The following is a 72,089-nucleotide window of genomic DNA, read 5'->3' as shown; positions in this document are numbered from 1 at the left end:
ACAACAAGATTTCATTCATTTTTAAGGCCAAGTAATATTCCACTGTGTGTGTGTGTGTGTTTATACATCACAATTTCTCTATCCATTCATCTATTGACGAACACTGATTTTGCAACACCTCTGTTTCCTTTGTTTCCTCTTAGGAAGAGACAACTTTTGGTGGACAATATGTTTTAAAATTTTTATTTATTAAAAGTATTTGGGAGTTCCCACTGTGGCACAGTGGGTAAAGAATACAACTTCAGTGGCTCAGGTTGCTGCAGAGGGGCAGGTTCAATCCCAGGCCCAACGCAGTGGGTTAAAGGATCCAGTGTAGATCCCAGCTGCAACCTTGATTCGATTCCTGGCCCAGAAATTTCCACATGTCATGGGTGTGGCCATAAAATTGAAAAAAAAATTAGTGGAGTATAGTTGATTTACAACATTGTATGAATTTCAGGTGTACAGCAAACTTAATCAGTTATATATACATACATGTACATCTCCATTTATTTTTCTCATATAGGTTATTACAGAATATTTACAGTAGATTTCCCTGTGCTGTAAGTAGATTCTTGTTAGTTATCTATTTTATATATAGTAATGTGTAAATGTTAATCCCATCCCTCTAATTTATCCCTCCCCACCATGGTTTTTTCTATGGTAAACGTAAGTTTGATTTTGAAATATGTAAATTTATGTTTTACAAATAAGTTCTTTTGAATGATTTTTATTAGCTTCCACATATAAGTGATATCATATGGTATTTGTCTTTCTCTGACTTACCTCAATTAGTAAAATGTCTAGTTGCATCCATGTTGCTACAAATGGCATTATTTCATTCTTTTTAATGGCTGAGTAATATTCCATCTGATTCACTTTGCTGTACATCTGAAATTCATACAATGTTGTAAATCAACTATACTCCAACACATATTTTTTTGTATATATCACAAAATCCGAGCTGCCTCTGTGACCTACACCACAGCTCACAGCAACGCCAGATCCTTAACCCACTGAGCAAGGCCAGAGATTGAACCTGCAACCTAATAGTTCCTAGTTGGATTCGTTTCCACTGTGCCACAATGGGAACACCAAGAATGTTCTAATTTCATTCTTTTATATGTCCAGTTTTCCCAGCACCACTTATTGAAGAGACTATCTTTTCTCCATTGCATATTACCTCCTTTGTCCTAGGTTAGTTGACCACAGGTGCATGGGTTTATCTCTCGGCTTTCTAATCTGTTCCACTGATCCATATTTCTGGTTTTGTGCCAATGCCATGTTGCTTTGATGACTATAGCTTTGTAGTGTAGTCTGAAGGCAGGAAGCCTGATTCATCCAGTTCTACTTTTCTTTTTAAAGATTGCTTTGGCTATTTGGGGTCTTTCATTGTTCTAGTTATATGAAAAATTGGGGGACAACATTAATGACAGTGGAAAGGGAGAGGAATACTAGATGAGAATTCAGTATGCTTGGGGTCTAATTCTGAGGCTTAACTATGATTCTTCAACTGAGTTGTGACCTGAGAAAATTGCTTGCCTCATTTGGACCTCAGCTTCATTTGTGAAATGAGGGGGTTGAAATAACTAGATCAGTGTTTCCTAAATCTTGCTGCATCTCAGACTCGCTGGGCAGAATCAGCAGTGAGAATTAAAAGGCTTACCCCCTAGACATACTGAATTACAATATATGGTGGGCATATATAATTTTTAAAAAACATCACCAGTAAGTCAGACACACACACACACACACACACACACACACACACAGGATTAAGACTAAATCAGGGTTTCTCAAACTTTAATATGCATACAACTTATCTGGAGAAGTTGTTAATATACCTGCCATTTCTTATTCAGTAGGTCTGGGTTGAGGCCTGATATTCCGCTTTTCTAACAAGTTCCAAAGTGATGCTGATGCTGAACTTTGAATCACAAGAGGCTAGAAATGTGATGGTTTTTAGCTGAGTACAACTTTGTCCCCCTTCCCAGCTAGTGTTGCTAGATAAAATGCATTTGCTAAACCTGGCAATCCTATCCTCAGGGGACATTTGGCAATGTCTGGAGACATTTTGATTGTCACAAGTGGGGATGGAGGGTTGCTACTGGGATTTAGTGGGCAGAGGCCAAGGAGGTTGCTCAGGACAGCACAGGACGATGCCTCACCCTCCAAGTAAAGAATAATCCAACCTAAAATGTCAAAAGTGTCAAGGTTGAGAACCCTAGACTAGATGATCTAATTTAAGGTTTCTTCAAATCTTTACATTACTATACATGATTCTGATATATAATTATAATAAAGTCATATATTTTGATGAATGATCAAGGTTGCTAAATCAGAACTTTCTTCCCTAGCCAAAATACCTTATCATAATAAGAACTTTCCCAACAAACCCTTTAAGATTTTATCCATGTTTTACTTCTCCAGGAATATCAACTGAGTAATGAGAATAGAAGAAATGTTTCTGATCCTGAAAGGTCTTTAGTAATCAACTCAATCAAACCCTCTCAATCCACAGATGAAGAAATCAAGGACAGAAAGTGTCCACCACAAGCTGTGTTGTTTCAAGGAAATTCTCCACATATCTGAGGTTGTTAGGGTAATTAATTGTTTATAAAACGCCAATAGTACTACCTGCTTTTAATTGGCACATATTCTCAAAATAAACTGGATAAGGAGATTCATTCTCCACTCATTTGATGACCCCCTCTACCCCAACCCCCACCTCTGGCTTCTGTTTCTAACCACATATTGAGAGTGATTTTTCTAAAAAGCTAAAGTTACCTCAGTCACTGAATACACTCAGTCCAATAGGGCAGGTTTTGGAATAATTCATTTTGGCTTGAAGTAGTAATGATAATAAATATGTGCAATTTATAATTGCTTGGCATTGTTATAAGGGCCTTACATGGGCTAACTAATCTTACCAGCTCTTATTTCAGAGAAGAAGAAACTGAGGAAGAGAAAGGTTAAGTCACGCCCAAGGCTACACAAATAGTTGTGGAGTCAGGACTTAAGCCTGACAGTTGGCTTCTAGGGTCCATACTATTAGCTATAGAACCAGACTGCCTCTCAGAGCTTGCCATTTTACTAAGAGTGAGGATCTCCTTGAAGGAAGGGAACATGCCTTTTGACTTCATATCCCCTGATATTAACACAATAATTGGCACATACTTGAATTTCATTATTTATAGGTTGCATGAGTGATGCTAAGATTTGGTGCTCTCAGCAAAGAAACCCACAGGCAGGTGAAATGATTTTCTGCTTATTTCCCTTTCCACAGGTGTTAGCAAGAGTTTGCACAAGACTTGACTGTCCATTCTGTTGCCTGAATAATTACAATTTTTTCTGAGGCAGAAGGTCTTTATATCAAGGAGGTACAGTGAGGAGAGTCAGGTCTGTGAGGAGGTATTCATTTGTCCTAGGTAAAGGCTTAGCAGGTGGGAGTGCTCCAAAGCAAGACCAAGGGGTTCAGCCTGGGTTCTGCACCTGGAGGGCTGCTGCCTCCACCTCCCACTGCCTTTGATGCCAGTTCTAGGCCAGCAGCTGCCAAACTCAGATTTGATCAGATGAGTCTATAAACAAGACAGAAAGACCCCTTTCTTCAAGAAAGAATGTGAGAAGAGCCCAGTCAGGATTCAGCTCAAATGTTCCTCCCTCGCTTAATGGAGATGGATTGGTCTTATGGAAAGACTGCGAATTTTGTGATCCAATGGACCTGGGTCTCACTCTGGTTTTGCTCCTTACCACCTGCGTAACTTGACCTCTATTAACCTCAATTTTCCTGTATTGCATGGAATGTTGGGGAAGACTCCAAGTTAACTTCCCTATCACATGGAAGGCTTTCAACAAATGTTAGTTCTTTCTCCTCCAGCAGATCCAGGACTCCTCCTTGCTCTGAGTCTTGTGGAAAGAGTAAGATTCTCCATGCTGCAGGCCATCTGCAGCTTGTCAGCACATAGTTGTTCATTGCCCTTTATTTCCCTCCCTCTTCCCTTGCAGCAATAGAATTGCAAAGTGATACCTACAAGTTGACCTTGTGATGCTGAAACCCAGGAAAGCCCTCAAGAGTCAAAGAATCCCAAGGATAGCAATGACCATCTAACTGCTAAAATGTGGCATCATAATGAGTTAGTATGAAAAGAAATTGTGTTAAGTCAAAAAGGTTGGAGTGAGCCTATCTGTTCTTGGAGGCCCTTCCTGCAGACATGCTGGTATTCTATACAAAAGGGTTTGCTACCTCAAAGTAGTCACTGCGACTACATTGGCAACAGGGAAATGGTAGAATAATAAAGAGAAAGGCCTCAGTAATAGGATTCTACAATCCAGAGGTAAATTAAATTTCAAGTACTCAGTCATTTTGAACCAATATTACATCTTAAGACACACAAAAAAAGTGCCACCAGGAGGTAGAAGCTTTTTCTTATATGAATACAGAAGAGCCATCCCAGCCATGTTTTTTCCCCTACACATGATAGAATTACACCTGGTTCACAGATGCTCTTGTGTCAAGCATTTGCTATCAATAACTTTTTAAAGCCAAGATTTCTGGACTGCATGTGAGTTAAATTTGTAAATACTTCTGTGATCTGGAAAAAGAACTACAGACTTTGGGATACAATAGGAAAGCTAGGAGCAATAACCAGAAATCAGGGTCTTCTCATCTTAACAAGAACACACACCATCTTTATAGGGATATTTAAAAGAGGAAATTCTTAAGAAACACTTGACTGGTGCCTTGTAATACCATACTTATTTTGAGCTTTTGCCTCATATCTGCCACTAACTAGCTCGGAGACTTTGGGAAATTCAATTTTTGGGGCCTCAGTTTCCAGAGTTGTTAAAGGAGAGGACTAAAGTAGACAATATTCTAGCATTCAAGACTTGAAGATTCCGTGGGCGTGCCAGAGATAGAACTAGATGTTGACCTTGTTCTTGGAAGGCAAGCTGGGGCCGTGTCTTCTCCTTTGGAGTCTAACATAGGCAGAGTATGAATAGATATTTTTCTGTTATATCAATATGTGACTGACCAAGTTTAAGGGAAGGAATATAGGAGAGGGAGAGGCAGAGAGCAATGCCTTGTGCTGAGACTACACCATGTGTTTTGTATTTGTGTAGATTTACACGTGGCCTAAAGCCTGTTTGTTCTGTGCCTGTATTGTTTCAACTTTCATGCGTTTCATTGGTTCTATAAGTTGGCTTTAACCCAATTCTCTCTGTTTTGGTCATTAAATTTCAAATTGGTTCCTGGCCTTGTGTACAATCCCCTTCTTTCTTTAATAATGGAATCTATCTCACTTCCCAAAATGATGGTTGGAAACTTAAAAGCAGGCTAGTTATTGCTTCAGTTTCCCACAATTTACCTTCCTTCAGATTTGCTTTTTTACAGCAGTGTCCAGTGTATTGGGTCTCAAATTCCTGATGGGCTGATATATCTTATGAGGAGGCTGGGTAATCCAGTGCCCCTTGGGAATATGTTGTTAAGAAGGCCATAACAGACAGACCTAAAATGAGAAATTGAATCAAAGTAGTCTAGTCCTAGTCCAGTGAAGTTCTTCAGTTGATAAGAAGCTCCTGACATTTGAGAATAGCTAAAAGGGTCCCACTTTACCTGAGCATAGAAGGGAGCCACATTTGACACAGGGACAGTTAATCCTGCCCAGGGATGTGCTGGTAAATGCTTAACAACTAGCTCTATGGGGGGTAAAAAGCCCTAATTTGTCGTGTTTGCCAATTTCCATGGTGAGAATATTCTCACCATGATTGACTGCAAGCTAAGAGCATGACGTCACTAATGGAGTTGGAAAGAGATGAAGACAATTGGCCCTTAAGAGCAAACTCCAGCACACCACTCACTTCACTGTATGATGGGCCCACATAGCCCAAAGCTGCCAGACCTGGGGTTTCTGGGGCTGGCAGGGATTGGGGAGGAAAGAGACAGAATGGTGCTGACATACTGTTCTGCCTCTCCAACCTGCTCCTTGGGAAAAGATATATCAGGGAGTGGAAAAAGAGAGCAACCATGGAAATAAGCAGGGACCACAGTAGGGAGTTCTGAGTGTCCTACCTGAATTGCAGCTTTGCAGGCTTGGCAGATTTTCATCTGGTGACCTGGAAGAGCAACAACAGGGTTTGTATCCTGCCTGGACAACTGAGAAAACTTTTTTAAAAGAGCTTGCATGGCTTTTTCCATATGGAAAGGAGAAAGACAGAGAGCATTAAATCAGTGTTTGTTCTTTGCCCAACTGTGGTTTGCCCACAAAACTATATATATATATATATATATATATATATATATATATATATATATATATATATATACACACCTCTGTCGTGGGAAGGTGGAGCATAAACTTTACTGTCAAAGAAGCTCCTCTCTCACACCTCGCAGAATCTTGGGGCTTGACTCCACACCAATACAACCAACCTGAACAAAGGATGGTTATCTTGGCAGCACTTGAGACTACTGCAAAATAAACACTGCAGCTCTCTGCTTTAGACACACCTCTCTAGACTCTACTTCTCTTGTCTTGGCCAAAGCAGAGGCTAGTGTCCATGCTTCGACTGACTGTGAAATGAAGATATTTGGCGTGATGAAGATATTGGGTAGTATCTGAACCACAAAGACAGCCCCAGGTTTAGAACACTAAGGTTTAGAGCTGGAAGGACCACAGAGAACAGAATTTCAGTGCCAAAGAAGAAGCTTTCTCACACCCCAAGGAAAATGAGGGCTTAACATCACAACAAAACCAACCTGAACAAAGGGCAGCTGCCTTGGCAAAGGTTTAGCATGTTGCAAAGTGCACATTGTATCTCCACTTTAGACACACTTCCCTGGATAACTCACTTTATAGATACCATTGCTGGCTGCCCTATCTTCTGCCTTGGCCATAACAGAGAAGGACACTTATGGCAGCTAGAGTAGGATTGATCATAGAATGAAGGTATGTGGCACTATAGCTGGTGTCAAAATGGTAAGTTTGGGAAGCTAATGTTAAGGCTGGTGGGGACACTTGATTGTAACAGTAGACTGTGATTGTAGCATTAGAATTGAGTATAACATGTTGTATACTTAAAAATCCCCAAAAGGAAAACAGTCACATCATGCTCTTTCCAATATGCTTTGGTTTTGTTCCCTACAATTTAGCTCAGGGTAAGTTTCATTCTTGGATCCCCAGGAACATTTTAAAGAAGACTCCCTTCCTGTTTAAGCCTCTAGAAAGGAACTTACAACATATCCTGATAATGAAGACTCCTTTCTTTGTGCCTAGAGCTCAGAGACATGTGGTTCAACAGAAATGCCTAAAATATGATATACCAAGGGACCTATCATCAAATTGATTGCCTCACAGTTAATCTGATCCAATTCTTTGGTTACCCTCAAATGTCTATTGATCATATGATGTATATTATCAGATTTATTTATTTGTGTGACCATCTAACTACTTGCTTGGTAAATAACCCCTAAATGGTTTCTCAAAATTGTCTCATACATAACAGCTAACATTTATAGAATGCTTGCTATGTGTCAAGCTTTGCTCTAAGTGTTTTATATGTGATATAGACCTCCTAACAACCTTCTGAAGGAGGTGCTACTATTAACACATTTTATAGATGAAGAAATGGAGACACAGAGAGGTGAAGTATCTTGCCCAAGGTCACATACCTAAGTGGTAGAGCTAGGATTCAAACTTTGGCAAGCTCAAGAGTCCTTTTATTTAGCCACTATTCTAATATAATCTTACCACAGGCACCAAGCCTAAAACTCTCCTCAGCCTGAATCCAGGAAAGATTTTTTTCTTTTTTTTTTTTAGGGCTACAGGTGTGGCATGTGGAAGTTCCCAGGCTAGGGGTCGAATTGGAGCTGTAGCTGTCCACCTACACCACAGCCACAGCAACACGGGATCCAAGCAGTGTCTGCGACCTACACCACAGCTCATGGCAATGCCAGATCCTTAATCCACTTAGCAGGGCCAGGGATCGAACCCGTGTCCTCATGGATACTAGTTAGGTTCATTACCATTGAGCCATGACGGGAGCTCCAGGAAAGATGAGTTCTGATTCTAGATCTGGGACTAGCTTGTGAAACCTAGGGAAAGTCTTTGAATTTCTCCATGCCTTCATTATACAAATGTCAAGAGAATTTTATAGAAAACATTAGAGCCATGAGCAAGTTTTTTAAAAGGAAGTTGTTGTAGGGATCCAAGGTGTTACTGTTTCTCACTGTCTTTCACAGATCCCATGAAAAAGATGTGCTTTCACTGGCTGTATGTTTTGCAGTTTGACCCCCATTATTCTCCTTTCAATTTCTTCAGGAGAAAAATCCTTAGAAGTTAGACTTGAAAAACATCCAGGAGAGCAGTCAACTCTTTGCTTGTTCAGGCAGGATTGCTCCCCATGACACACCCCATGTGTTTTTGTTTAGTGTTTCCAATCTTCTGAACAGAGTACACTTCTCCTGAACACTTTGTTAGGGATTTTCTCCAAATTCTTTCCTCTGAAGAGTCTGTATGTTACACTGGCTTTTCATCTTCCAGTTCCAGGCCAGACAGAACTGTGAAGCATCGAGTAACTATTTTTTTTAAGGCTCTACCCATGCCCATTCCTTAGCACCTTCATCATAGTTTCAGGGTGCTAAAATTTATTTTTTTTAATTATTTTTATTTTTTCCATTATAGTTGGTTTACAGTGTTCTGTCAATTTTCTACTGTATAGCAAAGTGACCCAGTCTCTCTCTCTCTCTCTCACACACACACACATACATTTTTTTTTCTCACATTATCCTCCATCACGCTCTATCACAAGTGACTAGATATTGCTCCCAGTGCTATACAGCAGGATCTCATTGCCCATCCATTCCAAATGCAATAGTTTGCATATATTAACCCTAGATTCTCAGCCCACCCCACTCCATCCCCCTTCTCCCTTGGGTATGTACCATGAAAAAAGAAAGGGCTCTAGTTCTCAGGACACATTATATCTTGGGCTGTGTTGAGGGGAGAGGGGAGCTCCTAGTAACTGGGATTGTATGTGGTTAGTATTGCACAAAGTAGGGGGCAGTGACAAGGAAATCCACACTGTGGCTCAAACACCAATGCTGGTAGGAGGCTCAAGGAGATTGTCAATACTCTACACCTCTTCCTTATCTCCTTCCCTGCTAGAAAGATTCATGGCTCCATGAATGATCTGAGGTAGGGTCCCTACATAAGTTATCATCCAAATCAAGATACACTTTCGAGTACTCTGCTGAATCAAGTCAACAGGAATGTCTTGGGCAAACCAGAAAAGCTGGTTTCCCTATCCTACAGCTAAACCTCTCCCAAACTTGATGATGTGGATTCATAGTTGAGGGCCTATTCTCAGTCCATGTTGGCCATCACAGAGTACCTGCAGTTGCCCGGGATAACACAAAGAGCAGAGACAGCTCCCTGGGCCATGCATCCAGCCAAGGCATCAGCTGGGGGTTTTGTGTCCATGTTTTATAGTATCTTAGATGAAATTGCTGTGCTGATTGCAAAAAGGAAAAACAATTAGCACATTAATTAATTAGAATCTTGTTTTTAATTCTGCTGTGAAGAGTAATCTTTTGTTAATTTGAATGAGATCCTAAGCTTACCCTAAGCTTTAATTATAGTGTTATTATTTAAAAATATTGGTTGGCCCTGCTCCAGGATACTAGAGTGTTTAAATTTAAATACTCCAGAGGTGATTTAAACACATGAAAATTTACTGATGGGTACTAATGACCCAAAGGAATTCCACACTGTTTAGTTCAAACAAATGATTAAGATGATAACAGACCCTGAACTATGCTAATCACGTTTTAAAATTCTTGGTCAGGGAGTATGAGTACCTGTAAATGGATGCGTGTCTGTCTGGGGTCCTCTCTGAGCTGTCATGAGAGGCTGCAGCTTTTCAGTTTGAGTTCCTGCTCTACTATAAGCCACACCACCTGCATGACTCTTGGCAAGTTATCATCTCCTCTAAATAGCAATTCCCCCAATTGTAAAATGGATTAATAACACTCCTCTCCGAGGAGTGTTTGTGAGGATTAATGAGCCAACATATGTAAAGTTCTGGGGATACAGTAGACTACTGATAAATGGTAGCTACTATATTTTACATAGATATCTTACGTGTAGTTATGTATTCTTGTGTGTACCTCTATGTTTAGATTCTCCAGATGTCCATATTTGACTCTGTATCCATGTACTTAGCTGGGTATATAGATGTATATTTTGGTGTTTGGTGGTATGTGTCTCTCTCTGCATCTGTGTGAGTGCAGAAGTCTTGGTATGCAGCTATATCTATGCATATATTGAGGAAGAGTCTGTGTGTATGAAGGAGATATGTCATGTCTGCATGAATGAATGTATAGCACTGTGCTTTCTGTAGTTCATGATCTCAAACTAAGCTGTGAAGGCCACCTTAAGCATGACTTTCCCATTTCCACGAATACTCTATATTCTTTGTCTTCGATTTCATCCTCCTTTAGGAAGTAGAGATGGTTTGATTGTGTTTCCTTCTTTTATGGCTTTGTGAGTGTATGTGTGTGTGTGTGTGTGTGTGTGTGTGTGTGTGTGTGTTAGAACCAACAGTTCCTTAGCCCACAATTAGCTTTCTTTCTCCTACTTCCTTTTTTTTTTCTTCTCCTGCTCCTCCCTTCCCTTTCCTTCATTGTCTACAGCCTCACCAGCTTTTCATTCCACTAACATCAGGAGTCGGAACATCTGAAGCAGTGGGAGAGGAGTCCTTTGCCCTGACATAAATTGTAAACTCATTCAACGTGGGCTCAAATTTGGGTTCCTGTGTGTTGACAAGCAGATTAGCATATGAAAGGAAGAATATACAGGTTGGAGAGTCACCAGAGACAAAATGAGAGGCAGGTGCTCACCTTTGTGGTGTGATTTTAGAATAACCATAAAGTCCTCTCCACCTATTAATTGTCCTCATACTGGTCGGCCATGGCACCTGGAAGGTCCTATATATGGTGGAGCTTTTCTCTGTGTTTCAAACACAGCTGTGAGGTACCCTTGTACTATTAAGGAGTACCAAGGCTCTGTCCCACTGGATGAACCCATATTCTTAAGTTCTAAAGAGTTCCAGGGCCATTCTGCTGGAACTGAAATTGTCACTGAGGAAAGGGAGGGATTAAGGACAAACAATCCTTGCCTTCCTCTTTCTGCCTTTCCCTAATTTCAAGTCAACAGCCCATTACAAGCATTAATCACATGAAGTCCATAGGTTGGGTGTAGGGACCAGGCACAAAAGTACCATCTTTCCTCTCCACCTTGCAATCTTTACCCAAGGCCCTCTTCGTTGCTGCTAGGATCAAAGCAGATCAGAGAGACCAATGTTAAACTGTGTTGGTTATCCTTTCTCATGAGTTTTGGCATTTGAAAAGAGGGCCTAGGGACAGCTTCCTGTAGTCCTCCCCACGCTTAAGCAGTGCCCCTACATTCCGAAATTAATCTCTCTGCCAATGGCTGGACCCAATCTCCCATTTCTTTCATAATAGAGATCATCTATTTGGTAGGGAAGAAGGATTCTGATTAAATTAACTTGATTTAAGATGTGAATATCTGGCTCAATGTGTTTATTCCCCCCCCAAAGTGTACATTTCAAAGAGGAACTTGTTAAAAAATAAATAACTCTCAAACAGTAGGAGTTTAACAGAAATCTAGGGTCCCTAAAGCTTCATGGGCCTCTCAAGATACAGCATGAGTGGCGCTCCTGACGTGGCTCAGCAGGTAACAAACCCAACTAGTATCCATGAGGATTTGGGTTTGATCCCTGGCCTCACTCAGTGGCTTAAAGGATTTGGTGTTGCCATAAGCTGTGGTGTAGGTCACAGACATGGCTCAGATCCCACATTGCTGTGGCTGTGGCCTAGGCCGGCAGCTACAGCTCCAATTCAACCCCTAGCCTGGGAATTTCCATATGCTGTAAGTGCAGCCCTAAAAAGTTAAAAAAAAAAAAAGATACAGCATGAGTAATTAATTTTTTTCCCAATGCTCATAAAATGCTGATATTCACCCAATTCTTCTGATGCTCACTTTTGTTTTCAACAAACTTCACACCCATGCTGTGATGATGAAACATGCCATAGGCTTTCCCTTGACATAAGGGCTCCATAGAAGGGTATGGATAACTCTGGAAGAATGTTGGAGTAGGGGTGACAGGAAATCCACAGCCACTAAACTGAACCCTGAGACTTGCCTAGCAGATGTCTAACCTGACCCTATATAGCCCCATATAATTGTTGAACCCATTTCCTCATATGTTAAGAACTTCTCCTTCTCCTTCATCTCTTCTCCTCTAACTTCAACTTTTTCAGAAAGCAGTAAGGACCTAATTCTACTCGGTGGTCTATAAAGGGAGCCACATCACTATGGGGCCTGGCTTCTGAGAGGTAAGACTCTAAGGCAGAAAGCCCTGAGGAATATATATTTTTATATGAGACAGACGGCTGGATAGGCTGAAATAAAGAGGTTACTCTTAACATGTCACAGAAAATCATACTAATGGTAGCTTTCATTTTTTGAGTATTGCTATGTGCTTGGCACTGTTAAGTGCTTTGCAGGCATTATATCCTCTACTCTTTGGAAGTATTGAAGGGTTGTAGTTAAAAAATAGAATGCTTAAATTCACCCTCTAGTGCCATCACTTCAATGACTTCAGGCAAAGTACCTAACTTATCTTTGTATAGGGGGTCCTATAAACTGGAGTTAATAATAGTACCTGTTTTACAGTGTAGTTGGAGGATTATATGAGATAATCCACTTGGGCTTAAAACAGTGCCCGATTCTAAGTACTTGGTCAATTAACATTATCTTTTGCTAATGATTCTCCCATTTACTCTGTAAGGTATGTACTATTATTAGCTTCATTTAAAGATGATAAAACCAAGGCTCAGAGAAGTTAACTTGACCAGGATCAAATAGATAGTAAGTAGTAAAACTAGTGACTTCTCACTGAACTACTTTGCTACTCTCTAATGTACATGATAGGAAAAAAAAAAAATCAGTGTGTGAGTCCTAGCTTCACGTACATTGTTAGGTGTAATATCTTAACTTTTACTATGTTGTTCTACCTTCATTATGATCATTAGTAATTATCAGTAAATGTTACTACATTCTAGTTCACATATATGCATTTAAGTTTTGCATTTGTATTTCATGACAGGGACCTAGCCTCTGCCAACATTTTTATACCCTAATACCTGTAACCAAAACCTAGGATTCTACTGAAGTTGCTAAAGTAATGCATTGTACAACAGCATTATGGGTAGAATTTTGAGTCTCAGGTTTGTGAGCTATTCGTTTGTGCAGCAGACATTACTATCTGTTCAATCTTTGGCCAGAACAAATTCTACCAATGTAAAGAAAAGGTAAATGTACTTTAGTATTAGTGAGGCAATGAGGGCTAAGTACATGATCAGGGAATGGAGAATAGCTGTAGGTGTTTCATGCCCAGGCTGAGCCAAAAAACCTGTCAGTTGGCCAATCAATCTTAGAAGACTGGAGGATTGATGGGATTTCAGAAGCTGTTTAAAGGATAGGAAAGACCAGTTGACTGCCTGAAGGAAAAGTATTCCAGGTAGAATATATTGTTTTGGAAAAGGTTCAGAGGTGGGAGCGGGATGTGCCTGCAGGGAACCTGAAACAGGTGTGCCTTCACACATGAGGTGTAACCATAAAGTGATGAATGGGACTTCTTTTGATACAAACATACCAGAACTTTATGTGCTGATGGTGTTGTCCTTTTCAAAGCAGACATCTTGGGAATCTAGATCCTTAAGGTAGCTCAACATATTTTTGAAAATTTTCTGGTCTAGCCTTCAGAGCCAAATGTGCAAACTGTGCCCATTCCTTTAAAGTAGAAAGTGGAAATAACTAGTTGTAATGTAAAAGGGTCTGAAGGGTGGAATAAGACTCATGGCTTCTTGGCCATCACCTTTAATGAGCACTTGCTAGGCTGGAGAGATGACCTATACCAACAAGGTAAATGGAACCATCTAACTTGATTACAGGTGGTGAGACTCATAAAGGCTCTGGGATCTTCCCCCAGGCATATGTCCTTCTTTTCCTTTTCATGTTTATCTTGAGTTGATGGTGTGTCACCCTGCCAGAGTTTGCTTGCTTGCAAATAAAGAACTAAATGGACTTAGATGGAATCTTCTATACTTTCTACCCTTTAAGGGAATAGACTGCAGGTGACCAAATGAATTCCATCTAGGTCTTAATGGATAGAGACAAAAGCAAGAGAGCTATCGGAGGGAGCTGGTATGATACAAAATTTAATAGGTATAAATCATTGGGAGGTCCGAGAGGTCTGATGAATGTTATACTGGAAACACATTCAAAGAGGCTTGTTCTGCTAGAGGGTTCAGAGAGATCTACAGGTGTTGAAAACAACTGTCATTTAGATTTAACAATGGACAACATATGGGAAAATTACACATAGTCTGGGATGGAGCTTACGGTCATGATCAGGGGTCCCAAATTACAGTGGACAGGGTCCAGATAAATGCTGGGGCTTGTGAATTTCACAACGTGAGTATAAGCAATGTTTCTATAAGAACGAGATGATTCACAAAAACCTACTGTATAGCACAGGGAAATATACTCAATAGTTTGTAATAACATACATGGGAAAAAAAGAATGGAAATATATCTATATATCTACATCTAACTGATTCAGTTTGTTGTATACCTGAAACTAATACAAAATTGTAAGTCAACTATATTCAAAATTTTTTTAAAAAATAAAAGGTAGAAAAGAGATGGAGTTAAGTATGTCAATGGGTCAAATGTTAGATTATGTTAGTTAAGAAGTAAGGATGAAGGATGACCCATAATATTCATTAAGCATCTGCTATGTTCCAGGTTCTTTAAAGGTATTGTTTCAAAATAGACCTGTGGTGAGAGTGGGCATCCTTGTCTTGTTCCAGATTTTATTGGGAAGACTTTCAGCTTTTTGGGGAGCTTGGGGTTAATAGATGCAAACTATTGCCTTTGGAATGGATTAGCAATGAGATCCTACTGTGTAGCACTGGGAACTATGTCTAGACACTTATGATGGATCATGATAATGGGAGAAAATAGAATGTGTACACACATGCTGTACATTAGAAAAAAATGTATTGGGGAAATAATGATTAAAAAATTTTTTAAAAATAAAAAAAAATAGGCCCGTGAATTAGAGGTCATTATACCCATTTTAATTAATGACGAGGAAACTGAGGTTCAGAGAGGTAAAGTAACTTGCCCAAAGACACACAGCTAATATTTGGCAGAGTTAGGACTGAACATAGATTTCACTGACTACAATGCTCATGCTCTGGATTAGTATATTAAGCTACTCTTTAAGGGTGAATGCATCTGAGTGTGCACATAGAGAATAAAAGCTAGAAGAAAAGTTTTTGTTTGTTTGTTTTTTTAAGGCTAACAGTTTGAAGGAGAAAGACTTAAAAATGTGGGTACTATGGGATCCCAGGTTGGTGCTGCCAATGACAGAGAACACAGGAGGAAGAATTAAGCAGTGTTTTGAACAGAGATTGTAAACTGGTGGCCCGTTGGCTAGATCCAGTGAGCCCACATGTTTTCTTTGGCCTGTACAGTGTTTTCTAAAGTATCCAATTTATTGCCAGTATTTAAAAAGAAATTTTCCACATAAAAATCCCACTTTAAGCTTTTCTTAAAAAAAAAAAAAAAAAAAAGAATCCGGCAACATAGGGCCTTCAATTCTGCATGGCAAAGTCAGTGGCAGCCAGGTTACATATTATACTGATACTTGCTTTCCATTTTCCCAAAGCCTGCAGCATAGCCTACACTTGGGCAGCTTTACTCATCAGGTTACCTGCCAAGCTCCTGTAAACATTTTGATTTATGACTGATAGTTTAGATGGTCACACTGGATGGCTCCCTGTTTTCTTTGAAGAAGATACCATCTTCTGAAAGAGATAGCAATGAAAGTAGAGCAAGACTTTCATGAGGTGATTCAAGGTGCTGAAATGTCTAAGTTGCTCATATGATTAATGTCTGGGAGGAGCTAGAAGTACTGCAGTGTCAGCCATCAGCCTAACTGGAGGATTGGTATGTTATTTAGTTGTTTAGTCATTTGGGTAGAGGAATAGGGGTGCTATCTTTTTTTGTGTTTGTGATTCAAGGTTGGATTGTAAATAGTTTTTAGCTGGCAAACAGAGAGGACAGTGAAGATGTCCAGTATCTTGGGTAAGATGGACCTTGAGATACCAACAGTAGGGTCTGTTATCCACTGCAAAGAATCAATGGTGGCCAGAGGCGTTAGTGTCTCCCTGAAGAGGTGTCAGGAGGAAGATTATTTAACTATGTTAGGTGATGGGAAGATATATGGGAAATAAAACAGTGATCCAGGAGGATTTTTGTTTATTTTTAAAATGAATTTACTAAGGGATTTATATCTAGAACAATTACAATTCAATAACAAAAAGAAAAATAACCCAATTTGAAAATAGATAAATTATTTGAATAGGCATTTCTCCAAAAAAGATGTATGAATGGCCAATGAGCAAATAAAAAGGTATTCAACATCGTTAGTCATCAGAGAAATGCAATACAAAACCACAATGGCTACCACTTCACACACACTAAGATGGCTGTAATCGAAAAGACAGGTGATAACCAGTGTTGTTGAGGATGTGGAGGAATTGGAATCTTCATTTATTGCTGGTGGGAATGTAAAATGAGGAAGCAGCTTTGGAGAAGAGTCTGGCAGCTCCTCAAAAAGTTAAACATACAGCTACTACATGATCCAGCAATTGCCTTCTTATACTCTAGAAAAAGGAAAGTAGATGTCCACACAAAAACTTGTACCTGAATATTCACAGCAGCATTATTCATACCAGCCAAAAAGCAGAAACAACCCCAAAGTCCATCAACAGATAAAAGGACAAACATAATGTGATATACCCAATACAATGGAATCTTATTCAGTAATAAAAAGGAATGAAGTATTGATACATGCTACAATATGGATGAACCTTGAAAACATTTATGCTAAGTGAAAGAAGCCAGGACCCCCCCCAAAATATTGTATAATGAACAGAAATTTCTCCAAAGAAGACATACAAGTGGCCAATGGCTATATGAGAAGATGCTCAAGGGGTTCCTGTTGTGGCTCCGTGGGTTAAGAACCTGACATAGTGTCTGTGAGGATGTGGGTTCGATCCCTGGCCTCCCTCAGTGGGTTAAGGATCCTGCACTGGCACAAGCTTTAGCATAGGTCACAGATGCGGCTCGGATCCTGTATTGCTGTGGATGTAGCATAGGCGGGCAGCTGCAGCTCCGATTCGACCCCTAGCCCTGGAACTTCCATATGCTGCAGGTATGGCAATAAAAAAGAAAAAAAAAAAAGATGCTCAACATCATCGATCTGGGGAATGAAAACCAAAACTATAATGAGATATCATCTCACATTTGTTAGGATGGCTACTACTTAAAAAAAAAAAAAATCAGGAGTTCCCGTCGTGGCTCAGTGGTTAATGAATCCGACTAGGAACCATGAGGTTGCAGGTTCAATCCCTGGCCTCGCTCAGTGGGTTAAGGATCCGGTGTTGCCCTGAGCTGTGGTGTAAGTTGCAGATGCGGCTTGGGTCTGGCGTTGCTTTGGCTGTGGTGTAGGCTGGTGGCTACAGCTCCGATTAGACCTCTAGCCTGGGAACCTCCATATGCCACAGGTGCAGCCCTAGAAAAAAAAAAAAGACAAAAAAAAAAAAATCAAAAGATACCAAGTGTTGGCAAGGTTGTGGAGAAATGGGAACCTTTTCACATTGGTTAGTGAGAGTATACAATGGTATGTCAGCTATGGAAAACAGTATGAACACTCCTCAAAAAATTAAAACTAGAACTAGATGATTCAGCAATCCCACTTCTGGGTATATATTCCAAATAATTGAAATCAGGATCTCAAAGAGCTATCTGCTTTCCAATGTTCATTATGGCATTAGTCTTGATAGCCAAGATTCGGAAACAACCCAAGTGTCCATCAATAGATGAGTGGATAAAGATGTGTTATACATATGAATATAACTCAGCCTTACAAAAGAAACAAATCCTGCCACTTGTGTCAACATGAATGAACCCAGAGGACACTAGATTAAGTGAAATAAGCCAGTCATAGAAGGATAAATACTGCATGATTTCCACTTACATGAGGTGTCTAAAATGAAAGCAGACAATACAGTAGTGGTTGCCAGGGAGTTGGAGAGTGGGAGAAATAGGGAGTTGTTATTCACTGGGTATTAAGTTTTAGCTATGCTAAATGAATAAGTTCTAGAGATCTGCTGTAGTTAACCACATGGTATTGTACACTTCAAAATTTGTTAAAAGGGTAGATCTCATGTTAAGTGTTCTTACCACACACACACACACAAAAGGAACACAGGCAGCTCTGGGAGTTGTTGAGCCTCCATTACCTTGATTGTGATGATGTTTATGATGGATGTTTGCATATATGCGAACTCATTAAATTTGCATATTAAACATGTGAAGTTCTTTGTATATCAATTATACCTCAGTAAAGTTGCTAAAAATACTGTATGAATTAATTTATATGAAGTGTCCAGAATAAGTATGCTGAGAGACAGAAAGTAGGTTAGTGGTTGATGGCCCAAAGATAGGGAGAAGAATTTGGAAGGAATGGGGAATGACTGCTAATGAATATAAAGTTTCTTTCTGGTGTGGAGAAAATATTCCAGAATTAGATAGTGTTGATGGTTGTACAACTCTGAATGTATACGAAAAGCCACTGAACTGTATACTTTAAATGAATCAACTGCATATTATGTAAATTATATCTCAATAAAACTGTTTAAAAATGAAATATTTCCCAACCTTGGAAAAAAGAGAAACATTAGAGATTTCTGTTCTTTATTGTATCCTCCATTCTCCTTTCTCTCCTGAAGAGGCCTTTAGGCCACTGCCCCTTAGGAATTCAGGTTACGTCTTTTAAGTTAGTGAAGAAGGCTAAAGATCATTGCTCAGCACAAAACTTCCTTTCAAATTGTGTGTCTATCTGAAAAGTCTGGCCTCAGTGTTCATTTGTACACCTACCTCATCCTTTACTCTAGGTTGCTCTCCCAGTGTATCTGATCTCTTCCTGAGTGTTGTTGAAGACAAATATTATTGAATAAAAAAACAAATAAACTGGCTAAGCAGCTGGTTAACTAACAAACCCCAAACACCACAGAGAATTCCTGAAGTCTAGCATTAGAAAGGACCTTGGGGGAGTTCCCACTGTGGCTCAGCAGTAATGAACCTACTAGTATCCATGAGGATGCGGGTTTGATCCCTGTTCTCACTCAGTGGGTTAAGGATCCGGTATTGCTCTGTCTGTGGCATAGGCTGGTAGCTGCAGCTCCAGTTCAACACCTAGCCTAGGAACTTCCATACACTGTGGGTGTGGCCTAAAAAAGAAAAGAAAGGAAAAGAAAGGACCTTGAAATTGAGCAATATATTCTTTTTTTTTCTTTTTTCAAGGCCACACTAGTGGCATATGGAGGTTCCCATGCTAGCTACAACTGCTGGCCTACACCATTGCCACAGCAATGCCAGATCCAAGCCACATCTACAACCTACACCACAGCTCATGGCAACACTGGATCCTTAACCCACTGAGCGATGCCAGGGATTGAACCTGCAACCTCATGGTTCCTAGTCGGATTCATTTCCACTGTGCCATGACGGGAACTCCGAGTAATACATTCTGGACAGACTGAGATGGGTAATAGACTATCCTTTGAATGAACATATTTACATGAAAGCAATTCATTAATTTCCTTTGATATGTGGTACAATCTCCTTGCCTCATCTTGTTGTTTCCTCTATTGCGAAACCTACATTAACTACTGGGAATCCTCAGAGAATATCTGAGACAAGAACCCTGTGCCTCTAGGAAAAGGCCTGATGGACCTAAAAAAGAAAATGGGGTGGAAAAAAGAACGGCTATTTTTAGGGAGTGGAAGGGAAGGGACTAGTTTTTAGTGAAGACCTTCTAAACAGCTCTAAATAGGCAGATAGTACTTCAGCTCTAAGATCTTTGCCTTCACTATGATAAAAAGCTTTTCTATTGATGTGGAAAAAATGACTTTAAAGTGGAAACTCCCTGGGCAATTCCTAGTTTTATCTAAGACTTTCCTTTCTCAATTTGAAACTCAATGATTTCCTTCTGTGGTTTTATCAATGGGCCAGAGTCCGATAAGACTGTTTCCTTCCTGCACTTGGAAGTCTGCCATCTTCCTTGAAAGAATATACTTGCCCTTCTGGTCTGGCTCCGAACTCAGTGGAACAAGAAGTATAGGAGATGAGGGGCCAAAAAGTGCAGAGACAGCCCAGTGAGACTAGCCCAGAGGTGGACCAGAGTGGACCTGACTTGAGTTCTCTCTCTTTCTCTTTGTGAATGTTGACCATTCTGAAAATCACCTTGCTTTTTCCCAGTTAGTCTGTGAGTTGAATCAAGAGAATAATTTCAGTGTAACCATGGTTTATATATGATTCTGGGGAGTAACCCTGGGTCCAAGAGAGTCTATCTTTTCTGTTGTTGGCATTGGTATTAGTACGGCTTTAGAAATTTAATCAGCAGATCTCCTGTAGCAGGAGATAGTCATTATGTCAAGTTTCTGAAAGTAAGAGCTCTTGAAAATTGGAGCAACAGCGTAAGAAGTAAAACTCACCTCCATCGCTCTGCCCTCTCTTATGCTGACCCAATTTAAGAAAATCACAAGAATACTACTTAGCCATAAAAAAGAACAAAATAATGCCATTTGTAGCAACACGGATGGAACTAGAGATTCTCATACAAGTAAGTCAGAAAGAGAAAGACAAATACCATATGTATCACTTATATCTGGAATCTAATATATGGCACAAATGAACCTATCTACAGAAAAGAAACCAACTCATGGACATGGAGAACAGAGTTGTGGCTGCTAAGGAGGGGGGGAGTGGGATGGACCGGGAGTTTGGGGTTGGTTGATGCAAACTATAGCATTTGGAGTGGATAAGCAATGGGATCCTGCTGTATAGCACAAGGAACTATATCTAGTCATTTGTGATGGAACATGATGGAGGATAATGTGAGAAAAAGAATATATATATATTACATATATATATGATTGAGTCATTTTGCTGTACAGCACAAATTGACAGAACATTGTAAATCAAATGTAATGAAAAAAACAAAGAAAATCACAAGACAATCTTTCAGCTTTGGCAAATATCCCTGGTGACCTGATAGTGCTATCCTCATGCCCAAGATCAGCCTTTCCCAGAAGAACAATAGAGAGGTCTCCTGCCCCGAATCTCCTTACCTACCATCATGCTTGTTATTCTGCCATATGAGAGCCATTCCTTTTGTTTAACCCATATGAAAATGCAACAATCATACAAGGGAAGGGTGACATTAAACTATCAACTACATTTAATACTTCCAGTAGAGTTCATTTGCTGTTTAACAGAAGGGAAAGCAGGTCCCTGAGGGACTAGGATAAGGGATGTAGTAGAGGGACCTTGAGTCAGGAGGCTGGACAGAGGCAATCAGGATCAAGGAGGACAATGATGCTGAAAGGATAGGTGGAAGGATGCCAAAGACAGTCAGCCGTGCTGTAGTAGATGAGTTCAGAGGAGAATTTTAGAAAAGAGACCCTTCAGCCCTCTGGATTACCCAAAAGTTCTGAGTGATATGATTACAGAGAATAATGTGGCAGCAAGAGATCTGACAGCACACTGAGGTATATGGAATGATTGGCCAACAGGGGCCTGCTGTATAGCACGGGAAACTCTACCCAATACTCTGTGATAATCCATATGGGAAAAGAATCTGAAACGGATGTGGGTACATGTATAACTACATCACTTCGTTGTACAGCAGAAATGATCACAACATTGTAAATCAACTATATTTCAATAAAACTTTAAAAATGAAAAAAAAAAAAAGAGATTTGGCAACGAAAGTGATCTCCTTGCAATGTGGCATCTTTGTTAGCCGCTCAAAGGTAGGTGACAGCTGGCTTTTAAACAGAGAAGGATTTGACATATCTTGTTGTTTGGAGATGTGTGAGTTTGGTTACACCAAAAATGAGTATGAAGAGAGAGTAGGGTAGAAGGAACAAGAATAAAGGTGCAGTGATGCAGGTACAGAGTGGGTAGGTTGGGGAGATGGCAAGCTCTATGACATCAAAGACCTTGTCTGGAGCCCTCTGAGCAATGTTTTTGCTTATTTTTCTCCTTTGTCCTTCCCTTCTTTGCTCTCCCTCACTTGTCTCCTCTCTTTTCTCCTAAACATTCCTGCCCCTCCCTAGCTTCTCCCCTGGCTGGGCTTCAAGGATGCCAGTGGTCCTCTTTAGTCTTCCTTTGCCTCTGGCCTCATCCCAGTCCCAGCTGGTGTCCCTCAGGACCAAAGAGGCTGCTGGCATACATTGTTTTCACAAATCAAGTCACGAATTGGGCCCAAAGTCTACATACACAGTGTTAATTATCAGCTCATCAATTAATGGTGAGCATCTGTATGCTCTGTGTGTTTTTCCAGAGCTGCACAGGGAGCCCTGGTAGCTGCTCACTGGTTTGGGCTCTGGTTCCCAGTGGAGTTGGAGGGAATAATTTTTTTTTTGTCTGTGGGTGGCCTGTTACAATAGAATTTTTCTGTTTCTCCTTGGTGTCCACACCATTCACTGTTACCTCGACTGATAGTCTATAGGAACTTCTCCAGCACAGGGTACAGCTTTGATAGTAACACAAGCAAAGAAGATGGGAGTACAAAAGGAAATGTCATCTTACCCAGCAGCCCCTTCCTCCTTTCTCAACATCAGTCTCCTCCCATTCCCCATCACACAAGGCTGGTCTGGGACAGGGGTAAGGTGATATTTTTGTACCAGCAGTTACCTCCTTACAGATTATGGAAGGTTAGGAAAACCATGCCTTCCTTTGTACCCAAGGGGCCACTGGGAAGGGGAAGTAGGGAGCAGGACTCCCTCGCTCTAGCCTTTTTATCTCCTTCTGAAGACTGGAGTAATAGGCAGAAAACACTTTGTCACAGATGTTTCAAAAGTCAGGTATTATCCAGAAGCTCAATGGCCCTCTAATTCTTCCAGGCTTGGTTGGCTTCCTTCACCCAGGGATTCTGCTGCAGCTGAAGCTCACATCTGGCATAAATAGAAGGAAAGAGCAGGAAGTCTGTTGGCTCTCCTGAACTGAGTAGAGTCCTAATAGTTGAAGAAGTCAGAAAGAGATAGTGTGGCCAGTGCATGAGAGTGGAGACTATGAGGCCATTCTGAGAGTTCTCTAGAAAGTTTAGTGGTCTCCAAATTCTACATGTACTACTTCAGCTTCCTATGAACACGGTAGATGGTCAAGAAATGCTTACTGACTTGAAAGGGAAATGAAGTCACATTCTTTGCAGCTACTGGCTAGCTTCCATTAAACCCATACAGATTTCCTGACAAAAGTCAGCATCATCTGTAACATGCATTAAACTTCACTGGGCTGTGGGACGGAAATCCTGTGAAATCAGATTGTTATGATCATTATACAACTACAGATGTGATAAATTCATTTGAGTAATAAAAAATGGGAAAAAAAAACTTCAATGACTGATGGAGGGTTTGATATTCAGAAAGGTGAAGTGACTTACCGAGCTTCTATAGCAGGATGACGAGGAAGGTAAGAACATAAATATTCTAACTCTTGTTTTGCCGAGAGAACAATTTCCATTCCCCTGGTTACAATGGTGATAACGTGAATTCCATTTATTTGACACTTCTGCATACTACTAATATAAAGCAGGTCAATTCACCACAAGCAGGAATAGAGAAACAGCTTATAGTGACTTATCAGATGCAAAATGCCTGTCCCCCAAACTAAATTGTATTTCTAAGAACTTCATATAGAGTTGTGACAATGCTAATTATAATAATACTTTGCATATGTTTATGATTAAGATCCTGTAACATCTCATCTCATGTATTTTCATGGCACACTTCCCTTTGAATACGAGTATCTTTTTCATTTTATGAAATGCTAAGTACTACAATGGTTACTTTTGCACATTCATTTTCCTTCTGAAAACAATTTTTTCCATATATGAACACTTTATTTGTGACAGAGGCTACACCGGCATTGCAAGAGAAGAATGCTCTTTGTCAATTAATGATGTTTGGTCAACCAGATATCCATACAGTAAGAAAAAAAAAGTGAATCTTGACTTGTTTTTTGCATATACACAAAAGTCCATCCCAAGTGGATTAATAAAAGAGTATATTTATGACCTTGTGGGTAGGCAATACATCTGTGGACTACATTTGCAATATCTGTTTTAATACCCTTGTCTACTAATTCTATTATCTGGGCATTTTTGGGCTGTTTTTATTGATTGATATTCCTCCTGATTATGAGTTCTATTTTCTTGCTTCTTTGCATGCCTGATTGCAAAGAGCTTTTGGATTAAATGCCAGACATTGTGAATTTTACATTGTTGGGTGCTGGAGGATTTTTTTTTTTTAATTCCTGTTTTTAAAGCTTTGTTCTCAGACACAATTAAGATACTTGGAAACAGTTTGATAATTTTGAGGTTTGCTTTTAAGAGTTTTCAGGTGATACCAGAAGCTACCAAAATATTTTGGTTTGGGGCTAATTTGTCCTCTCTACTGAGATAATATCCTTCTGAGTACTTTATTTGATGTTTCATTTATTAGGAGATTCCTTGACTTTGCCTTTTGGGAATGTGAACTCTCAATGGCTCTGTTTGAGCTCCACGAATTATTCTGCCTGCTCCTTTCTGACGGTCTGAGGACAGTTTCTTCACAGTACAAGATCAGAACTTTCTCACTTCCTGCATTATATCCTGGGAACTCTGTTCTGGTAGTAAGCTAGGGCAGTTGTAGGGCTCACCTCATTTGTTTCCCTTCTCTCAGGGATCCTATGTGGCCATTCTAACAGGTGTGAGTTTTTAATTTTCTTTTATCCAAATGACTAGTGGAGTTCCTGTCGTGGTGCAGCGGAAGTGAATCCAACTAGGAACCATGAGGTTGCGGGTTTGATCCCTGGCCTCGATCAGTGGGTTGAGGATCTGGCGTTGCTGTGAACTGTGGTGTAGGTCACAGATGCAGCTCGGATCCCGCGTTGCTGTGGCTATAATGTAGGCCGGCGGCTACAGCTCCGATTGGACCTCTAGCCTGGGAACCTCCATATGCCGCAGATGCAGCCATCAAAAGACAAAAAAAAGAAAAAAAAAGACAAATGACTAGTGACGTTGAGCCTCTTTCCATGTACCTGTTGGCTTTTTATATACCTTTTTTGGAGAAATGTCTATTAAGATCCTTTGCCCATTTTTTTTTTCCCCACTGTACAGCAAGGGGATCAAGTTATCCTTACATGTATACATTTTTCCTCCCACCCTTTGTTCTGTTGCAGTATGAGTATCTAGACATAGTTCTCAATGCTATTCAGCAGGATCTCCTTGTAAATCTTTTTTTTTTTTTTTGTCTTTTTGCTATTTCTTTGGGCCGCTCCCGCGGCATATGGAGGTTCCCAGGCTAGGGGTCGAATCGGAGCTGTAGCCACTGGCCTATGCCAGAGCCACAGCAACACGGGATCCGAGCCGCGTCTGCAACCTACACCACAGCTCACAGCAACGCCGGATCGTAAACCCACTGAGCAAGGGCAGGGACCGAACCCGCAACCTCATGGTTCCTAGTCGGATTCGTTAACCACTGCGCCACGACGGGCACTCCCCTCCTTGTAAATCTATTCTAAGTTGTGTCTGATAACCTCAAGCTCCCGATCCCTCCCACTTCCTCCCTCTCTCATCAGGCAGCCACAAGTCTATTTTCCAAGTCCTTGATTTTCTTTTCTGTGGAGATGTTCATTTGTGCTGGATATTAGATTCCAGTTATAAGTGATATCATATGGTATTTGTCTTTGTCTTTCTGATTCATTTCACTCAGTATGAGAGTCTCTAGTTTCATCCATGTTGCTGCAAATGGCATTATGTCATTCTTTTTATGGCTGAGTAGTATTCCATTGTGTATATATACCACATCTTCCTAATCCAATCATCTGTTGATGGACATTTGGGTTGTTTCCATGTCCTGCCTTTGCCCATTTTTAATTGGGTAATTTGTTTCTATCCTATTGAGTTGTATGAGTTCTTTATATATTTTGCATATTTACTGCCATCAGATATATAGTTTGCAAACATTCTTCCCATTCCATAAGTTTTATTTTCACTTTATTGATGGTTTCTTTTGCTGTGCAGAGGCTTTTTAGTTTGATGTAGTCCCCACTTGCTTATTTTTTATTTTGTCATAAGTACTTTAGCTGTCATATTAAAAAAATCATTATGAAGACCCATGTCAAGGAGATTTATTCCTATGTTTTCTTCAAGGGATTTTATGATTTCAGATGTTGCATATAAGTCTTTAATCCATTTTGAGATTTTTTTACAAGTGGTATATAACACATGAGTTCAGCTTCATTTATTTACATGTGAATACCACTTATCTCAGTACAGTTTATTGGAGAGACTGTCTTTTTGTCCTTTGAGCATTCTTGGCTTCCTTGTCAAAGAGTAGTTGACTGTGTATGTTTTGATTTATTTCTGGGCTCTCAATTTTGTTCCACTGGTCTATTTGCCAGTACCATACTGTTTTGATGACTATAACCTCATAGTATAGCTTAAAACCAGGAAGTGTGATGTTTCTTGCTTTGTTCTTCTTTCTCAGGATTTTTTTTGGCTACGGGCCTTTTGTGGATCCATATAAATTTTAGGAGTGTTTTTTTTTCTACTCCTATACACAATGCCACTGTAATTTTGATAGGGATTGTGTTGGGTCTATAGACAACTTTTGGTACTAGTGACATTTTAACAATAGTAATTCTTCCAATCCACGAACACTAGATACCCTTCCATTTATTTCTGTCTTCTTTAATTTCTTTGATCTATGTCTTTCAGTTTTCAGAGTAGAGCTCTTCTTTCACCTCCTTAATTAAATTTATTTCTAAGGGTTTTTTTTTTTTTTTTTTTTTTTTTGTCTTTTTGCTATTTCTTGGGCCGCTCCCATGGCATATGGAGGTTCCCAGGCTAGGGGTCAAATCGGAGCTGTAGCCACTGGCCTACACCAGAGCCACAGCAACGCAGGATCCGAGCCGCGTCTGCAACCTACACTACAGCTCACGGCAACGCCGGATCCTTAACCCACTGAGCAAGGGCAGGGATCAAACCCGCAACCTCATGGTTCCTAGTCGGATTCGTTAACCACTGCGCCACGACGGGAACTCCGGTTTTTTTTTTTTTTTTTTTTTTTTTTTTGATGCTATTGCAAATGGGATTGATTTATTTTGTTTTCAGAAAATTCATTGTTAGTATATAAATGCCACTGATTTTGTAAGTTAATTCTGTATCTTGCAACTTTACTGAATTCATTGATTAGATCTAGTTTTGATTGGACCTTTAGGATTTTCTATATATAACACTGTGTCACTTGCAAATAGAGACAATTTTACTTCTTCCTTTAACAACTCTAGTACCTTTTAATTTCTTTTTCTTGCCTGATTGCTTTAGCTAAGACTTCCAGTAATATGTTAATGAGGAGTGGTGATAGTGGGCATCCTTGTCTTGTTCCTGATTTTATGCAGTTCTGCATATTACTAATATAAAGATGGTCAGTTCACCACATGCATGAATAGGGAAGTGGCATTATGGCGATTCATCATATGCTTGCCCCCACTCTACCCTACCCCAACTAAATTATATTTCATGTAGAGCTGTAACAATGCTAATTATAATAATGCTTTGCATATGCTCATGATTAAGATCCTACAACATTTCATCTCTTATGTGTTTCCATGGCACATTTCCCTTTGAATACAAGTATCTTTTTCATTTTATGAAATGTTAAGTACTACAATGGTTCCTTTTGCACATTCATTTTCTTTCTTGAAAATAAGAAAACTTTTAAAGCTTTCATTCATTGATTTATAGAAGTATGTTTTACTTTTAATGACACTGTATCCAAGTTGTTGCTAGCCAAGCCTTAATTATGTTCCTGCTTTCTGTCTCCCCTCCCTTTTTTCCTGTCTTTTTTTTTTCTGCCTTGTAATTATAAATAGTGTAATGTTCAACCTGACTGGCTTGCATTTAGGACTTTCCCCAAAGGCCCTAACAGAAGACCTGGGGATGAGCCAGTATTTCACAAGTTTGGTTTGGATATGCACCCCAGAGGTTTCCCAAGTCTTCAGTCTGCCAAGTTGGCCTAACAATCTCCCCAAAATCACTTCTCCTGCTGTGCTCTGCCCCTTGGACTTCCAGGGGATCTATTCAATTGGGTCCTTGTCTTCTAAGAGGCCCAGGTATGCTGGTATCTGAGGCGTAGCTAAACAAACCCAGTAGGGAATGGGGAGCTGCCTGTGTTACCACCATCAGAAGAGCTGTTCGCTTCATCCATCTTTCATCACAATTCCAAGCAAACATTAAGCACTTGGTTGCAGAGGATAATACCCATTCCTAATTCCCTGGACTCCTGGGGCTCCTGTTCTGTGAGCGCCAGAAACACGCTTAACCAAAAGACACACAAATATGAATGACATAAGTGGGAGATACTAAAGGGACAGCACTAAACAATGTTGTGTGTGTGTGTGTGTGTGTGTGTGTGTGTGTGTGTGTGTGTTCCAAAGCTACATAAATTGAGGCAATTTTTCTAGGCCTTTTGTCCTTTGCAAAATGCTTAGGGCAGATCTGACCATAAATTAAATGGGGCTTTTGCCAGTACCCTTCCAAGCCCATGTTTATATGCATCCCCTTTCCCTATCTCTTTTAAAAAGGAAAACAAAATCCTGTAGTAAAGCTTTGTGCAGCCATACTTTTATTTAGTAGAGGAAAAATTTAACCATCTTACATGTGTTGTTCCTTCTCTCCTACTTTTCTTGTATTTCTTCCTCCTTCCAGTGTCCTTTTCAGACCCTTTTTTCCTAAGTTCACTCTCTTTCTATCTGATCCCCTTTCTTTTTCCATTAACCTTTAAAAGAATCTCTTCTGGAGATTAGAGAGAAAGAGAGAGAGAGGGAGAGAGACATTGAGAAAGGGTAGACAACAGGGGAGGAACGAGGAGGGGAGGGGAGAGAGAAACAAGACAAGGATAGGTGAGGGATTTATGGAAGGACAGCTATTTCTCCAGGTTATAGATTCCCTTCATTTTCAAAGAAACTAATAATAGTAATAGATATCACACAATGAATACTTCTTATTGACAAGTGCTTTCAATACATTATCTCATTTATTTCTTAGAACTCTGCAAGCTATCACCATTTATTCCTCCCATTTTACAGATAAGAAAACAGAGGTTCAGCAAGATTAATAAAGTAGAACCAGACAGCCAGGGTTTAAATTCTGGCTCTGCTATTATTAGCTAATTGAGCTTGGGCATGTTGCTTACCTGTGTTCTGCCTATCACAATTTCTCTATTCTAGAAACATACATAGCATATATCCCATCTGCTAGGAGCCTATACTCATCTCTTAAACTTATAGGTAGCAATTTGTTGATTGGAGAGAACCAACCCAAATGTACTCCAGGACCCTCCTCCTCCCATGGGATTCATGCACTTAGACAAAGATCTTTGGAAGATTTAATTGATGGACAGTCCAGGCCACTTATTTGCTGCACAATTAAACAAGCAAAAAACTACACCTACTTGGTGTTGACCATTCCAGGTGCCAAGGTTATAGTGGTGCACAAGAAGACATAGCCCCTGTTTTCACAGAACTTTAATTCTTATGCTGCAGGCAGACATCACATAATCACACAAATAAATGCAAAACAGCAACTGTGCTAAGTGCTACAATGTATCCAATGTGTAAGATCATGATACTCTGAATGAGGGAGACAGGGAAAACTTGCAGAGAAGTAATGATGAAGGTAAGATCTGGAAAAGTGGGGAGTTAATTCTCAAGAAGAGAGAAATAACTTGTCAGAAAAGGAAATATCTTGTACCTTGGTGCAGGAGGGAGTGGTGCAAATATGAAGAACCAAAGGCAGGTGAGTGTGGCCAGAGTGCAAGGAATGAGCCATGTGTGGTAGGGTATATTCAATATGTCAGTCTAGCAGGCATTGTTTTTGAGCACACATGCACATGTGGTACCTTTCCATCATACTATATAAACATGGTTATGGCACATCAAAGATTTTCCAGGGCAGTAATGAATTCAAAATTCCATTGTGTTGTTTCCATAAGCACATTCATAGCATCAGTTCGTGTATTCTAATTTATAGTTTAAGGAATATGGCAGCACATACATTCTTAGTTTCCTGGATCATGTCTATTTTGTGGGATAAATGGTTTGGCTATAGGAAGTTTCCAAATAGTGAAAGGGGATTAGGGTTTAGTATACCATGAAGAAAGCATTTACACTAGGGTGGGGGGTACTGGCTCGGCACCTTTCTCAATGACCTCTCATCACTTTCTAATCCCCCTCACCACCTTGAGGGCTGAGGTGCTGGTCAGGTGGGCCACTGCCAGGTAGACTTTCCAGGGACAGGAGCATGAATTGGCCAGGGTAGTGACTTAGAACTGTAAGGATCAGCAAGAGCCAGGAGATGAGGGTAAGCCTGCTCTTAGAGAGCACTGAGAGGGTCAAAAGCTGAGCATGGCAAGCCTAAGGGGTGAATGCAGGGCCACAAATAGGAGATAGTTCCAAGCAGGTCTGAAGCCAGGTATGCAAAGGAACAGAGCAGGAAGTAAAGAGCAAGGGCAGGAGTGAAGTGAGAGGGTTCAAGGTAATTGCCTCAAATGAGGCCCTGAGGTCTGTGACTCATTCTCCTTGGCTGCCTGCCGCTTAGTGTGTGGGTGAGTTGGCCCAGTATAATGGCATGGGGCCGGGACTTCTCCTGGTTTGCCCAATGAGAACTTGTGACTTGTTCAGGGGCATTCTTGAGGTGGGAGGCTGGTTCCCACCAGCACTCTGCTAATGCACAGCCTTCCTCTTGCACCAGCTCCTACAACTAGCCACTGTGGAGATGAGAATTTCAGCACCTCCTCTTCCCTCAGTCCCCAGTTGTCATGGAAGGGCATGGGGCCACAGGAAGAGATATGGGTAGGCTGGGCTTACCCAAGAGTGCTAGAAGCCACCTACCCACTATATGGGCAGGGTTAGTAGAAAAAGAGAAGTCAAAGGGTTCACAGTTTCTTGAATTGTAAATAAGTCCAGCAGGTCTTCAAGCACTTAGTAGGGTGGGTATGACATAAACTGAAAAGCAATAGTGTTCAGTAGTTAAAAGTGTGGGATGTAGACCTGAATTCAAATCCCAGCTCTGCCATAAGATGGCTGTGTAATTCTAGGTGAATTACTCAACCTTTCTGTGCCTCAGTTTCTACAGCTAGAAAATGAGGATAATAAAATTTGTCACATAAGACCTGTTGAACCGCTTATGTGAGGGTATGCATGTAAACTATTTAGCATTGTCTCTGGTGTACAATAAATGTCTGATAAATGGTAGAGGTTATTTTTATTGGAAAGAACACTGGATGTGATCTGCCATCTGAATTTTCTCCCCAAGTGCTTAGAATCTACAGGGTTTGGGATGGTGCTTAGTAATGCAGAAAAGTGGCAAGGATGGAAATTGTCATTGAAGTGGTTGGGTTAAGGGTGCATTCAACATGCAAAACATTCCTGAATGGGAACTCAGTGGTAGTAAACTGGGAAAATATATCATGTTGCTGCACAACATATACTAGCAGAGGTTTTAGTCTGGTGGACTTTGGCAGTGGTCCAGGGCTGCCTCATTTAGGAGTTAGGTCTGGGGCTTGGCTGAACAGGGGATAGCAGAATCAGAGGGTGAATGCTAATCTTTGCCTAGGAAGTGCTGAGATGGTCGGACTGGGAGATCTGTGTGAAGACAGACACAGGGTGCAGAACCAAGGTTAGGAAGCAAGTATCCATAGGAACCAGTTCAGAGTGAATGAGGAGCCAGAGCAAGAGCAAAGTGAATGCGTTCAAGGTGATTGCCATGAAAAGGGCCCTGAGGGCTGGAATTTGGCTGTATTGGCTGCCAGCTGAATAGTGTGTGAGTGGGTTGACCTGACTGGTTAGTATGGGCTGGGGTAGACAGTGATAACAATCCTGCTAGGTGGTTATAATTTCTGTTTTGCAGGGGGAGGAAACTGAGATTTAAAGATGTCAAGCAATTGGTTTTATGCCACACAGTTCATCACTAGCAAAGATGGGAAGATGGGAATGATCCCTAACATGATAGCTGAGGTAACATGAAAAGCTAAGCAAAGTTTCCCTATGGGGGGTGGGGTGGGGGCAAGATCCATAAGTACAAGAGAATGTTGGCACTTGTTATACTCTCTGAGATTGTGTTGATTAGAATCACCTCATCATAAGGGATGTACTATCACTTAGTGTTTAAGAAGTATTTCTAGAGCCAGACTGCTTGGGTTCAAAATCTATCTCTGCCACTAATCAGTTGCATGAACAGGAGAAAATTACTTAACCCCTTAGTGCCACAGTTTTCTCATAAGTAAAACGAGCAAATAATAGTATCTATTCTTTAGGATTGTTACATAATTTAACACATTAATATAATTAAAACATCTAGAATAGTGCCTGGCTCATAATAAGCACTGTCTAAAATTTAGTTCTTATTAACAATAAATAATAATAATAATAATAACAGAATTATTTAAAGGAGTTAAATAATGCATATACAATACTTAGCATAATGCCTGCGTATAGTAAGTGCTCCATAAAAGAACTATTATTACTATAAATATTCTGCAACAATTAAGATTATGCAAGCACTGACCTTGGAAGGAATGAAGTAGCCTCACAAAAGATAGTTCACGGTAGAGACTATCTTTATGCTAAAAATCCGAGAGGGACCCACTCCTCTCCTGAAAATACTGCCCCTTTTCTCTGATACACCTTTTTTTTTTTTTTTTTTGGTCTTTTTGCCTTGTCTAGGGCCGCTCCCACGGCATATGGAGGTTCCCAGGCTAGGGGTCTAATCAGAGCTGTAGCTGCCGGCCTACACCAGAGCCACAGCAACGCGGGATCCAAGCTGCGTCTGCAACGTACACCACAGCTCACGGCAATGCCGGATCCTTAACCCACTGAACAAGGCCAGGGATCGAACCCGCAACTTCATGGTTCCTAGTCGGATTTGTTAACCACTGCGCCACGACAGGAACTTCCTCTGATGCACCTTTTTAACTGCAAAAGAAATAAGACATCCTGGGAAGCAGAGTGTTCCCATCACTGCAAGCACTGAAACAGGCTATATAACTACTAGGTGCTTCTGTATCAGGGATTGACAGATAATAATGATATCTAAAAGTGATACAGGCACTCTTATTATCCCCATTTTGCAGATAAGGAAACTAAGGCACAGAGCAGTCAAGCTCTTTGCCCAAGGTCACATAGTCAGTAAGTGGCAGAGGTTCCTTCTAACCTCCTGACATCCTCCTGCAAGACAGCAGATTCAGTTCCAATATTGTAATATAAATACAATTATTGGATCCTCTTTTCTTTTTGCCAGGTGAAGGGGAATGATGGTATGTTCTGGATTAGAGGACTTAGAAGAGGAAAGTGAAGCTAGTGGGACCTCTAAAGATAAACTTGGTCATCTCACAATTTTCTTTGAAACAATCTCACAACTTTGAAACTAAACTCATGAGATCAGAACTGTCTGAGTTCTCTCTCTCAGGAGTCCTCAGGGGACCTCAGGATCAGAATTGGCCCAGGATTGGTAATTAGAGACACAACTGCCTGCACAAAATTGTTCTGCTTGTTTCAGATCTGCAGAGAGCTAACTTGTATTTTGCTTACTGCAGTGGGCTCTATTTCAGTCATTAGTTTGATCTCCTGCCAGAGCTGTGTTCATGGAGAAGGGGAGGGGAAGAGAGAGGATTCCTGGCATGTAGGAGTGTTTGGAGACAGGAGTGAGCAAGTCATATTTACTCACCCAGGAAATAAGATTATTTGGCTGGAACAATGAGTTCAAGTCATACAGTAGCAAGAATTGAAGGAAGTTCAACAAAAGGAAGTTTTTTATAGAGGGCTTTGACACAGAAGTTTGGACTTTCTATGGTGATTATCTGACAAAAGAAGGACATCAAAACACTCCAGAAGATTTCTACTGATCTATGCACACTACATTGGAGGGAGGTGATACAGAAATTCAAGGAGGGGACTTGTAGAGCGGGGAAGCTGTGTAATAGTCTCAAGGGAACTGGATGCGGCACTCGATGGAAAGGGGGTAAAAGCCAAAGGAAGAGAACTGGCAAAAGGGATATGAAAATAACTGATTAACACCAAGCCTTCTGTAACATTTCATCACATTCTTACTGAAGATAAGTCCTCTGCTTAGAACTCACTTTCTATTTTTCTTTATTTGACTCACACTCATCTTTCTAGATTTAATCCATTCTGCAGATTGTATTTAAAATGATTTGTTCATGTATCTATTTTCTCTACTAGATTTAGTGCTCCTTGAGGACAATATCTATACCTATCCTTCTTCCTTTCCTCCCCCTTTATTCCTTTTTCTTTCCTTCTTTCCATATTTCTCCCTCTTCTCTCTTTATTTCATTCCTTCTTTCTTTCCTTCTTTTACCAACTATTTTTGGATACCTACTATAGTACAAAGAAATAAAGAAAAACTTGGGACAGACATTCCACCTGATTCTGGCAATACTAAACTTAGAAACTGTTGGCATGTCTTATGTGAAGCTGTCTTAGTGACTGCCAGAGAAAATGAAATCTTCATTTTCTTCATTTCCCAGTAGAGGGTATAGTTTAATAAAAATATGATTGGTTAAAAAATAGAATCAAAGGAACTCTTCCAAACACATTTTACAAAGCCAGAATTACTCTGATAGCACAATCAAACAAGGATGCCACATAGCAACAACAACAACAAATTGCAGGCTAGGAGTCCTGATAAATATAGATGTAAATTCATCAACAAAATATTAGCAAACTGAATTCAACAATACATTAAAAGAATCATACACTATGATCAAGTGGAAATTTATTCCAAGGCTGCAAGGATGGTTCAACATCACATATCAGTCAATGTGATACACCATATTAATAAAATGATGGATTAAATAAAATGATCTTCTCAATAGACACAGAAAAAGTATTTGACAAAGTCCAACATCCATTTACGATAAAATTCCTAACAAAGCATTTACAGAGGGAACATACATCAACATAATGAAGACCTTATATAAGACATCTGCTAACATCATACTCACCAGTGAAAAGCTGAAAGCTTTTCCTCTAAGATCAGGGATGAGATTCACACTACTTTTATTCAACATAGTATTGGAAGTCCTAATCAGAGCAATAAGGCAAGAAAAAGAAATAAAAGACATGAAAATTGGAAAGGAAGAAGTAAAACTTTCACTATTTGCAGATGACATGACATCATATATAGAAGACCCTGAAGATTCCAATAAGAAAACTACCAGAATTAATGAACAGATTCAGTAAAGTTCCAGGATACGAACTCAATACAAAAAATATATTATGTTTCTTCACTAATAATAAACTGTAAGTAAGAGAAGTTAAGATAATCCCATCTACAATTGCATCAAAAGGAATAAAACATCTAGGAATAAATTTAACCAAGAAGTAAAAGACCTGTATGCTGAAAACTAAAAGACATTAATTTTAATAATTGAAGAAGATATAAATAAATGGAAAGATATTTCATTCTAATGGATTGGAAGAATCAATATTGTTAAAATGTCCATACTACCCAAAGCAGTATACAGATTCAATTCAATCCTTATCAAAATTCCAATGGTATTTTTCACAGAAATAGAACAAACAATGCTAAATTTTGTATGGAAACACACAAGACCCCATGTAGCCAAAGCAATCTTGAGAAAGAATAACAATGCTGAAGATTGCTCCCAGATTTCAAACAATATTGCAAAGCTATAGCAATTAAAACAGTATGCTATAGCAATTAAAACAGTATTTTATTGCATTAAAACAGACACATATATCAATTAGAGAGCCCAGAAATAAATCCATGCATATATGGTCAATTACTTTATGACAAAGAAATCAAGAATACACGATGAGGAAGGTACAGTCTCTTCAATAAATGGTGTTAGAAAACTGGACAGCCACATAAAAAAGAATAAAACTGGACTACTGCCTTACATCATATAAAAAATTAACTCAAAATGGATTGAAGACTTGAATGTAAGACCTGAAACTATAACTTTTATAAGAAAACATGGACAGTGAACTCCTTGACATAGACCTTGGCAAATATTTTTTTGCATCTGACACCAAAGCAAAAGCAACAAAAACAAAAATCAACAAGTAGAACTACATCAAACTAAAAAGCTTCTTCACAGCAAAGGAAATCATAAACAAAAAGAAAAAGCAACCTACTGAATGAGATAAAATAACTCTAAATCAAATATTTGATAAGGGCCTAATATGCAAAATGCATAAAGAACTCACACAGCTCAATAGCAAAAAATTGATTTAAAATGGACAGAAGATATGAATAGACATTTTCCCAAAGAAAACACCAAAAACACAAGCAACAAAAGCAAAAATAAACAAATGGGACTACATCAAACTAAAAAGCTTCTGTACAGCAAAGGAAACAATAAAAAAATCAATAGGTAAGCAATGAGGTCCTGCTGTATAGCACAGGGAACTATAACCAATCATTTGTGATGCAACATGATGGAAGATAATATGAGGAAAGAATGTATATATATTTATAACTGGGTCCCTTTGCTGTACAGCCTAAATTGACAGAACACTATAAATGAACTACGATTAAAAAAAATTTAGGAAGTTCCCATTGTGGCTCTGTGGTAACAAACCCAACTAATATCCATGAAGATGTGGGTTTGATCCCTGGCCTTGCTCAGTGGGTTAAGGATCCAGCATTGCCGTGAGCTGTAGTATAGGTCTCAGACATGGCTTGAATCCTGCGTTGCTGTGGCTGTGGTATAACTGGCAGCTGTAGCTCTAATTCATCCTCTAGGCTAGGAACTTCCACATGCTGCAGGTACAGCCCTAAAAAGCAATAAATAAAAAGCAATAAATAAATAAATAAATAATAAATAATTTTTAAAAATCAATAGGCAATTTATGGAATGAGAGACAATATTTGCAAATCATATATCTGATAAGGGACTAATACCTAAAATATACAGGGAACTTACAGAACTCAATAGCAAAAAAAATGATAATCCAATTTAAAATGGGCTAAGGACTTAGAGATATTTTTCCAAAGTAAGTATATAAGTGGTCATCGGGTACAGAAAACAAATGCTCAACATCATTAATCATCAGGAAAATGCAAATGAAAAGCACAGTAAGATATCACCTCACACTTGTTAGGATGATTTTATAAAAAAAAAAAATACCAACTGTTGAAGAACATGTATAGAAAAGGGAACCCTTCTACACTGTTGGTAGGAATGTTAATTGGTACCATTATGGAAAAATGGTATGGAGGTCATTAAAAATTAAACACAGAAATACCACATGATCCAGCAATCCCACTTCTGGGTGTATATCCAAAGGAAACTAAGTCAGTATCTCAAAGAGATATCTTCACTCCCATGTATATTTCAACATTACTCACAAAAGCCAAGATAAGGAAAAAAACCTAAATGTCCATTGACAGCTAAATGGATAAGAAAGATATGGTATATATAAATGGAATATTATTCAGCCAAAAAATAGAATGAAACCTTGCCATTTGCAAAAATATTAATGAGCCTAGAGGACATATGTTAAATGAAATTATCCAGACAAAGGCAAAAACCATATAATCTCATTTATAAGTGGAATATTAAAGGAAAATAGCTGAACTCATAGAATCAGAAAGTAGAATGTTGGTTACCAGGGCCTGGAGATGGGTACATGCTGTTCAAAGGATACAAGCCTTCATTTATTAGTTTAATAATGTAAAGCATGGTGACTATAGGTAATAATACCATCATGTGTACTTGAAATTTGCCAAGCAAGTACACCTTAAGTGTTCTTAGAAACTACAACAACAAAAAATGGTAACTATGTGAGGTGATGGATGTGCTAATTAATCAGATTGTGGTAATCATTTCACAAAGGAAATATATGTCAAATCATTATTTTGTACATATACAATTTAAATATATATACAATTTTATGGGCCAAATTACACTTCAGTAAACTTGAAAAAAATATCCAGCACAAAACAAGATAAAATTCACCATATTGAACATCCCATAAAATTATTATCAGACCAGGCATACAAAGAAGTGGAGAAATACAATCTGTAATAAAAAAAATTAAAAAATCAGAACAAAACCAGAATTTATACAGATATTAAAATTAGCAGGAAATGGAGTTCTCTTGTGGCTCAGAAGGTTAATGATCTGGCATTGTCACTGCAAGGGCTTGAGTCCCTGCTGTGCTGTGAGTTAAATCCCTGGCCCAGGAACTTCTGCATGCTGTTGATGTGGCTGAAAAAAAATATTAGCAGACAAGAACATTAGTTATTTTAACACTATTCCATCATTATAACTATACAGCAGATGTTCAAAAAGATATAGAAGTATGCCAAACACAACTTCTAGAGAGGAAAGATACCACATTTGAGATGAAAATTATACTGATGGAATAAGGACAGATTAGACATTGCAGAAGAAAAGATTAGTGAACTTGAAGACATAAAAACAATAGAAACTAACAAAAATAAAACTCGGAGAAAAGAGAATTTAAAAAATCAAATACAACAAGCATTAGTGGACTGTGGCTCTACTTAATATACGTGTAATTGGAGAAGAAGGTGGGCAGGGGCAGTTATTTGAAGAAATAGTGGGTAAAAATTATTAGAAATAAAGAAGGCTATCTCATAATGATAAAGACATTTATCCAACAAGAGCACATAATAATACTCAGAGTTCAGTTTCCTAAAAACAGCGACTTGAAATACATGAAGGGGAAAAAATGATAGAACTGCACGAAGAAACGTAAAATCCATAATTATAGTTGAAGATTTCAAAATTTTTCTCAATAATTAATAGAATGCATACACTGAAACTGAGAAAGAATATAGGAGTTTCCGTCGTGGTGCAGTGGAAACGAATCTGACTAGGAACCATGAGGTTGCAGGTTCGATCCATGGCCTGGCTCAGTGGGTTAAGGATCCGGTGTTGCCGTGAGTTGTGCTGTAGGTGGCAGACACAGCTCAGATCTGGCATTGTTCTGGCTCTGGTGTAGGCCAGCAGCAACAGCTCCAATTAGATCCCTAGCCTGGGTACCTTCATATGCTGTGTGTGCAGCCCTAAAAAGACAAAAAAGAAAGAAAGAAAGAAAGAAAGAAACTCAGAAATTATGACTTGGACAACACAATCAACCAACTTGACCTAATTAACATTTATAGAATACTGCACTCAACAGCAGAATACACCTTCTTTTTTTTTTTTTTTTGTGACATCATCTTCACTTTATTAGGTTGGCAATCCTGAGAGTTAGCCTATGTGTGAGAAACTGCTGCACTTTTTGTGGAAATTTAAATTACTACTCTGATAGAGTGCAATTTGGATTTATTTTTATGTACATATTTGATTACATAGAAAAATATCTGGGAAAATGTTCATCTAAATGTCAATAGTTGATAGGATTTGGGTGATTTTTTAAAAAAATTATTGAAGTATAGTTGATTTACAATGTTGAGCTGATTCTGCTGTACAGCAAAGTGATTCAGTTATACACATATCCATTCCCATATAGGTTGTCAAAGAATATTGAGTAATTTCCCTGTGCTATACAGAAAGTACTGTGTTGATCATCCATTCCATATACAACAGTGTGCATATGCCAATTGCATGCTCCCAATCCATCCCTCCCGCCCAGTTTTTCCCTTTGGTAACCATAAGTTTGTTTTCTATGTCTGTGAGTCTGTTTCTATTTTCTAAGTTCATCTGCATAATTTTATTTAGGAATCTATGTATAACTTTTATCACATGATATTTGTCTTTTTCTGTCTGACTTACTTCACTTAGTATGGTAATTTCTGGTCGATTCATGTTGCTGCAAATGGCATTATTTCATTCTTTTTATGGCTGAGTAATATTCCACTGCATATATATTCCACATCTTTATCATTTCTCTGCTGATGGACACTTAGGTTGCTTCCACGTATTGGCTATTATAAACAGTGCTGCTCTGAACATTGGGGTGCATGTATCTTTTTTAATTAGAATTGTGTCCAGATATATGCCCAGGAGTGAGATTGCTGGATCATTTGGTGACTCTAATTTTAGATTTATAAGATACTTCCATGCTGTTTTCCACAGTGGCTGCACCAATTTGCATTCCCACCAACAGTATAGGAGGATTCCTTTTTGTCAACACTCTCTCCAGTATTTATTATTTGTAGACTTTTTGATGATGGCCATTCTGACTGGTGTGAAGTGATACCTCAATGTAGTCTTGATTTACATTTCTCTAATAATTAGTGATGTGGAGCATCTTTTCATGTGATTTTTGGCCATCTGTCTGTCTTCTTTGGAGAAACATCTATTTAGATCTTCTTCCCATTTTTGATTGGGTTGTTTTCTTGATATAGAGCTGCATGTGATGTTTGTATATTTTGGAGATTAATCCCTCATCAGTCACTTCATTTGCAAAGATTTTTCTCCCATTCTGTGGGTTGTCTTTTCATTTTTAATGGTTTCCTTCACTGTACAAAAGCTTTTAAGTCTAATTAGGTCCCATTTATTTATTTTCATTTTATGTTCATTACTCTAGGAGGTGGATCCACAAAGATACTGCAGTTTATGTCAAGGAGTGTTCTGACTAAGTTTTCCTTTAAGAGTTTTATAGTATCTGGTCTTAAATTTAGGTCTTTAATCCATTTTGAGTTTATTTTTGTGTGTAGTGTTAGAGAATGTTCTAATTTTATTTTATTTTTTTTACACACAGCTGTCCACTTTTCCCAGCAACACTTATCAAAGAGACTCTTTTTTCTCCATTGCATATTCTTGCCTAATTTGTAAAAGATTATATATTTTTATTTTTATTTTTTGGCTTTTTGTCTTTTCAGGGCCGCACCTGTGGCATATGGAGGTTCCCAGGCTAGGGGTCGAATTGGAGCTGTAGCCCTGGCCTACACTACAGCCACAGCTACACGGGATCTGAGCCTCATCTGCAACCTACACCACAGCTCACAGCAATGCCGGATCCTTAACCCCCTGAGCGAGGACAGGGATTGAACCCACCACCTCATGGTTCCTAGTCATATTCGTTTCTGCTGTACCACAACAGGAACTCCCATTTGTAAAAGATTAATTGACTGTAAGTGCACGGGTTTATTTCTGGGCTTTCTATACTGTTCCATTGATTTATATTTCTGTTTTAGTGTCAGTACTATACTGCTTTGATGACTGTAAATTTGTAGTATAGTCTGAAGTCAGGAAGCCTGATTCCTCCTGCTCTGGTTTTCTTTCGTACACATTGGCTATTCAGGGTCTTTAGTGTTTTTCATACAAATTAAAAGTTTTTTGTTCTAGTTCTATTATACATGCCATTGGTAATTGTTAGAGATTGCATTGAATCACATGGGGTGTCTGGTGCTCACCACACTTCCTGGACAGTGGGTGCAGGGCCTGGCGCCAGCCTGCAGGTTTCACAGGTGTGATTGGAGCTCACACAGTCCCAGAACAGCAGTGAAGACTCTGGTGCCTGGTCGCAGGTTTTGCTGGGTTATCTGGGGCTCACTGAACTCCCAGGACAGCACAGGCAGGGCCTGATGCCTACTCACAGGTTTTACAGTGACAACTGGGGTTGGCACAAACAAGGATGGGGGCACCATGCCAGGCATCTGCTAGCAGGTCTCCTAGCAGCCACCTGCCTCTGGAGCCTACTGTGGCAGCAGAGGCTCACTCCCACCCCTGGATCTCTTGTAGGCAGTGTTCTGTTGCTGAGAGTGCTTACAGGGGAAAAAGTTCTTATGGCAGTCCTCCCCCTCTCCTTGCACACCCCCTAATAATGGTGCCTTGCCTCTCTGGAGGGACAAGGTTTCTTCTGAGTACACCCTCTGTTATCACCCTCTGTCCAGATTTTTCAGGCTGTCTCCTCACAGTCAGCCCTGGTCCTTTCCCTAGGTCTAATTTCTGAAGCCTGAGCTTTAGCTCCCAGCCTCCTCTTGCATTATGGATGAGTGTGTCAGGCTGGGGAGCACTGGGCAGCAGTGCTGACCTTCTGTGCAGGTTGCTCGCCATTTTGCCTCCCACAATCCAGTTGCTACTCTGTCTTCCTAGGCTTTGAGTCTCCCCCATGTCCAGACTAATCTCCCAACCTGTGAGAGGAGTTCACAGGGCACAGGAACATTTTCTCCTTCTCAGCTCTCTCCCTGGGTTCAGGCCCCATCCCAATTCCTTTTTCTCTCTTTTCTCCTTTCGTCCTATCTAGTTTCATAGGGGTTTTCTTACTCTTTTGGAAGTCTGAAGTCTTCTGCCAGCATTAAGTAGATGTTCTATACAAATTGTTCTACTTGTAGATGTATTTTTCACGTTTTTGTAGGAGATAGGCTCCACATCCTACTCCTCTGCCATCTTGATCCCATCCCTCTACATGCTTTTTAAGTGTAAATGTTCACAGAACATTTACCAAATATCCTATATTCTGGGCCACAACACTAATCTCAATATATTTTAGAAGTCCGAAGTCATACTAAGCATATTTTTTATCACAATGCAGTTAAATTTGAAATCAATAACAGAAGGTCCTCTAGAACACACCCGCAAATATTTAAAAAACTAAATAACAAACTTCTAAATAACCAATGGGTAAAAAAAAAAGATAATTAAGGGAAATTTAAAATGTTTTAAATAAATGACAATGAAAACACCACATATCAGAAATCCTGGGATTACACTAAAGCAGTACTTATGGTGAAATTCATAGCACTAAATGCCAAGTTCTTATACCAGTGATCACTTATTATTTTTCTTAAAAGAAGAGCAAAGTAAACCAAAGTAAACAAAAGAAAGAAAATAATAAGTATCAAAATAAAAATCAATGGACTAAAAAACAAAAACAAAATAGAGAAAAATCAATGAAACTGAAAGCTGATTCTTTGCAACATTAGTAAAACTAAGAAAGCTCTAGTCTGTCTGATCAGGAAAAATGAAAGAAGAAATAGATAACCAATATTTGGAATGGGAGAAGCAACATCACTACAGATTATACATACATTAAAAAGCTATTAAGGGAATGTTTTAGCAATTTTATGGAAATAAACTTGACAATTTAGATAAAATGAACAAATTCTTTGGAGGACACCACATAACAAAGCTTAATAAAGCTAAATATATAATATAAGTATACTAGTAATTATTAAAGAAATTGAATTTGTAGTTACAGACTTTCCCATAAAGAAGTCTTCAGGTTTATATTGCTTGACCTGTGAATTATATCAAAAAATACTTAACAGCAACTCTTCATAAACTTTTCCAAAAAATACAAGAGGAGAGAATACTTCTCGACTTATTCAATGAATCTATTGTTACCCTTATACTAAAACCAGAAAAAGACATCATAATAAAACTATAGACCAATATCCTTAATGAATACAGTCACAAACATCCTCAAAAAAATACTAGCAAATCAACCCAAGCAACATTTAAAATAACTATACAACATGGCAAGTGAGATTCATCCCAGGAACGCAAGGCTGGTTCAACATACTAAAATCAATCAGTGTATTACACCATGATAAGAGGACACAGAACAAAAACCATATGACAATCAAGAGACACGGAAAAATCATCTGGGAAAATCCAGTAATCATTCATGGCAAAAACACTCATTGAGCTAGAAATAGAAGAGAACATCCTCAATCCGATAAATGGCTTTTATATAAAAAAATTAATACCATACTCAAAGGTAAAAGAGAATAATTTCCCCTTAAGATAAGGAATAAGACACAGATGTTTGTTCTCATCACTTCCACTTAATTTTGAAAAGAGGTTCTGACCAGTGTAATAAGAAAAAAAGGTATTCATATTGGAATAGAAGAAATACATTTATTTTCATTCATAGATGACATGGTCTTGAATAAAAAATGCCAAGGAACTCACAAATGAACTATTAGAGCTCATAAATGAGTTTATCCAGGTTTCGGTATACAAGGTCAATACAAAAAAAATCAACTGTGCTTTTATATGTTAGCAATAGTGAATAGAAAATTGAAGTGTAAAAAATACAGTTTATAATAACATACAAATATTAAATACTTTGTGATAAAGCTGACAAAAGATGCATTAGACCTGCTCTCTGAAAACTGTAAAATATTGCTGAGAGAAATTAAGTACCTAAGTAAATGATGAAATAGACTTTTTCACAAGGTTGGAAGGCTTAACATTGTTAAGATGGCCATCCTCCCCAATTAGATTCAACACTCTCTCAACTGAAACCTAAGAAATCTTTTCGGTAGAAACTGACAAGCTGATTTGAAAATTCATATGGAAACACAAAGGCTCTAGATTAGCTAAAACAAATTTGGAAGACAACCACTACCTTACTTCAAGACTTATTATAAAGCTACTATAACCAGGAAAGTGTGGCGTTGCTAAAAATATAGACAATAAATTAATGTAACAGAATAGAGAGTCTGGAAATAGACACATATATGTGGACAACTGATTTTTGACAAAGTAACAAAGCAATTTGTTAAAGAAAGAATATTTTCAATAAATGTTGCTAGGACAACTGGATGTGCAAATGCAAAAACATGAACTTTTATTCATGTCTTCCACCATATACAAAATCAACTCAAAATTGATCATAGACTTAAATGTAATATCAAAATCTATTAGATTTCTAGAAGACAATATTGTATAAAATCATTGTGTCCTGGCGTTATGCAAATATTACTTACATACAACACAAAAAGTAACCCATAAAATAAAAAATGATAAAATGGATGTTATCAAAATTAAAAGTAAAAAAAAAAATCTGTTCTGTGAAACCCACTGTTAAGAGAATGAAAACACAAGCCACCAACTGGGAAAAAAATATTTGTGATGCATATAGCTGCTAAAGAACTTGAATCCAGAATAGATAAAGAACCTTCAAAATTCAACAAGAAGAAAATGAACAACTCAATTAAAAAATTGGTAAAGGTCTGAACATTATTTCACAAAAGAAGATATGTGATGGCAAATAAACACATGAAAGGATGCTCATCTTAATTAGTCATTAGGGAAATGTAAATTAGAACCACAGTGAGATACTACTATACAACATTAGGATGGTTAAATTGTTTTTAAATGACTACAGCAAGTGTTAGAAAGGATGTGAAGGAACTGGAATTCTCAAATACTCCTGGTGGGAATGTAAAATGCCTCAACCAGTTTGGAAAACAATTTGGCAGTTTCTTAAAAAGTTAAGTGTACACCTACCTTATGATCCAGTCATTCCTCTCCTGACTATTTACCCATGAGAAATGAAAGCCTATGTTCATGTAAAGACTTGTATATGAATGTTTATAGTAGCATTATTGGTAATAGCTAAAAACCTGGAAACAACCTAAGTTTCTATCAACAGATAAATGGAAAAACAAATTCTAGTGCATTTGTACAATGAAATACTACATAGCAATAAAAGTGAATGATAATACATGTCACAATATATTTGAATCTCAAAATAATTATGCTTAGTGGAAAGAATCCAGACCCAAAATAGTACATACCATGTGATTCCCTTTATATAAAACTCTAGAAAATTCCAACTAATCTGTAGTGACAGAAAGCAGATCAATGGTTGCCTGTGTCAGGAGGAGCGGAAAGGAGGGGTTAGAAAAAGGGACAAGATAAAACTTTTCAGGATGATGGAGATAGTCACTACCTTCACTGTTGTGATGCTCTCATTAAGATTTTATATTATATATATTTAAGTATATGCAGTTTATTGTACATTAATTATATCTCAATAAATCCATTTAAAAGATGAAGGAAAAAACTGCAACAAAAGAAAGTAAATTGTTGATATTTTTACCTAGAATTGTACAACCTTCATAGTTCAATTCAAACACTTGCCCATACAGCTCAAGTATTAGTAGGGAGTGTTTTTAAGGTCTCAAATCACTACAACTCTCTCCCTCTAGGAAAATATAACAAGTAAAGTTCATGACCCAGCTATGTTTTCCAGTGCTGGACAGAACCACAACTATTTCCCCTATTTCTACTCCCCTGCACAGTTCCATATGTCTTCAGCTTTTGTTAGTCTGCAAATATTTACTAAGCATCTAGTATGTACAAGACACTGCACTAGGCAGGGGCAAGAGTAGGGGTTTCAGATATGAGAGTGCATAAAACATGGTCCCAGCCCTTAAAAAGCTCTCGTGGTAAATAGGTCAAAACAACATCCAGCATCTAAGTGTGAAATCGGCAATGTTTGTTTTCTATGCTCTAGTGCCCTTCTGCTCTCTTCCTCGTTCTTCTTATGAGAGAAAAGATTGACCAGATATGGGTTAGCCATCCTTTAGAGTCAATAAACCTCTGGCAGGGATTAAGATAGTGCCTGTTTACTTACTCCCTGAAACTGCTGGGAGCCAAGGAGCCTGGGAAACTAGAGCCTTTCCTGCTTTTTTGGCTCTTGCCTGAATTTACAGCCTTATCAGAATCCTTCTTCTCAATCTGCCTGAAAACATTAAGATTCTGTGAATCTAGAGTGTGCTGAAAACTCCACCTGGGTTTTCACCTCCTCATGTATCTGGGTTTTCCCAGATCCATACATATACTGCAGAATCACCCCTTACCCCTGCAATGCCTTCCCTTCCTCCTCTGTGGTCTTCCCAGGAAACCTTCCCACACCAATCACCTGGTCCAGAATTAGTGGTGCTAGGAGTCCTTTAGATACCCTGGGTTGGTTTTTTTGGAAGAGGAGAGAGTAATCAGGAAGGGAGGCCAAGGGTTCTGAGATAATATGAAGGGGTTAGAAATGCCAGGTGCTGCAGCCCAAAGTCTACAGACAAACAAAAACCCTTCAAAACAAAAAACTAGGCATTTCAACCAGCTATATGTCAAAGTATGAAGAATTAGTCATTTACATTGACTTCCTAATGTATGCCTCCCCATGATGATAAAGCACAGTTATTTCTATGCACATGATTCAATATGTATCAGAATAACAACATTTTTTTGGTCTTTTTGCCTTTTCTAGGGCCACTCCTGTGGCACATGGAGGTTACCAGGCTAGGGGTCGAATCAGAGCTGTAGCCACTGGCCTATGCTAGAGCCACAGCAATACGGGATCCGAGCTGCATCTGCGACCTACACCACAGCTCACGGCAATGCCGGATCCTTAACCCCCTGAGTGAGGCCAGAGATTGAACCCACAACCTCATGGTTTCTAGTCGGATTTGTTAACCACTGCGCCATGACAGGAACTCCAGAATAACTTAGTTTTAAGCTGCATTTTATCACAACACCAAACTCCGTTCATAAATACTCAAGTTCCAAAGTAGTTGCTTCTATATAACTTTTTTTTTAAGACACATTTACTTAGGACACAAGGACATGGTGTCATAACCTGATAATGTTCGAACCATAAAAGAAACCCTTGTCATTTTTGAAGGTTAATAAGTTGAAAAGGTATGGTAAATCCAGAAAGTCTTTTCCTCGACTTCATTAAACAACTGCCTTTCGATACTGTACAAAATGAGTTTGGGGACAGAGAAAAGTCTATCTCTTCAATGAGTTTTTGGCACTTGAAGGGTCCTCATCTTATAATTAGGGTCTTCTCATCTTCCCAACATACGTATACCTTTCTAAATTTTAAACCACTGGTTACTTTCACCTTGAGGAAAGTCTCTGCAGTCATGATATCCCTAGGGAGAAGGGTGGCCACCAAGGCATAAGTGTGTCTAGGCAAAAGAATATCCCTTTCCTCCAAAGCTACTCCTGTCTCTAGAGCACCTGAGAAAATGTATACTACTCTTCAAATAATTCTGATTCTTTTGGTGGTGGGGGGTACTGGAAGACTCTCTGACATTTAGAGAAGTATCTCTGACAGAAAGGGGGAAGGCAAAGTTACTATTATGGTTGGAGTGTGATTCCCAAAAGCCTGGGCATTCTGGAAACCCGAGTAAGTTTGAGGTCACTGTATCATGGATTCCAGTACAGAGCAAACTCCTAAATTAGCCTATTGTGTGCATCCTAACTTTAGATGCCAGGGTCAAGTACCCTTTGAGTAGACGCTAGTCTGTATCTAACATTTTAAGCCATTTTTTTGCTCCTTTTTTTAAACCTGGTCTTTTTTCCCCCTCCATTACATTCTTTCTGTAAGTTTATTTGGGAAAAATGATTCTGGGCCTTCAAAAAGCTTTACTTAAAAAGAGGGAAATAGCACTGTTTTTTTCACATTGTGCTATATGTACCATGTCCTAACATTTTCTAGAGTTAACCAAGACCAATGAGTTCCATCCCTGGAGTCATCATGTTTTCCATATTTGAAGTTGTTCAGAGAATAAGCATCACATTCCACTTTAGGAGACCCATTCTATTATTTACCAAAGTTCATGGACTTCCTGTGTGGCTCGCAGCATAACTATTACTTACCAAAGTTCAGTGCAGTACAGAGGGTTGAAATGAACACTGGCTTAGTGTTAAGCTCCCTGAGCCTCACTTTCCTCATTTGTAAATCAAGAGGGTTGGACTACATCTCTAAAACTAGACTCTTTATCATTCTTTCTATTTCTGACATTTTATGATTTTAAATTAACTTATTTACTCATTCAGCCATCAAATATTTACTAAGCATGTACCATGTGTCAGACACTCCATTGGCAGGGGTAGGGTGGGGGTGTCAGATACAGGAGTGAATAAGATATGGTCCCAGCTCTTTAAAAAGTTCTGGTGGGATTTCTTTTCATGCCACTTTAAAGGCCTTGAACCTTTTTGGGGGGATGAGGAGCCACTGATAGGTTTATTGGGGTGGGGGTGGGAAGAATGGGTTTTACTCACGTTTAGCAAGCCAACCCACCTCAGTAGAAACAACTGAAGAGTCTGTTGCAGTGGTTCCAGACAAAGGTGAGGAGGGCATGAGCTAAGGAGGATGGAGAAGAAGGGATTCATTCAACAGCTCTAGTCATCAATGTAAAATCAGTAAATCCTGAAGGCCTCTTAAGTGCATAGAATTGTTACCAATATGAAGCATGCAAAATAATATGTCTGCCTTTGACTTCATTGCTTGAGGAGATAGTTACATACTCCTTTGGAAAGTCAAGCAAAGAGTTCACTGTGGAGTAATGAGGCTAGGAGAAATAGTTTGTAAGGTGGGAAAGTGATTGAAGCCAGTGGTGATGATTAATTCCTCTCCTTCCAAAGTAGATACAAAGTACTGTAATGAGAAGTGCAGGAGAGGAAGGAAATGTGCACTAATTGGAGTAGTCAAATAAGACTTCATAAAGGAAGGGGTTGGCAAATTTGCAATAGGGGAATAAATACATGAAGCCAACAAGGCAAAGCTTGAGAGCACCAAGTGATTTGTTTGTGGAATAGCATGTGGTTGAGTCAGAGAGTAGTACGGAATACATGGTACAACTATAATTGCAGATAAGGTTGGATTAGATAGGTTGAAGTCAAATCTGGTAAGTTGCCCAAAACCATGCTGATAGTTAAGACTTTATTCTGAATGTAGTCAGAAGTTGTTGAAAATTTTTAAGCAAGAAGAGACAATCTGACATGGGATATAGAAAATGAATTTGATGGCAATGTGGAAGGGAACTGAAGTAAGGAGAGAGGAGGGAGGCCAATTAGAAAGCTGTTGTAGTGTATTATGTATGATCATTCTGCCCTATTGGTTTCCCTTCTTGCACAAGCGCATGCGCACGCACACACACACACACACACACACACACACACACACACACACACACACACCATGTACTTCTCTATTCCCTGGGTCACTGGTGAAACAGGATTTTTATCTGTCTGGGACCTAAATACAATTTCAGCAGTTTCAGGTGGGCTGAAATCACCACTCAGTACTCCTTTCTTGATCTTGGCACACAGGAAACTTTTCTTTTGGTGCTGATTCAAGGCACCTAGCATCTTCCCAGTACCATTCAGTTGAACTTTCCATTGTGATTGGCTGAGAGCTCAGAGTCAGCCATACATTTGCTTGGCATGAAATGATCTCACCCCACTCCTTTCCTGGGATGTCCAAGAATTTTTTTTCCCTAATATTTACACAAAATACCATATTTGCAACTTCAGATCCATGATCTCTAGGAGAACAGGTCTGAAAACCACAGTGATTTCTAGATAAAAGGTAGTCATTACAGGTACCTAAGAACTGGAGTGGCATTCACGCAGCTAGTCCAATTAGCTAAGGATGGGGAAAATTCTCTTCCCCAGAACAGCCTCCCTTTGATTTCCTAGAATGTCAAAGCTAAAGAGTTCCTTAGAGATCATTCTCCTACAAATGAGGTGGCTGAGACCTAGAGAGAACAAGTAGATTTTCCTAGATTACCTTGCTAGTGACAGAACTGGGACTAGATGCATTTTCTTAAGCTCCAGGTCAGTCTTCTTTTCATTATACTTAAATCTCACGGCAATATTATTCTGATCCCTGTTGCTGCACCCTAGAGAAAATTTTGCTCTCATGTGGCTATTTTTCAGGAAATTGAAAATCTAAAGATAAGGAAGATTAAGAGACCTATAAGAGTGATTAATCAGCTACTCAGAATTTCAAAAGAAAGTAATAAGAAGTAACACCTTGAAGATTACAGAGTGCCCAAGGGCATACCACCAATGGCAATAAAATACTTTAAAATATTCATTGTATTTATGGAATACATTTTGATGTTCCTAAAACTTGTCTTTTATTGGTTTGTTTTTATCGGTCTCAGCAATTCAATTATCACTTTTAATTAAAATTTTTATTTTGAGATAACTGTAGATTATCATGCAGCTATAAGAAATAATACGGAGAGATCCAAATTACACTTTATTAAGTTTTCCTAATGGTAATATCTTGAAAACTACAGAACAATATTGCAGGATATTGACATTGATACAGGCAAGACACAAACTATATCACCACTAGGATTCCTTATATTGCCCTTTTATTGCCACACCCACTTCCCTCCCACCCCCCGGTTCCATAACTCCTGGCAACCACTAATCTCCATTTATGTAATTTTGCCATTTCAGAAATATGTAAATGGTATCTTACAATATGTAACCTTTTGGGATTTGCTTTTTCACTCAGCATAGTTCTCCAGAGGCTCACCCAGATCGTTGTATGTATCAAGAGTTTGTTCTTTTTTATTGCTGAGTAGTATTCCCTGGTAGAGATGTACCACAGTTTGTTTATCCATTCACCCTACTGAAGGGGATCTTGGTTATTTCCAGTTTGGGGCTGTTAAAAATAAATCTGCCATGAATATTTGTGCACAGAATTTGTGTGAATATAAGTTTTCACTGCTCTGGGATAGAAGCTCAGGTACACAATTGCTGAATCATATAGTAGTTGCATATTTAGTTTTTTAAAAACTGCCAAACTGTGTTCCAAGTGGCTGTACCACTTTCCAGCAGCAATGTATGAGTGGTACAGTTTCTCTGAATCCTTACCAACATTTTTGTGTTGTCATTATACTCTGTTTTAGCCATTGTTGTGGGTTTGTAGTTATATATTATTGTGGTTTTAATTTGCATGTTGAACATCTTTTCAATGTGCTTACATCCTATATGTATAGCCTCTTCAGTTAAATGATTCTTCATTTTTTTTTGCCAATTTTCTTTTTTTTTCTTTTTCTTTTTTTTTTTTTTACCTGGAGTGGAGACGTTTATTGACAAAACAGAGACTGGGCTGGGCTTACAGCCTCTGCTCCTGGTTAAAGGGTAAGTGCCCGTGGGGGGGGCAGCACAGCCTTGGCCTTGTATTCCCACGGCTCCGGAAGTGCGTCTCAGGCCAACCTCAGGCACTGGGAGCATACTGCAGCACCAGTCTGTCAAAGTCGTTTTCCTTGGCATGGTACTCCTTGATGAAGGGGTGGGTCCTGTGGGCGTCCTTCAGCTGGGACAGGTAGCGGTTTGTCACCTCAGGAGGCTTCCCCAGATGCTGGGACAGGACAATGAGGTTGATCAGTGTCTCTGGGTGGCTGCTGTCCACAGCCAGGTTGACCCAGGCGGTGGCCAGCTGGGTGAGGGTGGCATCCTCGTCCTGGTCCTGCATTTTCTTCAGCTCTTTCCGGGCGAGGTCCAGGCGGTCTAGCTTCAGCAGGATCTGCACCGTCATGGCCATGCACTCCAGGCTGTCCCCTTGGTGCAGGGTGCGCAGGGCGGCGTCCGGGTTCTGGTCATGGAAGTAGATGGAGGCAGCCATGAGCAGGAAGGTGGTGTTGGTCACGTCCACGCTCCGGCTCATCTCCCGGTCCAGCTCGGCCACAATCGCATCCCGCCGGCTGTCGCTAGCCAGGTACTCAGCAAACATGCGGATGGCCTGGAGCTCAGGTGACGAGGAGGGCTTGATCTCTTCGAGGACCACGCCGAACTTCCTCTGTTCGAGGTATGCTCTGTACAGGAAGACATCCCTTTCCACATCTCTCTCGGGGCTTGATGGCTTCACCCGCTGAGCCTCGTTGATGCACTGTTGGTAGCTGCCAATGTAAAAGGCATTCTTTACGTCGAACAACTCGTCTACTTCCCCGGAGCCGCCGGAGGCCGGGCCGGGTGCCGGTGGCGCCATGTCGCTTTTTTTTTTGCCAATTTTCTAATTGGATTGTTTGTTTATCGTAAAGTTTAGAAAATTTGTTATAAGTTCTGTACATGAGTCCTTTGTTTGCTATTTGATTTGCAAACATATTCTCCCAGTCAGTGACTGGTCCTTTCATCCTCTTCACAGGGTCTTTCTCAGAGCAAAATATTTTTAATTTGGTAAGGCCTAATTTATTAATTTTCCTTTTCTGAGTTTTGCTTTTAGCATCATGCCTACAAACTTTTTGCCAAGCCCCAGATCCTGAAGATTTTCTTTTATGTGTTTTTTTTTCTTAAAAATTTTATAGTTTTACAGGTTACATTAAAGTTCATGAACAATTTTGAGTTAATTTTTGTATGAGGTGTAAGACTTAGGTTCTTTTTTATGTCTTTTTTTCTATGGATGTCTACTTGCTCCAGTACCATTTGCTGACATTGATTGCTTTTGCATTTTTGTCAATAATCAGTTGGGCATGTATGTGTGGGTCTATTTCTGGCTTCTCAAATTCGTTCCAGGATTCTATCACCCTTTCAATATCATAATCTTGATTACTGTAGCTATATATTGTCTTGCAATTGGGTAGAGTCATTACTCCCACTTTAGTCTTATTGTTTTCAAAATTGCTTTAGCTGTTCTAGTTCTATTGTTTTTCTAAATAAAAGTCAGAATAATCTTGTCCATATTTATAAGAAATCCTGTTGGAATTTCAAGAAGAATTATATTAGACCTGTATATTAATTTGAGGAGAACTGACATCTTTACTATGTTAACTCTATCAAGCCATGAACACAGCATACCTCTCCATTTATTTAGATCTTTGGATTCTTTCATCAGCTTTTTGTAGCTTTCAGTATACAAGTTCTATACATATTGTATTAGATTTACACATATTTAATAAATATTTTTTAAATATTTCATTTTTGAGCAATTGTAAAAGGTATTATATTTTGAGTTTTGATGACTTCATGTTTATTGCTAATATACAGAAATTCCAATAATTGATTTTAGTATGTTTGTCTTTGTCTTATACTCAATGATTCTGCTGAACTTATTAGTTCTAGGATACTTTTTGTAGATTCTTTGGGATTTTTTTTTTAAATAGCCACACCCACAGCATATGGAAGTCCCTGGGCCAGGGATCGAATCTGAGCTGCACCTGTGACCTACACCACAGCTGCGGCAATACCAGATCCTTTAATTCACTGCATTAGGCTGGGGATTGAACCTGTGCCTCTGCAGTGACCTCAGCCACTCTACTCAGATTCTTAACCCACTGTGCCACAGCAGGAACTCCCCTTGGGAATTTTTATGTAGACAATCATGTCATCTTCGAAAAGCAAAAGTTTTTTCTTCTAATCCCTATGTTTTATATTCTTTTCTTGCTTTATTGCACTGGTTAGAACTTTCAGCATTATGTTTATTAAGAACAGTGAGAATGCACATCCTTGCCTTGGTCTATAGAGGGAAAGCAGTCATTCTTTCATCATTCACTATGATGTTAGCTCTAGTGTTTTTAGATGATCTTTATGTTGAGGAAGTTCCCTTTCATTCCTATTTTTCAGGGAGATATTATCACGAATAAATGCTGAACTTAGTCACAATTTTTTTCTGCATAGATTGATATGATCCTATGATTTTTCTTATTTAGCCTATTAATATTGCAGACTTTATACAGTGATTTATTTTCTAACATGAACCAGCCTTGCACCCCTGGAATAAATCCCATTTGGTTATAGGATATAATTCTCATTACATATTGCTGAATTCTAAACATTTTGTTAAGGATTTTTGCATCTATATTCACGAGGAATATTTCTTGAGTTTTTCTATTTGTACTGTCTGTCTGGTTTTGGTATTGAGGTAATAATAGTTTCATGATATTAGCTTCTATTTTCTGCAAGAGATTATGTAGAATTGGAGTTAATTCTAAGTGTTGGTAGAATTCTCCAGTGAAACCATTTGGTCAGGAGATTTCTTTTTGAGAGATTAAAACTAGGAATGAAATTTACTTAACGGCAAATAGGGTTATTTAAATTATATATTTAATAGCAAGTTACGGTAGTTTGCATTTTTTTTTTAGGGATGATCTGTTTCATCTAAGTGTGTAGGGTTAGTTATAGAATTCTCTTATTACACTTTGATACCTGCATTGTCTACAGCAATATTCCCTATTTTATTCCTTATATTGGTAAGTCGTGTTTTATCTTATTTTTTCTTTGTCAGTCTTGCTAGAGGTTTGTCAATTTTTTTGATCTTTTCTAAGAAACACGCCTTTGTTTTACTGATTTTCTCTACTATTTTTGTTTGTAATTTATTTATTTCTGCTCTTTTATTTATTATTTTCTTTTTTTTTTTCTGCTTCCTTTGAGTTTATTTTGCCATTTCTTTACTAGGTAGAACTTATATTATTGACTTCAGACTTTGCCTCTTGAGAAATATGGGCATGTAGTGCTATAAATTCTCTTCTCAAAATTGCTTTAGCTATGTCCCATAAATTTGTATATGTATGTTTTCATTTCATTCAGTTCAATGTATTTTTAAATTTCCCTTGATGCTTCTTCTTTGACTCATGCGTTATTTGGAAGTGAGCTCTTAAGTTTCCATGTGTTTGGAAATTGTCATGTTAATTTTCTAGTTTGATTTCGTTGTGGTCAGTGAGCATACTCTACATGATTTCAACTGTTTCATGTTTGTTGAGGTTTGACTTATGGCCCAGGATATGGTCTAGTTTGGAAAATGTTCTGTGGGATCTTGAAGAGAATATGTATTTAGAATGTGTATTCCGCTGTTATTGTGTGGAATGTTCTATAAATGTCAATTAGACCGCATTGATTGATGGTGTTAAATTCTTCTATGTCTTTGTTGATTTTTGGTCTAGTTATCCCATCAGTTGTTGAGAGGGGAGTGTTAAAGTCTCAAATTTGTCTACATCTTCTTTCAGTTTTTTCATTCTGTCAGTTTTTGCTTCACATTTTTGCAGTTCTGTTTCTTGGTGCATATACATTTAAAATTTCTATGTCTTACTGATGGGTTGAAACTTTTATCATTTGTAATGTCTCTCTCTGTCACAGGTAATTTTATTTCCTCTGAGGTCTACTTTACCTGACATTAATGCAGTCATTCTTGCCTCTTTAACTAATGTTAGCATGGTATACCTTTTTCCATCCATCTACTTTCAGCTTGCCTAAATTGCCTTAATTTACGTGAGTTTTCTGTGGACTACATATGGTTGAGTCATGTTTTTTAATTAACTCTTCCACTTTATTTTAATTGGTATACTTGATTATTTACAATTAATGTAATTATTGATTTGTTAGAGCTTATGTCTGCCTAGTTGCTTTGTGTTTTTTTGTTTGTTCTGTTTTTCTTTTCTGCATTTTCTTTTTCCTGCCTCATTGTGGGTTATTGGAGTACACATTTATATCCATATTAGACAGTGTTATAGTTATTCACATCAAACATAATTAGAAAACTCAAGATAAAAAGAAAAGCCTACTTTATTTACCCATATTTGTGCTCTTTCTTTTGTTTTATCTTCCTTAAGTTGAAAATTTCCTTCTTTTATTGTTAGTGTTCTATGTAGAGAATTTCTTTTCGCCATTCTTTTAAGGTAGGGCTACTGGCAACAAATTCTCTTAGTTTTCCTTCATCTGAGAATGTCTCAATTTCTCCTTCATTCCTAAAGGTTATTTCTATCAGATACAGGAATCTGAATTGACAGCTCTTTTCTTTCAATATTTAAAAAAAAAGTTGTGGCACTTCTGGTCTCTACGATTTAAGAAAAATCTGTGTTATTCAAATTATTAATCTCCTATAAGTAAGGTATCATTTCTCTCTCATTGCTTTCAAGATGCTTATTTTTTTTACTTTAAATTTTCAGAAGTTTGACTATGATGTGTCTTGGTGTGGATTTGTTTTTTTGGGGGGGTAGGGGTTCACTTCTTGAACATGTAGTTTTATATCTTTTGCCAAGTTTGGCAAATTTTGAATTTTATTTTTTGAGTTCTTTTTCCATCTTGCCCACTTTTTTTCTCTCCTTTGAGACACCCATAGCATAACTATTAGGTCTGAGACTCTGCTCACCGTTTTTTCCCTGGTTATTTTCTCTCTGTTGTCAGATTAGGCAACTTCTATTTTTCTCTCTTTAGATTCATTGATTCTTTCCTTCGTTCCCTCCATTTTACTGTTCTGATCATTCAGGTGGGTTTTTTCCTTGTTTTTGGTAATTAGATTTTTAAGTTTTCCAATTTTCATTTGGTTCTTCTTCATATCTCCTATTTCTTACTGAGGCTTTCTATTTTTTTGCAAGAGTCTATTTTTTCATTTCTTTCAAGCATGTAAGTATTTGAATGTTGAAGAATTTTTATGAAGCTGATTTGAAATATTTGGTAGATAATTTTAATATTTCTGTCATCTTGGTGTTGGGACCTATTGATTGTCTTTTTAAAAAGAACTTTATTGAAGTATAATTGACATTCAAATGACTGTACAAATTTAATGAGGACACTTTGATGAGCTTTGGTATATGTAAACATCTGTGGTAGTATTTCATTCAGATTTAGTTTTTTTTTTTGGTTCTTGGTATGATAAGTAATTTTGTATTGAAAACTAAATATTGGGGCTATTATTATATGAGATTCTGGATCTTATTTAAATCTGCTTTATCTTGTTTCTACAGAGTGTTCTAGCCGAGAAGAGGAATGTACCTTGTTACTGCCAGCTACTGCCAGCTGCCTCTTTCCCTACTCAGCCTCTTTTCTTTTCCTAATTTTTTATTGTGGTAAAATACACATAACTTAAAACTTATAATCTTAATCATTTCTTTTAGTTATTATAAAATATTGGCTATATTCCCTATGTTGTACAATACACCCCTGTAGCTTATTTTATACACAATCCTACTTGGCCTCTTTTGACATTCAAGTACGGCTTCCTCATTATTGTTGCATGGTAGTGGCATTTTTTAGCTCCCTACTACTGATATACCATTGATTGGGAGGGGTAAGAGTGCCTCATTACTACTCTCCACATGGCATCTAATGACACCATGAGGTAGAGCGGCCTTATGACTGCTGGCTAATACTGATAGCTGTTACTCTTCACTAGGCTTCCTCTGACAATACCATAGACAGGGAGGGGGCAAAGTGCCTCATTGCTGCTAACAGGGGTGGATGTCCAGGTTCCCCATGCAGTCTCCACTTACACTGTGGGGGAGGTAAGGACTTGACCTTGTTACCAGCTGGCAGTGATAAAAGTCCTAACTCCCTATTTTGCCTTCTCTGACTTTAGCCTCTAGGTGAGAGTGTTGTGCTGCCTGATTACAGACTCGAGGGAGAAGTAGACTCCATTCTTGTCCTTTACTAGCATGGATAGAGGTGGGGCCACCGTTTTATCTTTAGCGTTTAGCTGGAGTAGAACAGTTATTATTACCTAAAATGTTTTCTATCTTGTTAGGCTTTCCCTTTCTTGGCCATTTGGCTATAAAGAGGCTTTTGCAAGAACCTTTTTGTTTTTAACTGTAGGCATTTTCCAGTTGAAGGTTTCTTTCAGTTCCATGTCTGTGATATATGAGGAAAACCCAGGGAATTCGCCATCGTGTCATTCTTTGAGTCCTAAGTTTCCTAGCCAGTCTGCTTTCTTCTATTTCTGTCTTCTCACCTTAATTTCATACATAATGTCCAGGGTTTACTTGTACTTAATTGGAAGGAATAGAAGAAAGTAAATCTACTCCATCTTCCCACCATCAGAAGTAATAAAATATCTGTTTTAACAAAATTCAATTTTCACGTGTGTGTGCATGCACACGAATATATGCCCTTTTTCCTTTTGGTGGATTTTCCTGGGCCTCTGCCATCCATGGAGTGTCCTAGAGTCCAATGGCCCTATACTGAAAAATGTTCTTGCTTCTGAATTAATACCATTAATAATTCTAAAGAAAATCTTATTTATTTGTCCCAAGAAGGCACATTACAATGGCATAAGACAGTATTATAGAGTGCTTAGGAACACAAACTCTGGAGCCAGACATTTTGGGTCTGAGTCTCAATTTTGTCACTATGTGATCTTGGACAAGTTATTTCACCATTCTATTCCTCAGTTTCCTTATCTCTTATATGGGAGAAATAATAGGACTTATAAAGTATGAATAAGCTAATTTCTATAAAACATTTAGAAAAATATTTGGTTTATTATTGGCCAAAATAAGAAATAATTCAAAGTGTTATGCCTGCATTCTACACCACTAAGAGGGATTTTTTTTCTTGCCTTACCTCCTAAGCTTTGAACCCTGCTAACCTCTCCACTCATCTCACACCATTATCTTTTATTTTTCTATATTCCACCTGCCCTGAATTTTGTTCAATTTCTCAAACATATCACATGCTCTTTCAATTCTAGGCCTCCCTCCACACTATGTTACTCATGCTTCATATTTCAGAGAGACCTGTTCCCGAGTCACAGACTAGTTTACATCTCTCTTCTTTGTGCTCCCACAGCACCTTGCGATTCCTCTATCATTTGTACCCTTGACCTCAAGCGACTTCAGACCCATCAGAGGATAACCTCTGGTCCCTTGTGCCTTTAACTTATGCCTCATGCTGTAAGCAACAGTTTATGATAATAACAGTTCTGAAGCTAGTAAGATTGGGGCTGTACACAAAGAGTTTGAGATAGATTTGAGCACAGCTTTGAGTATACAAATTTATACAGGAACTTGGAGAACTCAACTGGGCAAAAAAGACAAAATATAAAAGGAACCTCATTAAATATGCTTTATAATTTCATTTTAAATGCAGCTTTTTAGTCTTTAAACTTTTAAAAATAACTTCCCATATAACAACAGTTTAGTTATACAGAAAGATGTTCTAAGTGGAGAAATTTATTATTGACATGCAAAGCCTGAAATTAAGACTGAATAAATGCTGACTTGGCAAGCCAACTCTAAAAGGTTGCCAACAACTGGCTTAGATGCCAGAAGATCCAGTGTATGGCCTTCAGTTACCAATAATCCCCATTGCCTTATGCTTCCTATCCTGGAGGTCATGCGTGATTGGAGCCCATTGGTCCTTTACTTCAGGCTCTTTCTCTACATCTTTCCTTCACCTTTAATCTTTCTGCCCCTTCGTCTATCCTTGTTGGCCTTTTTATAAATATCTAATCCATCTTTTCTTGTGTCCCACCCCCTTCCAAGGCCAGTTTGTTCTTTTCTTTGAATGCATGCTGGAGGCAGATAAAATATGCAGCAACTGTTCGTTACCAAAACTTGATATTTCTCCCTTAGTGTCTCCTGTATATGACATTGGATTCCCACTGTGACCATGATTGGTCCGGCACCCATTATCTAATCATTTTCTTGCCTCAAGTATCGACCTTGTCCAATACATTCTGAATGCCACTGCCAAAATCATCCTACTACATGGTACTTTTTATCATGCCATTTTATGCTTTTGCCTCCATGATTCGGCAACAGCTTTAATCTGCTTTCAATTCCCACCACAATCTGGTTCCAATTCGAGTCTTACCCAGAGCATGAGACCTGGACATAGTATAGCATTTTTGTAAGTTTCCTATAGAAGTTTCTAGATTATACCTTTTTAACCCTCACTCAAAACCTTCTCCCTTTTTAAACCATTTTAGATATACCACTTTCTCTCCACCTTTTTGGTTGCCTCTTCTCCCTTCCAAGATGCACATATACACATGTTCATCCAGAACTTTAACACTTGACTTATAATGCTCCTCACTACCCCAAGTCCTGTTGAATGTGGCTGAAATAGTTAGTACTCCCCAAATATTTCACTGGCTCCCTTACATTTCTTAACTTCCCTTTCAGTAATCAGAGCCATATAAATTTTACTGACCAATGAACTGTGAGCTGAAATGATATCTGTTACTTCTGAGTTGATGTAGTAGATAAGAGTCAATAGGCCTAGTCCATCTCTTCTCTTTTCCTGCTGTAGCAACCTTGGAATCTTTGTGTTGATTTGGAAATATTTCAATATGACGGGAACCTTAATCTTAAATTACTGGATAGAGGTGAATGCTTACCAACCTATCAGACTTTACATGAGTGCAAGACAAATCTCTGTTGTGTTAATCTGCTGATATTTCCAGGTTTATCTGTTGTTACAGCTAGCATTAGTTACCCTAATTCACTTGATAACTTCAACAATGTAGCCTCACAATTTCTTGAGCTCACTCAACTTCAACAAATATCACCTCTACTCCACTTTAGCAATTCAGTAACCACATTTTAGAATTCATCATCTTATAGAACTCATCTACTTTTAGAAACGTGATTCAGATATCTTACACTCTGGTAAATCACCCTTATCTTCCTCCACTCAATCTTCCCCACTCCTTCTAAACCTGTTCTTCAATATCTTTGAGCCTTCCCATCCTTGACCCCTCCCTATTTTCAAAGTTACTTACTTCCTACTGGTTTCATGTTCCATGCAAAGCTGGGGAATTCTCACTCTTTTCTAACACCCTAACTTTTCTCTTAATTTCTTCACCTACTTATCTTTCCATCATCCCTGCCATGCACAGTTAGTTCCAACACCGGATGAATATAAAGGTACATTTTCTTTACTTTTAATACTACATTACAGAGTAATACTGCAAAAAATAGCATAAGAACACTGATCAGTACCATTTCCATAGTTAAGATTTCCAACCTCATATATAGTCTCAAAATGGCTAACTAAAACTTCTGCTTTTGTCCTAATCAATTCCTTCTCTTCCATTTGTCACTAATGTCTGTCATAGCCGTTTATCCCACTCTTCTCAAGACCCTAAATATGCAGTTCTTAGTAGATGATCTTGCCTCCTTCACAGAGAAATTAAAAGCCACCTAGAAGTGCCCTAGACCAACTGTCCTGTATTTATTTATTTTCCTCTCGTAGTAGAGGAAGAAATGTCCTTAACTTTTCCAAGACAAATCATTCCACTCATGATCTCCCTCCATAGAGTCATTACTTTATCAGTTATCCCTCCTCACCTAGTTCTATGTCTTTAAACCCTCTTTTTTGTACTTTTCCCCTCTCATCTACAAACATGCTCAAATCCTCTCTCTCTTAAATAAATCACCTTCCCTCAAGAGTGCCTCTCCCTCAAGCTTTTACCTTATTCTTTTAATTTTCTTCACAGCTAAGCTTGAAAAGAGCAGTTTGTACTCAATGGCTCTATTTCTTTGTCTCTAACTTATTACTCAATTTGCTGCAATATGGTGTCTGCTCTTATCTGCTGAAACCATTCTCACTAGAGGCACTGATGAATAATTAAACCAAATCAGATGCCCTCTTTTCCTCAAGCAGGACAAACTACTTGACCTCTAGGCAATACTTAACACTCCTTACTATTCTTTCTGGGAAAATCTCTCTTAGTTTCCATATTATTCTCCTAGTTCTTGGGCCTCTGATTGCTTCTCTTTCTCCACCTGACCCTTACATGTTGATATTATTGATGGTCCCAATTTGATTCTCTTCTCATATGAATCTAGATATTTTCTGCTCCCCCCTTTTCTACTTTCATGCCTTCAACCACTGTCTGTTTGTGAATGATGCCCCATTCCATCAGTCTTATCTCAACTACTTCCCCCTGCCTGGATGTTCCACAGGAACTTCAAACTCAATATGTCCAAAACTGCATCCCCCAAGTTGATGTTCCTGCTGCATTCTCTGCCTCAATGAATAATATCAACATTCCCTCATGTGCACAAGCCAGAAACCTAGAAATGATTCTCTTCTTTAACATCTTCATTCTCCATCCCGTTATACTCCTCAAAATCCCAGCACAAAATACTGTCAGTTTCACTTGAAAATTTAGTGAATCTGCCTTCTTTGCCTAAGTTCAGGCTCTTGTCCTGTTTGACTTCTACAAAAGCTGCACATATTATCTCCCTGACTTTGATACCTCCTGCCTGAAAATCATCATTCATCCAAATTGACCTTCAAAGACACAAATCTGAGCATGTAAAACACTCACTCCAAAAGCTTAGATCATTTCCCACTGTTAATAGGATAAGATTCAAAATATTTAGCATAGTGTACAAGGTCCTAGTTGATAGGCCTGAACCTAATTTTATAATCTCATCTTCTAGCATTTTCCTTCACATTCTCCAAGTTCTCACATTGAAATATTCCCCAAACACTTCTTCCTCAGATTCAAAGCCACTGTGTCATTTGTTTAGACTGTTCTTTCATTTTGACTATCTATGAACTCCTCTTTATTAATTCTATTTCAGTTCGTATTCTTTCTGTGCTTCATTTTGAAAAGTTTCTGTCATTGTCTATTCAGGACTAATTTTTTCTGTAGTAACTAGTATGCCTTCATTTCCATCCAGTAAATTTTTCAGATATTGTATTTTTCAGCTCTAGAATTTCCATGTGTTTATTTTCTAAGGATTACATTTACTTTCTCATTGTATTCATGTATATGTTTAAACCCTGAGCATATTTATGATAGCTGTTTTGCATTTCTTCTCTGCTAATTGTACCCTTTCTCTCATTTCTGGGTCTATTTCTATGGACTGATTTTTCTCCCAGTTATAGGTTGCATTTTCTAGCCACTTCACCTGTTTAATAATTTTATAATTGGAGGATGGAATTGTGAATGCTACACTTTTGAGTGCTGGATTTTCTTGTCTTCATTAAAGGACTGCTGGACTTTATTCTATAAGACAGTTGACTTACTTGCATATTAGTTTGATCTTTTCATAGCTTTATTTTAAGTTTGTGATATATGTGTAGGATAGCCTTTACTCTCGGTTAATTTAGTCCTACTAGCAAGGCATGACCATTCTTAGCTCCCTTCTACCCAACAGGAAGCCCTGGTTATTAAATGAGGCCATTTACTCTGGTTGGTAGGAACTTAAATGTCTCCCAGTTCTGTGTGAACTCTGAGAACTGTTTCATTCTACTCATAGTCCTCTCTGCTCATTCATTGCCCAGCCTCATAGAGTTCTGCCTAGTGTGTGCAAGGGAAGCAACAGACTCCAGGGGGCCTCTAAGTACATTTCTAGATTTCTTTTTCTGAATAGATTTCTTCTCCCTGACTACCTCAGCCTTCCTGAATATTGACCTCTCTATCCTCAATTTGGTGAAGCCACTATGCCCTACTTGGGTTCCCCTTCCCCTGCACTATGGTCTAGAAGTACTTCTAGAAGAAAGCCAAGGTTGACTTCATTTGTTTCCCTTCTCTCAGGAACTATAATACTGTACTTTCTATTGTTCGATGTCTGAAAACAAATGTTTCTTTCTTCCAATTTCTACTCTTTATGACTTCAGAAAATAAAGTCTCTTCAGTATTTCAGTCACCTGACTGCCTTAGCAACTATGAGATATGGTCATGCCATTCAATTTCTATTCCTTTGCATCCAAAAAGCAGTGTTGAGACATCAGCTATGTGCATCTTCAAAATTTTTTCCCAGATAAAAAAAAGAATAAAATGGGAGGGAATTCATATCTCTACTATAAATTTGCAGTAGACTGTTCTGAGTGTATTCACCTAGAGAATCCAAAGGGGATGAACAGAGACAGAGACAGAGACAGAGAGAGAGTGTGTGCTAGAGTGACAGTGAGACAAAGTGCGCTATTTGTCTCCCTAGTCTCTAATCAGTAACTTATACAGATGAATACTCAGCATTTAGTTTCTTCTATCTAATTTGGTGTAGCTACTATAATCCACATTGATGTTCTTTTCTGGGATTGATAGAATATGAGGCAAAGGAAATGATAGTTTTTGATACAGATGGCCCATGGCTGGACTTGTGTTGTTCCACTGTACAAAAGCATTTAAAAATCCATGGCACAAGTCCAGGTAAAAAGGATAGATGCCATGATACAGAATATATGAGCAGCCAAAGGTCAGATTAGTTATAACAAAAATTACAGAAAAGGTTTGCAGTGGTTGGTGCACAGTGTTGTTAATCTACAGTCTAACTTGCTTCCTGCTAGACTGACATTCTGCTTTAGGTGATGAGACTTCTCAAAGCCAAAGAATTTTAGAACAAGTTTGACTTGATGGGTTGCCATTGTACTGACTGATCCTATTCTTATGGGATTCCAGAGAGTGCACTGACACACCAAGTCACTTTCTAATTATATGACAAAGTAAAAAGAGATGGAAAACTTATGTGTGTGGTATGCAAGAGAACTTTTCTGTGTAAAATAGTGACATGATCTAAGAAATTGTATGAAAACTACCTACCATCTCCATCTCTTATTCCCAACCTCTTTTCTTTCTCTCTCAACCTGTCCTCTCTTTACCCTACCCCTAACCCATTTAAAGTCAGTCAGAAGAGAGTTGTGGCATGTTTAGTTTCTGGACTTACTGAACTTACATCAAGTTGATGGATGATAGGACCAGGAAGCAGAATCATAGATGCTTTAGCTTGGGGGGCAGAACCCATACTTATCATCTATCTTTATTTGGCAGGTGAAGTAAGGGCCAAAAACAATGGAGACAATCCTGTCTCCCACTTAATACCCCATCTGCTGCTACTGGCTTCTTGCTAAGTTCCAGAACATGCTGCTTCACATACACAAAAAGCGAGCAACTGGACAAAGTAATATACAAATACATGAATTAAATCCAAAATCAAAACAAATCAACCAAACACCCAAAAAGAGTGAAATAGTAAAATGGACTAACAAAATTCTCTTTGCCTATTTGAGTCAGGAGAACTCCTTTTCTAGAAACAGCTGATTCTAATGTCCCTTCAATGATGGATAGGCTTTATGTCCTCTGAGGCTTGCCAATAAGAAATCATGTCTTGTGTTTGAATTTGGAAGATTTTGTTGGAGTAATGGCTGAGCACCTCAGGTACCACTGAGGTTGTTTGATAGGCAAAGTTGACATTCCAGTGTAAATCAAAATTTTTATTTATTTCATTTACTAGGCACAGTGCTAGGCTTTCCCACACCCCTTGCCCCACTTTTCTATGGCCTCCATTTCTGCTCACTGTTTAACTCATTGTTCCTAAGATGGTAATGACTGTTAGAAACCCCAAGTGTTAACCTCCCAATATTAAAGTTTCTCAAACTTCAGCCATTCATATTTCACTTCTTTTTTTCTTTTTATTGAAGTACAGTTGATTTAAAAGTTGTGTTAGTTTCTGGTGTATGGCAAAGTGATTTGGTTATATAGAATATGTATATATATTCTTTTTCATATTATTTTATACTATAGGTTATTATAAGATATTGAATATAGTTCCCTGTGATATATAGTAGGGCCTTGTTGTTTATCTATTTTATACATAGTAGTTTGTATCTGCTAATCCCAAACTCCTAATTTAACTCTCCCCCCTTTCCCCTTTGGTAACCATAAGTTTGTTTTCTATGCCTATAAATCTGTTTCTGTTTTGTAAATAAGTTCATTTGTATTATATTTCAGATTCCACAACTAAGGGATTTCATATATTTCTTTCTCTATATGACTAACTTCAATTTAGTATGATAATATCTAAGTCCATCCATGTTGCTGCAAGTGACATTATTTAATTCTTTTTATAGCTGAGTAGTATTCCATTGTGTGTGTGTATATATGTATATATATATATACATATATACACACACACACACACACATACATACATGCACATTGTATATATACATACATATATATACACACAGTATATATACATTTATACACATTGTGTATATACATATATACACATTGTATATATATATTTTGCATATTAAAAAATCTTCTTTATCTATTCATCTGTCAATGGACATCTAGGTTGTTTCCATGTCTTGGATATTATACATGGTGCTGCTCTGAACATCAGGGTGCATGTATCTTAGAATTAGAATTTTTTCTGGATATATGCCCATCTAATTCTTTTAGGTGGTAGATTAGGTTGTTTATTTGAGATTTTTCCTTGTCTTTTGAGGAAGGCCTGTATCACTATGCACTTCTCTCTTAGGACTGCTTTTGCCTCATCCCATAGATTTTGTATGGTTGTGTTTTCATTGTCATATGTCTCAAGGTGTTTTTAAATTTCCTCTTTGATTTCACCATTGATCCATTGTTTTTTTCAGTAGCATATTGTTTAGTTTCCATGCAATTTTTTTTCTCATTTATCTTTCTGTGGTTGATGTAGTTTCATGATGTTGTGGTAAGAAAAAAATACTGGAAATAATTTCTATCCTCTTAAATTTGTTGAAGCTTGTTTAGTGTCCTGATATGTCATCTATCCTAGAGAATGTTCCATGTGCACTTGAAAAGGATGCATATTCTTGTTTTTTGGGGGGTGATGTAATGTCCTAAAAATATCAACTAACTGTTCTATTTTGTCATTTTGGATCTCTGTTGTCTTAATGATTTTCTATCTAGAAGATCTGTCCACTGATGTTGATGGGATGTTAAATTCTACCACTATTATTGTATTCCCATCAATTTCTCCTTTTATGTATATCAGTATTTGTTTTATGTATTTACCTGCTTCTATATTGGGTGCATATATGTTGACAAGCATAATATCCTCTTCTTGTATTGATTCTTTTATTATTATATATTGTCCTTCTTTATCTTTCTTAATAGCCTCCTCTTTGCTCTGTGCTTATCAATGCCCTATTGAAGGCCGGGCCTGTACCCCAGTTGTTGGAGTAGAAGCCCCCAGATCCATTTCTTAACTGTAGTGTAAGGTAAGTGGGACTGGAGCACTCTTGCTGGTAGAGGACCCACTGAGTATTCCTCTGCAGGAGCTGTCCATGGTGAAGTGCCCTCTATGCTGTCACCTGTCATCTGTTGTGTGGGCTCACACAGAACATTATTTAGCAATGTCCTCAACCCCACTTCAGCTGTATGAATCCAGGCAGTCTGCCTGGATATCCCTCAGGTACTGTGCTCACAAAGCTCCCAGAATGGATCTGCTAAAGTCAGGCATTAGGACTGCAGTAGTCATGCAGAGTGGCACACCTGGACCTGCTGTGTGAGCTATGGACTCAGCCCAGACTCCAACCCTCCCTCTGTGTGTGGGCACCCACTAGGCCCACAGCTGCTAACATCAGACCTGTCCCAGATGGGGGGGGGAGCACCAGTAATCTACTTGGATGTCCTACAGGTGCTGAGCTTACAAAGGCGACAGTGGTGTAAATCTGCCAAAGCCACTGGGACACGGCTCAGATTTCGGCCCCACCTCTGCATGTGGGCAACCCACTGACCCTAGCATGCTCCCAGAGCTCATACGGGAGGAGCTGTGGCAGCTGCGAGCAGACTGAGAACAAGGCTTCTATGGTGGGGTCCTACCTTTCCCTTCCTGCACCACATTAATAATGGAGCTTTTAAGGCAGACCCAGGATCCATCTTACACACACTCCCAGTTGTGGCCCAGGTCAAACTTTAGTCACTTTGAGCTGTCTCCACACAGCCAGCCCTGTTTTCTCCCTAGATCTTCTGCTGAAACCCTAATTTCAGTCCTCAGCCCTCTTGTGTACCAGCAGGCATGCTTCTCAGGCTGGGGACTGCAGTGAGGTGACCAGGATTGTTTGTGCTGGTCTTGCTCTGTTCTGCTTGCTGCAAGCCAGCTACTGTGCTCTCCTCTGAGTGTCTGAATCTTCACTTCTCTCCAAGGTGATCTCCTAGCCCTTGAAGGGGGTTCCCAGGGTCTGGGAAACTTTCCTCCTTCATAGCTCCCTCCCAAGGGCACAGGTCCCATCCTGATTCTTTATTTTCTTCTTCTTTGTTTTGTCCTACTTGGTTATGTACATGGTAATTGTAATTTTGATTATATGAGATCTTATGCCAGAGCTCAGTAGGTATTCTCTAAGAATTGTTACAGGTTTAGATGTATTTTTATGTTTTGTAATAGGAAGTAAGCTCCATATCCTTCTATTCTTCCATCTTGATCTCTCCACATACCACTTCTTGACTTTTACCATAGCAACATAACACTAGTACTTAATATTGACCTAACATGTCTCTTCTTATCAACTCATTTTTTAAAAATAGCCCCACCTTAAGCAATAATATGTATATAGATTTCCTATACATACATACAGAATATATATGATATGCATTATACACACATATCACATTATATATGATGTGCATTATACAAACTATATGATACACAATTTGACTTGTGTATACATAGACATACTACATGTATCAATAATACATGTAGCATATTTATGTATCATATTTTAGGAAAAATTGGTTTAAGGCATAGTTCTGAGGATTGAATGAAATAACATAGCAATGCTTCTCCTAGACTGTGGATAGTTGTGTCAAAGACCTTATTTGCCACTAAAATACATTCTGCCCTTACATAATGTACAGTTATATTTTGAAAGCAGTTACTCATCCAAGACTTTTTGTATCTAAATGGATTTTGCCATATGAGTGTTTATTGCCAATGAATGCAAGAAAAAGTAATATTGATACTTCTAAACCAAAGACTTTAAGAAACATTTGTAACTCCCTCTACTTTGTCTTTCCTTCTGTCCAGTGAGGTGAAGATATAACTAGGAGGTCCTGTGGGGACTTTCTCTATACTGACTATAGATTAGAATCACCAGGGGGACTTTCAAAATACATCAACACCAGGCCCCATCCCAAACCACTTGCACCATAATCTCTAGAGATAGAGCCTAGGTGACATCATGGTGATGAATTCAAAGTCTCAATATTGTTAAAATGTCAATTATTCACAATTGATCTTTACAGTTAATATGATCCAAATTAAAATCCCAGCAAGTTTTTGTTATAAATATTGACAAACTGATTCTAAAGTATACATGGAAATGCAAGCAATACATTTGTATAGTCAAAGCAACTGTGGAAAAGGAGAACAAAATTGGAAGACTATGCTACCTGATTTTAAAACTTATGATAAACTACCATAATCAAGACAATATTGTATTAACATAGGACTGACATATAGATCAATGGAACAGAAGAGAAAGTATAGAATTATACTCACATATATATGGTCAATTGATTTTTGCCAAAGATCACAAGGTAATTCAATGGGGAAAGGAAATTCTTTGCAACAAATGGTGTTGGAAAAAATGAATACCCATATGGAAACAAATCAACCTTGATCCTTTATGCACATCGCACACAAAAATTAACTCAAAGTGGATCATAGAACAAAATATAGAAGCTAAAAGTATAAAACTTTTTTTTTCGCTTTTTGTTTTTGTCAGGGTCGCAGTTGTGGCACATGGAGATTCCCAGGCTAGGGGTCTAATCGGAGCTGTAGCTGCCGGCCTACGCCACAGCCACAGCAACTCGGGATCTGAGCCTCGTCTGCGACCTACACCATAGCTCACGGCAACGCCAGATCCTTAACCCACTGAGCAAGGCCAGGGATCGAACCTGCATCCTCATGGTTCCTAGTTGGATTCATTTCTGCTGTGCCACGACAGGAACTCCTAAAAGTATAAAATTTCTAAAAGAAAATATAGGAGAATATCTTCACATCTTGTGCAGAAGCAAAGACATGGAGAGCAATGACCATAATTTTAAATATTTATAAACCAGACTTCATTAAAAATTTTAACTTTTGCTCATCAAAAGACACCATTAAAAAAAGAAAATGATGATTATACAAGTTATAGCATGGGGGAAAACATTCATAAGACATATATCTGACAAAGGACTTATATATAAACTCTATGAAAAATGTTTAAGATTCAATAAAATAACATTTTAAAAGGATAAATATTTAAATAAACATTTTTTAAACAAACATATGTAAACATTCCATATATATGCAATTAAATGATCAATAAAACATGAAAATATGCTTAACATCATTAGTCACAAAAATGCAAATTAAAACCACAATAAAATACTACCACACAATCTTTAAAATGCCAAAAATTATAAAGCTCAACAGATTCAAATGTTAGAATGTAGAGCAACCAGAACTCTCTTACATTGCTGGTGGGAATGTAAAACAGAATAACAACTTTGAAAAGATCTGGTAGTTTCTACATTAAATATACATCTGCCATATGATCTAGCAAGTCCACTTCTAGGTAATAACTAAAGAAAAAAGAAAACACTTTCACTGAAACTATTTTATATGAATGTTCATAGGAGCTTTATTCACAATCAAAACTAGAAAAAAAACAAATGCCTAACATTAGGTGAATAGATAAATAAATTATGGTATGTTCATGCAATGAAATACTACCCAGCAATAAAAAAGAACAAATTACTGATACACAGTGATGTGGATAAATCTCAAAAACATCATGCTGAGCGAATGAATCCAGGTATGTATGATTTCATTAACGTGAAATTCAAGAAAATCCAAAGTAGTCTATAACGATAGAAAACACATCAGTTGTTGCCTGGAATGGGGGTAGAGAGCATTGACTGTAAAGGGGCACAAGAGCACTTCTTGAGGTGATGGCAATGCTCTATATTTTGATAATGGTAAGTACAGAGGTAAATATATTTTTTTAAAACTCATGGAAATATATACTTCAAATTGGTGCAATTTATTTTTTTATAAATTATCTCAATAACATTGATTTTCAAAAAGTTCACCAGTCCATGGTAATATGAAATCAGATTTGATAACCAGTGCTCTATGGCCTTACTCTCAAAGTGCCTTCCTTAGTTCACTAGCATCTGATTCCCAAGGAACTCATTAGAAATGCAGAATCTCGGCCCCTACCCCAGAGCTGTAGAATCACAATATGCATTTTAACAAGACCCAGAGATAACGCAAACGCACATTACAATTTGAGAAACATTGGCCTAGGAAATAATGGAACCTTGAGCTGGAGGAAGCCTGGGTCCTGAATCGCCACATCAAGGAAAACCACCTGCTGACCAGGAATACTAACCTTACACTAAACCAAGAATAAAATTCTCATATGCGCCGAGGCACTTTAATGTTGGGTCTATTTACAGCAGGTTAGCCTAACTATAACAAGATTGATCAAAAGGGTCTGAGAGCACAGGCCAATGGGGTTTCAGTGGAAACGAATTTTGGAGTCTCATGTTCATGCCTCATCTTTAGAATTCACTCAAATTTCCTTCTATTTCATGGTATATTTGTGTTTATTTAAATGTAATAATAATGTTTTCAATTATGCATTAATTGAATTACTTCCATGCTTTCCCCTAGATCTGGAAGTAAAACTTAAGCCCTAAGAAGATGCGCCATGTCTATCTTGTTGCTTTCCCTTTCTCCAAGGGTTATGAGCTCACTGTTTAAGGAGCATGATGTTGGGATAGAAAGTACGTGGCACAAAGCAGAAATGAAATAAACACATTTCTTGCTGCTACGTGTAGGATGGGAAAATTTGAAAAAGAATTATCTGCAAATAGTTCTTTATTTTTTCATTTTTTAAAAGTTTTATT

The 72,089-nt window shown here is 38.4% G+C and overlaps 1 pseudogene across 1 annotated transcript; it reads right to left on the bottom strand.

Annotated features, from left to right (window-relative positions):
* Positions 1–51,815: 51,815 nt before the first annotated feature.
* On the bottom strand, positions 51,816–52,754 carry LOC100521239 (coatomer subunit epsilon pseudogene; annotated as a pseudogene). The gene has a single exon (XR_001302673.3). The product of XR_001302673.3 is annotated as a coatomer subunit epsilon pseudogene (transcript).
* Between the last annotated feature and the right edge of the window lie 19,335 nt (positions 52,755–72,089).

This window comes from Sus scrofa, chromosome X (assembly GCF_054392235.1).
Source record: "Sus scrofa isolate SSC_HxYL_T2T_F1_AM1 chromosome X, Sscrofa_HxYL_maternal_Yorkshire_Landrace_v2.0, whole genome shotgun sequence".
NCBI lineage: Eukaryota > Metazoa > Chordata > Mammalia > Artiodactyla > Suidae > Sus > Sus scrofa.
The sequence above is the reverse complement of the archived record's forward strand: the minus strand, read 5'-3'. Positions and strand labels throughout refer to the sequence as shown.